The sequence below is a fragment of the Solea senegalensis genome, linkage group LG12, assembly GCF_019176455.1.
Source record: "Solea senegalensis isolate Sse05_10M linkage group LG12, IFAPA_SoseM_1, whole genome shotgun sequence".
In the NCBI taxonomy this organism is placed as follows: Eukaryota; Metazoa; Chordata; class Actinopteri; order Pleuronectiformes; family Soleidae; genus Solea; species Solea senegalensis.
In genome coordinates, this window is record NC_058032.1 from 19,772,767 (window position 1) to 19,843,288 (window position 70,522).

Below are 70,522 nucleotides of genomic sequence, written 5' to 3' on the forward strand. Positions count from 1 at the left end.
CCTAGTCCAATCTGAACCAAACTTGCTAGGATTGATGATAGTCCAGCCCTGAAGACGTCTATATGAAAATATTCACTTTCAAAAACAGCACCCCCTGGTGACGGAGACAATATGACCTCTGGTATTTGAAGGAATTAATCCTAGAGTTCTTGTGCGATCACCTTTAAACTCGGTGAGGTCACTGTGAACCAGTTGAGGAGCTTAAGTTATCAAAAGTTTTTTAAAATGTCTCATGGTGTACGAGATAGGGGGCGCCAAAGTGGGTGTAAATTCCTATTTTTCACAACAAAAAGCAAAACTCTTATAACTTTGCGATGGAAGATCCAATCCCAACCAAACTTCCTATGATTGATAATGGGTAGTTGCTGAAGGCGACTATATTGCCGAAAACAATACATTTTGAAAACAGCGCCTCCTGGTGGTGGTAGAAAATACTACAAAAAAAAAACTGTTACAACTTTGCCAATCCTGGTCCAATCTGAGCCAAACTTGCTAGGATTGTTGATAGTCTGGCCCTGAACAAACCTATGTGAAAATATTTCAAGTCAAAATCAGCGCCCCCTGGTGAAAGTGGACGGGCCAAAAACCTGCTCCACCCCCTAAAACTTGTGGTCCTGAGGAGCACGTTTAATGTACATGCATGAAACTTGGTACACGCGTTCCTTAGGTCGGGCCGGTCAAAAAAGTCAGCGTAGCCTATGCTCTAAAACGAACAGGAAAGCCGCCATCTTGGATTGAAAGTAAATGCTTTGCTGATTTTGACCATTTCACACCAATGATATTTGAACAGATTTGTCCTAGATCTTTCATGGGATCACCTTCAAACTTGGTGAGGTCACTTTGGACAAGTTGAGGATCCAAAGGTATCAAAATCTTTTCAATAGGTATTATGGCGTAAGAGTAAGGGGCCGGCAAAGTTGGAGAAAATTTTAATGTTTCGCCACAGGCAACAAAACTCTTATAACTTTGCGATAGAAGGTCACATCCCAACCAAATTACCTAGGGTTGATGATGGACCATTGCTGAAGAAGTCTGTGAAAAAAACGTAAATTTTGAGCACAGTGCCTCCTTGTGGTAACAAAATATACAAAAAAAAACAATTTCGGTTATAACTTTTACAGAGTTAATCGTATCAAACTCAAAAATTGGGAAAACATTTAAAACACATGTTCGATGATGCCTGCTTAATATGATAACAAATCGTTCAACGGTGTTGCCACAGCAACACTGCAAAGTCAGATATTTGTGACAAAAAACAAACTGCTACAACTTTACGAATCCGAGTCCGATCTGAACCAAACTTGCTTGGATTGATGATAGTCCAGCCCTGAAGACGCCTATATGAAAATATTCACTTTCAAAAACAGCGCCCCCTGGTGACAGCAGACACTATGACGCCTGGTATTTGAATGAACTAGTCCTAGAGCTTTTGTGCGATCACCTTTAAACTTTGTGAGGTCACTGTGGACAAGTTGAGGATCTAAAGTTATTAAAAGTTTTTCAAAATGTCGCATGGTTTTCGAGATAGGGGGCGCCAAAGTTGGCGTTCATTCATATTTCTCACAACAAAAGGCAAAACTCTTACAACCCGTAAAACTTGTCCTCCTGAGGATCACGTTGAATGTACATGCATGAAACTTGGTACTCACGCGTTCCTTAGGTCCAGACGGTCAAAAAAGTCAGCGTAGCCGAAGCTCTAAAGCGAACAGGAAAGCCGCCATCTTGGATTGAAAGTACATTTTTGGGAGATTTTGGCCATTTCGCACCAATGGTATGTGAACTAACTTGTCATAGAGCTTTTGTGCGATCACCTTTAAACTTTGTGAGGTCACTGTGGACAAGTTGAGGATCTAAAGTTATTAAAAGTTTTTCAAAATGTCCCATGGTTTTCGAGATAGGGGGCGCCAAAGTTGGCGTTCATTCATATTTCTCACAACAAAAGGCAAAACTCTTACAACCCGTAAAACTTGTCCTCCTGAGGAGCACGTTTAATGTACATGCACTAAACTTGGTACTCACGCGTTCCTTAGGTCGGGACGGTCAAAAAATTCAAAGCAGCCTAAGCTCTGAAACGAACAGGAAAGCCGCCATCTTGGATTGAAAGTACATTTTTAGCAGATTTTGGCCATTTCGCACCAATGGTATGTGAACGCACTTGTCAAAGAGCTTTAATGGGATCACCTTCAAACTTTGTGAGGTCACTGTGGACAAGTTGAGGATCCAAAGGTATCAAAATCTTTTCATTAAGTATCACGGCTAACAAGAAGAAGGGCGGCAAAGTTGGCGAAAATCACGATTCCTCGTAACACACAACAATCTCTTATAACTTTGCCATGGAAGGTCAGATATTAACTAAACAAGTGACAATCGATGATGGGCCCTTGCTAAAGATGTCTATGCAAAAACTGTACATTTTGAAAACATCGCCCCCTGTTGACGGCAGACAATATGACGTCTGGTATTTCGCTACAACAACAAACTCTTATAACTTTGCGATGAAAGGTTAGATCTTAACCAAACTAGTGACGATCGATGATGGGATCTTGCTGAAGATGCTTATGCAAAAACTGTACATTTTAAAAACAGCGCCTTCTGGTGGTAACAGAAAATACAATTTCACAATTTCCCTTATAACTTTAACAAATTTCATTGTATCATACTCAAAATGAATGAAAACATGTAAAACACATGGTAGATGATGCTTGCTGAATATGATAACAAATCGTTCAACGGTGTTGACATAAGAACACTGCACAGGATCCACTCTACTGAGTGGTTTGTCAGTGCAGTAACCTTTGTTCGCCACATGATGGAGGCATTTGCCTACAAATCTATCAAATCTAACATTTACAGTTTCTCATGCTGCTCTGAAAGGGAAAGATGGGGCAAAAGGTACTGCAAGAGGGGCCAAGGAAAAAAAAAAACAGGGAAAATGGGAAGAGAGAAAAAGTAACAGAGGGAAAAAAGAGAAAATGCACCCTAAATTCTTATACCATCAGATGTTCTATCACAAAAATAACTAGTTATTTCTAAAATTCAGCTTCAATTCTGATACCATCAGTTGTTTTTCACAAAAATAACAACTTATAGACGAAATCACACTGTTAGACCTCAGACCTCAGACCCGCCCTGAACATGTCTGTAAAGGATGACCTCCTTACAGGAAGTACAACTCCCGAAACAGGAAGTAAAGTCTGACATTCTCCGATCCACACGAAACTTGTTATGTAAGTCAAGGTACCTTCCCTAAACACGTTTACGGACACGCCTTTCACCCAACAGGAAGACGGCCATTTTAAAAGGACACGCCTGACATTGCGCGGGGATGCAGCTGAAAATAACCAGTACCACAAGCGGTGAATGAACGGAAGATGAGGAAGAGGACTCGCGCTGCGACGTGGACGCACAGGGACTCGCGAGCCGTCAAGCTCGAACCCGTCAATTACCGCTTGCGGTACTAGTTATTATTATTATTCTTATTATTCCCCCAAATGAATCGCATTTTTGAGGCCTTTCCCATACCCCAAAACTCACAGATTTTTGTGACCGCATCAATCGTGGTGTAAATTTACGTCTGAAAAAGGTTCGGGGAATGTGCGTTGAAAATTGAATGTGGGAGGGGCCAATAAGTGCGGCGCCACCTGTCCAAATTCACCATGACCAACACAAATATCGCACATGCACGAAATTCGGTACACATGTGTAGTGGGTCAGGATGAAGAAAAAATTACATTATGACCATGATCCAAACCCAACAGGAAGTCCGCCATCTTGGGTTGATTGGCGATTTTTTGGCGATTTTGGCGAATTCGCAGCAATGGTATTTGAACTAACTCCTCCTAGAGTTTTCGTGCGATCACCTTCAAACTTGGTGAGGTCCCTGTGGACCAGTTGAGGAGCTCACGGTATCAAAAGTTTTTTCAAATGTCGCATGGCGCGCGAGATAGGGGGCGGCAAAGTTCGTGATGATTCTGATGTTTCGCATCAGAAAAACAAAACTCTTATAACTTTGCGATGGAAGGTCCGATCCGAACCAAACTTGCTATGATTGATGATGGGCCATGGCTGAAGACGTCTATGAAAAAACGGTGAAGTTTGAAAACAGCGCCTCCTTGTGGTGAAAGAAAATACACAAAAAAAAAGTTTTTTTACGATTTCGGGAATAACTTTTACACAGATAATCGTACCGCACTCAAAATTGGTGACAACAGTCAAAACACATGGTAGATGATGCGTGATCAATATGACGACAAATCGTTTAACGGTGTTGCCATGGCAACGACGCAAAGTCGGATTTTTGGGACAAAAAATCAAACTGCTACAACTTCGCAAATCCTGGTCCGATCTGAACCAAACTTGCTAGGATTGATGATAGTCCGGCCCTAAAGACGTCTATATGAAAATATTCAATTTCGAAAACAGCGCCCCCTGGTGACAGCAGACAGTATGACAGCTTGTATTTCAATTATCTCCTCCTAGAGCTTTTGTGCGATCACCTTCAAACTTGGTGAGATCAATGTGGACGAGTTGAGCATCAAAAGTTATCAAAAGCTTTTTAAAATATTGTCTGGCGTACCAGATAGGGGGCGCCAAAGTTGGAGATAATAATAATTTTTCACAACAGACAATGAAACTCTTATAACTTTGCGATGGAAGGTCTGATCCCAACCAAACTTGCTATAGTTGATGATGGTTAGCTCCTGAAGACGACTGTAATGCTGAAACGGTACATTTTGAAAACAGCGCCTCCTGGTGGTGGTAGAAAATTCTAAAAAAACAAACTGTTACAACTTTGCCAATCCTGGTCCGATCTGAACCAAACTTGCAAGGATTGATGACAGTTCGGCCCTGAACACGTCTATATGAAAATATTAATTTTCAAATACAGCGCCCCCTGGTGACAGCAGACAGAATTACATTTATAGTTTTTGATGCTGCTCCAACAGGGATTGTTGTATCCACTTGAAACTTAGTATGTGGGACCCCAGACCCTTCCTCAACATGTCCGTAAAAGGTCACCTCCCTACAGGAAGTGGAACGCCCGAAACAGGAAGTAAAGTCTTACATTGTCCGATTGACACAAAACTAGATATGTGAGTTACGGGACCTTCCCTGAACATGTTTACGGAGACGAACAGGAAGTCGGCCATTTTAAACAGGAAGTGCCCTCTAACTTTGCAGTACATTGTCCGATCTGCACAAAACCTTATATGTGACACCAGGGACCTGTCCTGAGCATGTCTGTAAAAGGTCACCTCCCTACAGGAAGTGGAACGCCCGAAACAGGAAGTAAAGTCTTACATTGTCCGATTGACACAAAACTAGATATGTGAGTTACGGGACCTTCCCTGAACATGTTTCCAGAGACGAACAGGAAGTTGGCCATTTTAAACAGGAAGTGCCCTCTAACTTTGCAGTACATTGTCCGATCTGCACAAAACCTTATATGTGACACCAGGGACCTGTCCTGAGCATGTCTGCAAGAGATGACCTCCCAACAGGAAGCGGAATGCCCGAAACAGGAAGTAAACTCTAAGATTGTCCGATCTGCACAAAACTTGATATGTAAGACAAGGGAACTTCCCTGAACACGTTTACGGACACGCACTTGCCATACGTCGCCTGATCCCCCTCGAAATTTGGAACGACATGTGCAGGGACGCCGCTGAAAATAACTAGTACTGAAAATAACTAGTACTGAAAATAACTAGTACTGAAAATAACTAGTACCGCGCGCGGTGAATGAACGGGTGAGAGCGCGAGGCACGCGGGGAGCCGTGGCACACGGCGACCCGCGTGGGTCGGCTCGAACCCGTTCAGAACCGCGCGCGGTACTAGTTATTTTCATTTTCATTGTAACCACATCTAGGCCACGCTTGTGTGAAATAAGAAAAAAGGAACCTGACTGTGGTGACCTGGTTTTGAACCCAGGACTCCAGTTCTAAAGCTCAACTGATGACAACACCAACCTTGTGCCACACAGACTGATATTATTATCAGAAGAAACACCAAACAGACAAAAAAGTTTGGATATGTCACAACTTTATAACCAAACAAGGCAAACCAATGAGCTAACATTAGCCCAAATCCTTCACCACAAAAACTCAACATACTTTACCAACAGGTTTGTAGGTTTAAGGTAAAAAAGAAATAAAGATATACAAACATAATAACAAGTATTTAAGTTTCGAGTAGTAAAGTTGTATCGCGTTAGCTTCTCCAATGTTCGCACTTGTTTTGTTGCGTCTATCTATCTACAAGCTTGTGGTTTATGATGTGGGAAGTCATGTACACAATCAGCCTCCAGACTCCAGGTTTCCCCTTAGTGACAACTCACTTGAACTTAAGCAGCTGGCTTATATTTTAGCCAACTTTGTAAGTGACACTCTGTACATCTAGTCCATTGATTAACATTTGCACCAAATATCAGCATGTTATGTTTCTCAGTACTTTGCAGCACCTCTGCATCCATTGTGGCCCAGCTGCTACTTGGTCCTTGACTTCTCACTTATCTAAGATGCTCTCTCTCTCCCTCTGTGTCTATCTGTGTCTAAATGGACTGAAAAAAAAATCAACTTGAAGGTCTAAGGGAGGCAGAAGAAAGCAAATAACCCAGAGAGACGAGTCACAGACCGGGAGAGGGTGTGAATGAACAAACTTGTTATTTTGACAGTTGACATTCAGTGCGCTGCTTTTTGAATAGTGCCTCTGGTAAACAGTCATGCCAATAATGCGGCAGAGATGAAATGGGGGAATGACGAGGCGTGTAAGGCTGCTGCATTCTGACCAAGAGCCCTGCTCCTCTTTCACATTTAATGTTGCTGCAATCCATCAGAGGCTCCATCTGTTCCCTGTCACCCTGCCTCCCATCTGTCAGGACCCCCACCTCACACACACAGTCAAACACACACATACACATCTTTGCCAGGTAGACAGCCACTGGCACTGCTATGAATCAGGCCAACTTTCTTGGGGACACTGATGCCTTGCATCCAAAGAAGAAAAAAAAATGCTGTACTTTCACGGTTCTTTGCAAAAATAGTGGGGTTATATTATCTGAAATGATTCATGGAACCCTGTAAATGACTGTGAGGAGGCACAAACTGTATTCCCAGCTTTTATAATCGTTTTTGGTGGAAGTCCTACATTTAAACCTAAACAATTTTTCATTTTGATGTGCGAGGTGAAAACATTACTAATGGACTTGTTGTCCCCATTTACATCACATCACACCAAATGCATCACATCTTCAGGATAAACCTCATTTTTTTATATGGGAAATGTGTTAAATTTTATTGAAAGAGTTTTATTCAGTGTGGTTGGATGTAGTTTTTTTAACCTTATGTTCAAATGCCTGCTGAAGCATGCACCCAGTCATGAAAAACAAAAAAATGCTGCAATTACAAAGTATTTGGGGTACTCATTGTTGTGAAGGCCACAGTGATGTACCTGCAGGCACTTCTTCAAATTTGAAGGTTTGTCACAGTTGGCAGGCTTTTGCTAGGGCACAACTTGCATTTTTCTGTGATATCGTTGTCCTTAAGCCTTAGAACTCAGAGCATGTTGGCTGCTTTTTTCCATTACTATTAAAATGGACAGTATATATATATGTATGGAATTAGAGTTGTGTCAATACTTTCAAACAACACGTTTTAAGAAGCAAAACAAAAATATCAATTCAATCATTCAAAAATATTGTATTTTATTGTTTAAAAAATACACTTGTTTTTTTGTTTGCTTGCTGATTGGCTACTGAGTTTTGGAGTGACAGCTCATTAGACCGGAAGTCGTCACAGGTTTGGAGTCTCTGTCCGTCTGGAACTTGTTCCCCAAGTTTTCCCCGTCAAAATCAAATCAAATCAAAAAGTAATTTAAATCTCAAACGTTTGTCAGATTATAAATGTTAGATATTTACAATTATTTTGTGGTAATTATATTTGTCCTGTACCATCACAGTACAGAGGTCATGGTTCGGTACAAGCAGTCTTACAACGAGTACACCCAACTCTGAGTGTGTAAAAGAGAAAGTTGCTCTTGGCACTCTCACCCAGGGGCTGGTAATGCTGTTTGCCAACTGCTATTTTACAACAAATGCAGAAGATGAAAAAGTCCACAGAGTTACAGATACCCATTACATGTCAATTTAGTGTGAAGCTGTATAGTTTTAGACAATTAACAATCAGTAGTACAAACTGTTACTTGCACCATTGTTTGATATAATTAAAATAAATAAATAATTATTTGTTTTTTTTCTTGTTGGATGCACCAATCCGCTTTTTTCACCTCCAATATCGATAACGATATCTGGAGGTTTAGAGTCGGCCAATCCCGATCCGATACTGATACAGAAAAACAGCACAGAATTTTGGTAACAAACGGAATGGCTCATTGTTTGGAAATGACTGGGATCACACTCTTTCGTGCAAGGCAACATCAGACTTGACTTTAACATTTCTTTCCTGTTTTTTTTTTAAACATAAACATATAGAAATTTATTGAATTACTTGTTGATTTACACGCTTGATAAACATTCAAAATAAACAGTCAGTTCTTTGTTAATGGTTTAGTTTGGTACAAAAATGTTTTTAACATCCAACACAAAAGCAGCTGAATAAACCAATAGCTTCTAGATAGAAGTCCCTTCATTCACAACAAGATGCATTGTATGTGCAATGCAGCCTAGACTATGCACTCTCATGTTCTCCATCACCTTTCACATGCTGGCGTTGTCCCTCAGAATCACATGGACTTTGCTCAAAGGAATTTGCCACTTGTCAAACATTTCCATTAGGGTAACTGCAATTGCTTGTTCCTTTAACATTCCACTGTGTGGTATGTAACTCTCATCCAGTCAGTGTGCTGTTAAACAGTACACTTTGTACACTTTACCATGCAGTTCAGATAGAGCCATCTCAGACAAATAAATATTTTCGGCTTATTATGTTGTACCGTGGCTCCAGGTGGCTGATTAGCAGCCCTTGTCCCCGACAACCATCAGCGGTTGCCCATCCATAATGATGACCGCACCTCGGGACATTTACTGAGCAGGTTTTGCAAGTAGCCATCGAGTTTGTTGGCTGATGTAGTGTGAAAAAGTTCCAGATAATTGATCCTTTCACTCGCTTCATTTTGAAAACAATGTGGGCTTCTGCACGACGTGTTGATTGCGTACGACGTCACTCATAGTGTGCAGCATAGAATTAAACTGAATAGATCGGCCGCTATGGATTGGCCCATAATAGCTAAAAACCTGGCTACTTAAAATTACAGTGTGTAGCGTTTAAACATAATCAAACTACTATTACATTGAAATTATTGTCCAATGACTTCACATAGTGATGATTAAGCAGCTCAATACAACTCTGAGCTTTTTTTAGTTTTGAAAAACAAATATGGAGACATGTTGCATTAAACTCAACCCAAGCCCAATGTGAGGAATGTGATTGTATAACGTTATCTATGCCTTAATTGGAAATCACAGTTTTAGTGCAGGTTATTCTCAGGAGTCTGTGTTTTCAGTGAAGCTTGACTACCCCTTTATTTCCTCACAAGATAAAAAAAGAAACATTTTAACTCAATGATACAATTATCATGCAGCGTTTGAATCATTAAATGTTTTAATGCAGGAGTGCACTCACTTGTGTTGTGCAGTGTAAAATGCAACGGTTACATACTTTGTTGAGGTACAATAAGAGGGAAATTCGTCATGAGGATTATTGCTCAGCCCGTGAAAGCAGATGTATGCTGTCTTCATGGGGAATTGAAAGGAGCTTTGTGCTCCTTCTAGTAAGTCAGGCATCAAGAATAAAAGATGTGTTTACCATCAGGCATCAGCGGAATTAAGTTGTGTTTTTGGAGTCGGACCCATAATGCTCGCTAAATGTGATTATATCTCTGCTACTTTGGTTCTGACCATTCTTATTCCTATTTCCTTATAAATATCATTCTCAATTCAGTTTGATAAATACTCAACATTAAATCACCAGAGCACTCAATTCATATAGCATACAGTTTTACAGCCAAATGACGCATCTGACTCAAATCAAGTTATTGCACTTGCTCCAGTTACATCATGTTTTTTTTTTTCTTTGACTGAAACAATTCATATTCTTATATTCTTCATTTACTTGAGCGAAATGATTATAACACATTCTCTGTTTACATACTGGGTAGCAAATGCAGTAAATTGGATTTACTTTTGTATTTGTGTCATTTTTACATGCTGAATTTTCCACAAGAGGCAAGTGTGGATTATGCTCGCAATCATAAAGAAACTGTGGAGAAATATAGAGGATTGTAATTTTTGCAGAACCATTTCACTATACTGTGCAATGACTTGTGTTCTGAGCTCCTTTGAAGCCGACAGCCAGTGTGAAATTAAATACATGTAGCCTATTGATTCATGGGAGGGCTTAGTCCTGTGCGCAGTCTAATAAAATAATGGGATGGAGAAGATTCACTTTCAGTCATCGTATATCCTAGCATTTAGACTTTATATACAGAGACCAAAGCAATGCTGGCTCTAAGGGTGAGTGGATGGGTTAAGAGAGAGGGGGTGGGTCCACATAAATATGTATTATATTTGATACTACTCATAATTCTCATAATTCAATGAATAGTTACAAAACAATCCAGTTCAGAGTCTGAGCCAGCCCTACAAATATAAGCTATGCAATGTATGTCTTTTATACCAATATTACAAGGCAGACAATTTTTATACACATATTTCTGTGTTTCCCTCTGTATTTGGACTTGTGGATGACACCAGAGATCTGAGAGAAAAAAACACACAGAAAGGCCATCAGGAAGCAGTGCAAATCACATGCTCCACCATGTAGACCATATCATAACAAATGCTAATAGCTGTTCATAATTGTAGTAATAGCTGGTTATTGTAATATTTGAATAATGTTGTGGATTACTTATATTTCCTGCTGTATCTGTCATTTCCACTATTTTTCCAAGTACAGCGAAACACAGAAGTGGGAGGGACATTTCAATTACATGATTTAGAAATCACTCAATTCTTTATTCAATGATCTGTTTTCATTGCACTTGATATTTTAAAACATTTGTTTAATTTTGGATGATTCCATTACTGTGTGTTATGGGCAAATCAAAAATAAATAGGATTAATGAAATCCACCTTATGTGTATAGGAGAAGATAGGGTAATTCCTGGCCATGATTAAGAGCAGTATAGGTGAGGATGCTTTTAAGTGTTGTGTAACTTTAATTGCAAACATTTGCCCATCATCTACTTTGTGTCCTTGAAGCATTCAGGCTCCATTTACAGTTAGGTATCATCTGCATAATAAAGCCTTATAAAAGCAAATACAAGGTGAGTGGAATTGGAGATCAGAACAGTGTGGAACTCCACCAATTTCTGACTTTTCTGCATACAGACAACTTATCATTAATGTTTTAAACTGCTACATGTCATTATTTTCATTGTCAATTAAGCAGTTGATTATTTTCTCAATTAATCATCATATGGAGCATATCAACCAGAAAACATTCACTTGGAGAAGTCCAATCGTTTTAGTTAATCAAATGCAGTTAAAAATAAATATAATTAAGGAATGTAGATGTTAAATAAGAAACGGCAAAACACAAACAAAATAATTGAGTCTGTATATGTGCTACTTGAAAACAAGGGCAGTTTCAACAGTGCTGCATTTTTTCCTATGACAATCTATTAAACCCTATCAGTTTTTCTCTGTAGAAAATCCTCCAACTCATGGTGATTACTTTCTAAAGGATGTTTGATTAGCTGTAGGTCTAGAGCTGGGCTTTTTAATAGACTAATTTATAACTACATCAAAGGACTGTGACTTGTTAAAGACAGTTTCATCATACTGTATAATAAAACTATCAGTGAAATAGAAGAAGTTAATTTTATGAAATATAGGAAGTTGTTGTCTTATTTATTCCCTAATTTGTTTTTTGTTTTTTTCTTTCCTCAGCTCAGTGTCGCGATAGATTATTGTCAGACCTCCACTGCTCAGTCATAGCTTTTAGATCTGGATGAGTTAGATTTAGTCTCCTGCTTGGTGATGAGAAAGATCTGTGTCAGACTATTACCATAAATATCCTGGCATTCCAGTGGCTTGTACTTGAGATAGAAATCGACCCCAGTAGAGATGGACAAGGCAGAGTTTTTTATTAACTTGCCTCCACCTAACCCATTATGAGAGACAACCTATAAAAAATATTTCATAATCTGTGACCTGAACCTGACCTGACCCCCTTTTTCATGTTTTTTTCCCTCCCATTCTAGAATTTTTAAAGTGGGATTTTATGAATCACTAACATGTTGACTATGTATTATACATATATATCATGTGTTTAAGCCTTGCTGGAGGTGTGATTTCTCTGAGTGCTCTTGTTTCAATCAAACAAAAGTACAGTATACAGTATATGATATATAAGTTGTTTTTTCACGGGGGCACAGGAATGGGACACTGGTCTCTACACTGACTCATTGAAGTTCATTGGAATCTCTTGGCTGCATCCCTAACACACTCCAGTGTGTTTGCCATCCATTGTCTTAGCCTGTGTGTCTATGTGTGTGTGAGTGTGAGTGAGAGAGAGAGCGAGAGAATTAAGTGTTGCATATGCTTGGACAAACATGTAGAGTTTTGATAGATTAACTGAGCTCTTCTGGAGGCAAAGTGGAGTCATGCATTAATCAGTGGCAGCCAATTATAAAAGTGTGTCTGCCGTGTCGAGGGGCATCACCAGACTAACAGCTTTGCACGGGATTATCGTCGGCTTTTTTAGAGGACTCTGGGGTTACACTGCCTTCGAAGAAAATAAAAGTAAACGTTTGTGAAAATGAAAAAAAATATGCAAACACAAGCATGGGTTTCTCAAAAATTATAATTTTATTTAAGAGGGACAGTTTTTTTTATTTTTTTTTTTTTATTTAATTTCGGTGTGCCTCTTCCACAACCCAGTCAAGTCAACCACTGGGGGGCATATTCAGTGCTGGTCCTAAGTCAGGATGAATGCATAACATCTGACATAAAGCCTTTGCCATAACAAATATTTGAATCGCTGAAAGTATCTAATGTGGTGACCCCTAATGGTAGAAGCTGAAAGAAGAAGAGCTTAGCTTAATACATTTTAAGGCATTGTTGGACCTTGGGCAAGGTATGCACAATGCTCAGTGTCATTGTAGTCCGAGCCTTCCTCAGGGAGTCCTTTACATTAAGGCATTTTCAATGTCAGTGTGTTTTTAAAATGTTTCAAATATTACCTCTGACCTTATCCAAAGAAGTGCACCCACCCAAGCAATTACAAATAGGGAATATATTTTTTTTTAAATATAGGGAATATATTTTTTGGTAAATTGCTGTCACTGTGGACTTTCAAAAAAGGCTGATTGATCAAAGTCTAAAATCTATTTTTACTAAAATCAGGGTTGGTGGCTCTTACTGCGCCTGTGTCTGTGTTTCTTTTTAACTTTTAACTTACTTTGCCACTGGTTTTACACACACAACTTTATCTCCTCCAAGTTAGATTATTGCAACTCTGTGTTATGGGTCTGTTAAACTCCCCCATCTCCAAATAACAAATAGTTAATTATGTAGCCACCAGTCTATTTACTATTTTATGACAAAGACAGCATAACACCTCTGTTCTGAAACAAAACCACCTGTTATTATGGATCCCTTAAAGCTGTGTAATTAGATCCTCTCTTACCAGCAACATTTTTTAAATTAAATTTAATGTCCTAACCTATTTATTTTTTTAATCATTTTGCAGTCTGATTATATGTTGCTTTCTTAAACGTTATTTGTACCCTTTTTATGCTTTGTCTGTTTTATTTTTCTTCCATTTTGCACAAGCCCTTTGGCTGTTGATTTAATATGACTTTACAATGTACTGCGTTCATTTCCTTTGGCAAAGTCTGCAGAAATACTGAATTATAGAAAGTTTAGAGGGTCTGAAAGAGAGCCCTGACTGATGTATGCATCCTGCACAGTAAAATGTGTGGATATACTTGTGGATGAACTGAAAACATGAACAAAATAACATCATTGATTGAAAGAAATCACTCAAAAGATTGTATGTTCAACAATTAGAACGTACACTTGACGACCATCTCTCCCTCACTGCCAACATTGCTGCAACAGCTCGATCTTGCAGATACATGTTGTACAACATCAGAAGGATACGGCCTCTTCTAACCCAGAAGGCGGCACAGGTTCTGGTCCAGGCTCTTGTCATCTCACGCTTGGATTACTGCAACTCCCTCTTGGCTGGTCTCCCTGCGTGTGCCATACGACCTCTGCAACTCATCCAGAATGCAGCAGCTCAACTGGTCTTCAACTTACCAAAATTCTCCCACACTACACTGCTCCTCCGCTCCCTTCACTGACTTCCTGTAGCTGCTCGCATCCGCTTCAAGACTCTAGTGCTTGTGTTCCATGCTACAAACGGATCCGGTCCAGCCTACATCCAGGACATGATCAAAACCTACACCCCAACCCGCCCACTTTGCTCTGCATCAGCAAACCGGCTCGCTGCCCCCTCACTGAGAGGATCGCAGAGGCATTCGCAGAACTCGAGACTGTTCACTGTCCTCGTCCATTTTTCTAGCCTTGATGACCACTCAAAGCTGCTTTACACTACATTCACACATGTCCAACGACTCATCTCTTATACCCATTTACACACTACTGTCAGGGGCAAGATGGGGTTAACAGTCTTGCCCAAGGACACATCGGCATGTAGACTAGTGGAGCCATGAATCGAACCCACAACCGCCGAGTTGAAAGACAACATGCTCTATCCAGCGGTTGTGAATCTTTTTTGCGCCACGGACCGGTTTAATGTCAGTCAATATTTTCACGGATCGGCCTTTAATGTGTGGTGGATAAATACAACAAAATAAAATTAAACGATCGGCATAAAAACTGGTATTTACCGGTACCGGTAAAACCCGGTAAAACCCCCGGACCACGGACCCCAACCCCCGGTCCGTGGTCCGGGGGTTGGGGGCCAGTGCTCTAGCCTACCACTGAGCTACTGTTGCTCATGGCCCCTATGATGAATTCACCTCGTGTTGCGTGGGAAATGTCGCATCTCTTGCAAAAACAAAGCCGACAAAGAACAAATTAGCCCATTCACCCAGGTCTTAGGTCCCCAAAAATGAAATGAAATGATTGAAATGGGAGTGGCTGCCGATTATACACATTCCCACAGCTGGAAAACCCTGTTTAAATTCAACCGTTTAATTGACCACTTGGAATGACGTGATACCATTAACTTGGGTTAAACAAAGACTTAATTTCTGATCATGGCAACAAAAGTTTAACCAACAAAAGTGCTGAAGGCCTTGATGGCTGAAATGCCTTGGCAGGTTTACTGTTGATATGACTCAGTAGCCATGAATAATGAAATACTTTTGAACTATCACCCTCTGTAGTGCCTCATATTTCTCAAATTGTCTTGGATTTTTGGGATTAACAAAGTACCAGAGGGATATTATTTACCACACCAAATAACCACTCTTAGCCTATTGCTACTTTCTTTAACCATCATAATTCAAAGGCCTCTTTAAGTTTGCTTTTATAGTTTTTATGAATTCTTGCTGACAATTAAACAAAATCAGCATTGTAAAAATTATTCACTTGAGTGGAAGGAGAAAGCCAATGACTGCTTCAATTATAATTCCTTTATTGTGTTAATTTCTTTCAGTAGAAGCTGTACGATATGAAAGAAAAACTAACCACCCAACCTTTTTAAATAACAGTCAAATACTTTGATTGATTTTGGCAAATATCAATGGCATATTACATTTAAAGAAGACACTTTCAGTCTACTATGAAGGTACAGGCTGCCCATGATCAAGTGGAAGAGAATTGTTGAGCTGGTACCCAGAGGGTTGTCGTTTTGAATCTTAAGACAGGTTAAGTGCTGTAAAAGTAAAAATCACTATCACTGATTGGTTTGTGCATGCAAATATAAGCAATTCTATTTATATAGCTGGCTCCACAGGTTTAAAAGTAAATAGTTTAAGTTTTTTTATAGTTTTTTTTTTTTTAAGAGTAATAAATGTGTTTAATTTGTGATAAAACCTTAACTGCACTGATCAACAGCACTTTGTTATTGCCACTTTTCCAATGCTAACCTTTAACAAACAGATACATCTTTTTTATTTGCAATAACCATTGTGATCAATGTCTGATGTCCTCTTGTATGTCATGCCTGTATGTGTGTGTTTTTTTTTTTTTACTGCAAATAAAATGTTCCCTCAAGGGACAATAAAAATCTCTGAACTCTGAACTCAGGACCGTTGGGTCGGAAAAACACCTTTTGACCTTTTTGTTTTTATGACTCATGCTGTCATATTTCTTGCCTTTTTATAATCATGTTTGGTGTTGTTTTTTCTGTTGAAAGGGGATTTTGTCACAGAAACCTAGAATTAAAGACACATCAGGGCCAGACACTCCATTTGTACAGATTTAAAGTCTTTTCTCAGTAAATGTAGAAATAAACACTGAGAGAATCACGTAAGATCACACAATTAATCCAATTCTTTTTTTTCATTTAATTTCTTTTTTAATGTTATTGTTGTCCACCATTGGAGACTCCACAGCCCCTGGATTGAACTATGTGTTTAATGCTGCCACAGTATCAGTCTGAATAAAACACTGACTCAGCCTGTCTCATATAGAGGTACTGTAGACATGATTTGTAGACTTGGAGCATTGTTCTAAAATAAAAGACTTTAATGGTCAAAAGATCAACATCACACAGAGTGCAAATTGGATCCAAATGCAAGACAGCAAATAACTAAACAAAGTGTATTGCTGCAAAGGCAAGAGTGCCAACCACTACACCAACCGTGTAAGCAGAACACCAAAAAAAACAAATAAGATCCAGAAAAGAATGGATCTCACATGAAACTCCGCAGAGCAGGGCAGACATTACCGTAGCTGTAAAACCAAAAAGTAGCGGAACATCAAAAGTAACTCTGTCATTTTAAAATGCAAATCATACACACATCAAAACTTGTGTTCCTTCAGATAGTCGTATTATAAGCTGTAACAGGAGCTTGTGAGCATATGCTATAAATATGAATAACAAACCAACCTGTGTGCTTGAATAAGGCGTAAATGACACAGCTTTGGGTAGGAAGTATTAACTGTGATGATAATGAAAACCATTGGAAATACATCTGTGAGTTAAGAATAAAAGCCTCACTGAGTATGTTAAGGTTTAACTTAAGGGGAGGGAAGTACAATTGAATAGAGCTGTGATTCAAAGTATGGAATTAATTAAGTGAATTAAGTGAAGTTGTGTACGTCTATAAACTATTCAAATTTAAAGATTGTTACTACTTTTCTCATGCATATAGCTGATATTCTAGAATACCGTGGATTTTAGAGGGGAAAGAGAGAGGGATAGTAGAGGGGAAATATGGTAGCATACCATATGATAATTGCCAATATGCTCTAATGACCTTCTTTTTCCTGCACAATGCTAAAAAAAAAAAAAACATATTCCACATTTAACTAGACTTTCAAACTAATTTTTTAATGTATAATCAGTATTGTTCATTCCATTTGTCTCATATGTGCCCAGCCACGAGAAAACCAGGAATAAGCAGGCCGAGGGGCATTTTGAGTTATTTCTGAAAGTGTGATTTCCAAGCTTTCCAACTGTGTCATGGAAATCTGTGAAAAAAAAAAATGTGGCCAATCAAATGTAGCCAACCCCTCCTGGTCTAGTTATCAGTGGCATCTGATATCTGTTAGTCCACAGGACATAAACTATTGTAATAGTTTGAACAATGGTTAACAATATTATATATATAAACAGTATATGTGCCCTGGAAGTTTGAGGGTAACAGCATTCGCGGCCATGGTCGTGTCGTGTTTCTGGATACGTCCTGCAAACAAACGTCGGGGGCACCAGTGTGGAAATTGCAATGAACAGGTAAAAACAATTTCTCAGCTTGAGTGCACAAACTGTGTGCCTCGTTTATTGAAAACAGCAGAACCAAACTTAGCACAAGATGAGGACGCCAGTAACCAACCAACCAGCACAGGGCTCTACGTCATCACAAACATGGTTACTTAAAGGGACCATGATCCCGGAACAGTCCTTCCTACCAGCATAACACAATAGGGAATAATCTCATGACATAAGTGTACAGACACACAAAGTGCAAGGGTGAATTATGTACGTCCATTCACTACACCCCGAGGATTCTATGAAGAGGTCCCTGAGAAAAAAAAAAAAAATGAAAAGAAATGTCATAAAAATGCAGTTAAAAGGGAAACAAGGTCATTAGAGCATATTGGCAATTATCATATGGTATGCTACCATATTTCCCCTCTACTATCCCTCTCTCTTTCCCCTCTAAAATCCACGGTATTCTAGAATATCAGCTATATGCATGAGAAAAGTAGTAACAATCTTTAAATTTGAATAGTTTATAGACGTACACAACTTCACTTAATTCACTTAATTAATTCCATACTTTGAATCACAGCTCTATTCAATTGTACTTCCCTCCCCTTAAGTTAAACCTTAACATACTCAGTGAGGCTTTTATTCTTAACTCACAGATGTATTTCCAATGGTTTTCATTATCATCACAGTTAATACTTCCTACCCAAAGCTGTGTCATTTACGCCTTATTCAAGCACACAGGTTGGTTTGTTATTCATATTTATAGCATATGCTCACAAGCTCCTGTTACAGCTTATAATACGACTATCTGAAGGAACACAAGTTTTGATGTGTGTATGATTTGCATTTTAAAATGACAGAATTGAACTTGGTAATAACAATGTTGCCACATAACGTCCTGAATCACACATTTGATTAAAAGATAGTGTCCAGCATGAAAAATTTTTTTTTTAATCCCTGTATGTGACTTTGAAAAAACACTAATGTGACATGATGTTTTTGATAGGTGGTTAATAATAGGTTCAGGGTGCTTTCTTTTCATCACTGGTGTTATGTCGTTGTCTCAGAAGTAACTGAAAGTAACTTACTGAAAACAGATAGTTTGCGACGATGAAGTTCACTAACTTAAATACTAACATGGGTGCCACCTGTCTCCTCTCTATCTTCACCAGCGTCAGCAATTCTCTCAGACAACACACAGCCTTGCCTTAGCAGAGGATGGTTTCGATCCATCGACATCTGGGTTATGGGCCCAGCACGCTTCCGCTGCGCCACTCTGCTGATGACGACTGTGTCAAATGAGAACAAGAGTTGGGCAAACTCTTCTTCAGTAGGTCAGTAGGTCGATCATGTATACACATTAAGTTATACGTGCAGATTCACCACCAGCAGCAGCCTACTTGAGCCTGTTTAGTCTGTGAAACCCAACTGGAAGATAGCCAAATACCTTGTCAAACACTCACTACAAGGGGCCGGTTAGCTCAGATGGTCAGAGCGTGGTGCTAATAACGCCAAGGTCATGGGTTCAACCCCCATACTGGCCATGAAAGTCCGCTTCGTACAATAAAAAAAGAAAGCCACAAGCAAGACTGGTGGCAGAGTATGTCAATTGTTCAAATCGGTGGTCTTTTTTTGCTTGGAGGTAACAATGTCTCCCAGTGCAGCACCACCAGCCACGTTTACACATGCAACTCCCAAAATTGCTAAGCCAAAGGAGAGATTCAGACAGTAAGACAGCCTGGTGTCTGTTGGCAAGCTTCACACTGGTGCAGGTACAACGGATTAAGCTAACGGTGTACAGGGACCTCTCCGTGCCCTGGATGACAAGTGTTCAACTTTTAGGTAATCGACGACAAGACTTTAACAAGCTACGTCGTGAGGCACGACTCGCAAGCCACAGCCACACGCAACGTTTTACAGAACTCCTTCAAAGTGTGGTAGGACACAAATTATGGCTCTGAGAGAAAGCCTTTCAAACAATTATTGTCATATGGCAGTGGTGGGATTTGAACCCACGCCTCCTCAGAGACTGGAGCCTAAATCCAGCGCCTTGGACCCCTCGGCCACACTACCTGTGGAAGGGCTTCACTTTTCAGCTTTTTCAGCTTCAGGAAGAAGAACGTTTACCCTGAAGAAGTGTTTCCCTCTGCTGTCTGCCCAAAAGTTATAAAGACAAGGAAGATTTCAGCACACCAAGGATTGACCACCATCACTAGTATTGTGTGCACGGACTGTTGTCTTAAGGTTTGAGCAAGTGGGCGCCACCTGTCACTTGTCTGTCTTGACGAGCGTCAGCAATTCTCTCAGACAACACACAGCCTTGCCTTAGCAGAGGATGGTTTCGATCCATCGACATCTGGGTTATGGGCCCAGCACGCTTCCGCTGCGCCACTCTGCTGATGACGACTGTGTCAAATGAGAACAAGAGTTTGGCAAACTCTTCTTCAGTAGGTCAGTAGGTCGATCATGTATACACATTAAGTTATACGTGCAGATTCACCACCAGCAGCAGCCTACTTGAGCCTGTTTAGTCTGTGAAACCCAACTGGAAGATAGCCAAATACCTTGTCAAACACTCACTACAAGGGGCCGGTTAGCTCAGATGGTCAGAGCGTGGTGCTAATAACGCCAAGGTCATGGGTTCAACCCCCATACTGGCCATGAAAGTCCGCTTCGTACAATAAAAAAAGAAAGCCACAAGCAAGACTGGTGGCAGAGTATGTCAATTGTTCAAATCGGTGGTCTTTTTTTGCTTGGAGGTAACAATGTCTCCCAGTGCAGCACCACCAGCCACGTTTACACATGCAACTCCCAAAATTGCTAAGCCAAAGGAGAGATTCAGACAGTAAGACAGCCTGGTGTCTGTTGGCAAGCTTCACACTGGTGCAGGTACAACGGATTAAGCTAACGGTGTACAGGGACCTCTCCGTGCCCTGGATGACAGGTGTTCAACTTTTAGGTAATCGATGACAAGACTTTAACAAGCTATGTCGTGAGGCACGACTCGCAAGCCACAGCCACACGCAACGTTTTACAGAACTCCTTCAAAGTGTGGTAGGACACAAATTATGGCTCTGAGAGAAAGCCTTTCAAACAATTATTGTCATATGGCAGTGGTGGGATTTGAACCCACGCCTCCTCAGAGACTGGAGCCTAAATCCAGCGCCTTGGACCCCTCGGCCACACTACCTGTGGAAGGGCTTCACTTTTCAGCTTTTTCAGCTTCAGGAAGAAGAACGTTTACCCTGAAGAAGTGTTTCCCTCTGCTGTCTGCCCAAAAGTTATAAAGACAAGGAAGATTTCAGCACACCAAGGATTGACCACCATCACTAGTATTGTGTGCACGGACTGTTGTCTTAAGGTTTGAGCAAGTGGGCGCCACCTGTCACTTGTCTGTCTTGACGAGCGTCAGCAATTCTCTCAGACAACACACAGCCTTGCCTTAGCAGAGGATGGTTTCGATCCATCGACATCTGGGTTATGGGCCCAGCACGCTTCCGCTGCGCCACTCTGCTGATGACGACTGTGTCAAATGAGAACAAGAGTTGGGCAAACTCTTCTTCAGTAGGTCAGTAGGTCGATCATGTATACACATTAAGTTATACGTGCAGATTCACCACCAGCAGCAGCCTACTTGAGCCTGTTTAGTCTGTGAAACCCAACTGGAAGATAGCCAAATACCTTGTCAAACACTCACTACAAGGGGCCGGTTAGCTCAGATGGTCAGAGCGTGGTGCTAATAACGCCAAGGTCATGGGTTCAACCCCCATACTGGCCATGAAAGTCCGCTTCGTACAATAAAAAAAGAAAGCCACAAGCAAGACTGGTGGCAGAGTATGTCAATTGTTCAAATCGGTGGTCTTTTTTTGCTTGGAGGTAACAATGTCTCCCAGTGCAGCACCACCAGCCACGTTTACACATGCAACTCCCAAAATTGCTAAGCCAAAGGAGAGATTCAGACAGTAAGACAGCCTGGTGTCTGTTGGCAAGCTTCACACTGGTGCAGGTACAACGGATTAAGCTAACGGTGTACAGGGACCTCTCCGTGCCCTGGATGACAAGGTGTTCAACTTTTAGGTAATCGATGACAAGACTTTAACAAGCTATGTCGTGAGGCACGACTCGCAAGCCACAGCCACACGCAACGTTTTACAGAACTCCTTCAAAGTGTGGTAGGACACAAATTATGGCTCTGAGAGAAAGCCTTTCAAACAATTATTGTCATATGGCAGTGGTGGGATTTGAACCCACGCCTCCTCAGAGACTGGAGCCTAAATCCAGCGCCTTGGACCCCTCGGCCACACTACCTGTGGAAGGGCTTCACTTTTCAGCTTTTTCAGCTTCAGGAAGAAGAACGTTTACCCTGAAGAAGTGTTTCCCTCTGCTGTCTGCCCAAAAGTTATAAAGACAAGGAAGATTTCAGCACACCAAGGATTGACCACCATCACTAGTATTGTGTGCACGGACTGTTGTCTTAAGGTTTGAGCAAGTGGGCGCCACCTGTCACTTGTCTGTCTTGACGAGCGTCAGCAATTCTCTCAGACAACACACAGCCTTGCCTTAGCAGAGGATGGTTTCGATCCATCGACATCTGGGTTATGGGCCCAGCACGCTTCCGCTGCGCCATGACGACTGTGTCAAATGAGAACAAGAGTTGGGCAAACTCTTCTTCAGTAGGTCAGTAGGTCGATCATGTATACACATTAAGTTATACGTGCAGATTCACCACCAGCAGCAGCCTACTTGAGCCTGTTTAGTCTGTGAAACCCAACTGGAAGATAGCCAAATACCTTGTCAAACACTCACTACAAGGGGCCGGTTAGCTCAGATGGTCAGAGCGTGGTGCTAATAACGCCAAGGTCATGGGTTCAACCCCCATACTGGCCATGAAAGTCCGCTTCGTACAATAAAAAAAGAAAGCCACAAGCAAGACTGGTGGCAGAGTATGTCAATTGTTCAAATCGGTGGTCTTTTTTTGCTTGGAGGTAACAATGTCTCCCAGTGCAGCACCACCAGCCACGTTTACACATGCAACTCCCAAAATTGCTAAGCCAAAGGAGAGATTCAGACAGTAAGACAGCCTGGTGTCTGTTGGCAAGCTTCACACTGGTGCAGGTACAACGGATTAAGCTAACGGTGTACAGGGACCTCTCCGTGCCCTGGATGACAAGTGTTCAACTTTTAGGTAATCGACGACAAGACTTTAACAAGCTACGTCGTGAGGCACGACTCGCAAGCCCCAGCCACACGCAACGTTTTACAGAACTCCTTCAAAGTGTGGTAGGACACAAATTATGGCTCCCTGAGAGAAAGCCAAACAATTATTGTTTATGGCAGTGAAATTTGGAACCCACGCTTCCTCAGAGACTGGAGCTTCAATTCAGCTTGGACCCTCGGCCACACTACCTGTGGAAGGGGTTACCCTGGCGCTTTTTCTCAGCTTCAGGAAGAAGCTATTAAAGCTACTCCTGAAGTAAGCTTCAAGGTTCGCCCAAAAGACAAGGAAGACAGCACACCAAGGATTGACCACCATCACTAGGTATTACGTGCACGACTGTTGTCTTAAGTTTGAGCAAGGGCGCCACCTGTCACTTATTCGTCTTATAGCCGCCGCCAAACCAGACAACACACCGTGCCTTGCCTTAGCAGAGGATACGCCGCATTTCGCTGATCCACGGTATTATCTGGCGGGGCCTCCATCGCCCGCTATGCCCACTTACATGACAGCATCAGTGTCAAATGAGAACAAGAGTTGGGCAAACTCTTCTTCAGTAGGTCAGTAGGTCGATCATGTATACACATTAAGTTATACGTGCAGATTCACCACCAGCAGCAGCCTACTTGAGCCTGTGTAGTCTGTGAAACCCAACTTAGTCTGTGAAACCCAACTGGAAGATAGCCAAATACCTTGTCAAACACTCACTACAAGGGGCCGGGTAGCTCAGATGGTCAGAGCGTGGTGCTAATAACGCCAAGGTCATGGGTTCAACCCCCATACTGGCCATGAAAGTCCGCTTCGTACAATAAAAAAAGAAAGCCACAAGCAAGACTGGTGGCAGAGTATGTCAATTGTTCAAATCGGTGGTCTTTTTTTGCTTGGAGGTAACAATGTCTCCCAGTGCAGCACCACCAGCCACGTTTACACATGCACCTCCCAAAATTGCTAAGCCAAAGGAGAGATTCAGACAGTAAGACAGCCTGGTGTCTGTTGGCAAGCTTCACACTGGTGCAGGTACAACGGATTAAGCTAACGGTGTACAGGGACCTCTCCGTGCCCTGGATGACAAGTGTTCAACTTTTAGGTAATCGACGACAAGACTTTAACAAGCTACGTCGTGAGGCACGCCTCGCAAGCCACAGCCACACGCAACGTTTTACAGAACTCCTTCAAAGTGTGGTAGGACACAAATTATGGCTCTGAGAGAAAGCCTTTCAAACAATTATTGTCATATGGCAGTGGTGGGATTTTAACCCACGCCTCCTCAGAGACTGGAGCCTAAATCCAGCGCCTTGGACCCCTCGGCCACACTACCTGTGGAAGGGCTTCACTTTTCAGCTTTTTCAGCTTCAGGAAGAAGAACGTTTACCCTGAAGAAGTGTTTCCCTCTGCTGTCTGCCCAAAAGTTATAAAGACAAGGAAGATTTCAGCACACCAAGGATTGGCCACCATCACTAGTATTGTGTGCACGGACTGTTGTCTTAAGGTTTGAGCAAGTGGGCGCCACCTGTCACTTGTCTGTCTTGACGAGCGTCAGCAATTCTCTCAGACAACACACAGCCTTGCCTTAGCAGAGGATGGTTTCGATCCATCGCCATCTGGGTTATGGGCCCAGCACGCTTCCGCTGCGCCACTCTGCTGATGACGACTGTGTCAAATGAGAACAAGAGTTGGGCAAACTCTTCTTCAGTAGGTCAGTAGGTCGATCATGTATACACATTAAGTTATACGTGCAGATTCACCACCAGCAGCAGCCTACTTGAGCCTGTTTAGTCTGTGAAACCCAACTGGAAGATAGCCAAATACCTTGTCAAACACTCACTACAAGGGGCCGGTTAGCTCAGATGGTCAGAGCGTGGTGCTAATAACGCCAAGGTCATGGGTTCAACCCCCATACTGGCCATGAAAGTCCGCTTCGTACAATAAAAAAAGAAAGCCACAAGCAAGACTGGTGGCAGAGTATGTCAATTGTTCAAATCGGTGGTCTTTTTTTGCTTGGAGGTAACAATGTCTCCCAGTGCAGCACCACCAGCCACGTTTACACATGCAACTCCCAACATTGCTAAGCCAAAGGAGAGATTCAGACAGTAAGACAGCCTGGTGTCTGTTGGCAAGCTTCACACTGGTGCAGGTACAACGGATTAAGCTAACGGTGTACAGGGACCTCTCCGTGCCCTGGATGACAAGTGTTCAACTTTTAGGTAATCGACGACAAGACTTTAACAAGCTACGTCGTGAGGCACGACTCGCAAGCCACAGCCACACGCAACGTTTTACAGAACTCCTTCAAAGTGTGGTAGGACACAAATTATGGCTCTGAGAGAAAGCCTTTCAAACAATTATTGTCATATGGCAGTGGTGGGATTTGAACCCACGCCTCCTCAGAGACTGGAGCCTAAATCCAGCGCCTTGGACCCCTCGGCCACACTACCTGTGGAAGGGCTTCACTTTTCAGCTTTTTCAGCTTCAGGAAGAAGAACGTTTACCCTGAAGAAGTGTTTCCCTCTGCTGTCTGCCCAAAAGTTATAAAGACAAGGAAGATTTCAGCACACCAAGTATTGACCACCATCACTAGTATTGTGTGCACGGACTGTTGTCTTAAGGTTTGAGCAAGTGGGCGCCACCTGTCACTTGTCTGTCTTGACGAGCGTCAGCAATTCTCTCAGACAACACACAGCCTTGCCTTAGCAGAGGATGGTTTCGATCCATCGCCATCTGGGTTATGGGCCCAGCACGCTTCCGCTGCGCCACTCTGCTGATGACGACTGTGTCAAATGAGAACAAGAGTTGGGCAAACTCTTCTTCAGTAGGTCAGTAGGTCGATCATGTATACACATTAAGTTATACGTGCAGATTCACCACCAGCAGCAGCCTACTTGAGCCTGTTTAGTCTGTGAAACCCAACTGGAAGATAGCCAAATACCTTGTCAAACACTCACTACAAGGGGCCGGTTAGCTCAGATGGTCAGAGCGTGGTGCTAATAACGCCAAGGTCATGGGTTCAACCCCCATACTGGCCATGAAAGTCCGCTTCGTACAATAAAAAAAGAAAGCCACAAGCAAGACTGGTGGCAGAGTATGTCAGTTGTTCAAATCGGTGGTCTTTTTTTGCTTGGAGGTAACAATGTCTCCCAGTGCAGCACCACCAGCCACGTTTACACATGCAACTCCCAACATTGCTAAGCCAAAGGAGAGATTCAGACAGTAAGACAGCCTGGTGTCTGTTGGCAAGCTTCACACTGGTGCAGGTACAACGGATTAAGCTAACGGTGTACAGGGACCTCTCCGTGCCCTGGATGACAAGTGTTCAACTTTTAGGTAATCGACGACAAGACTTTAACAAGCTACGTCGTGAGGCACGACTCGCAAGCCACAGCCACACGCAACGTTTTACAGAACTCCTTCAAAGTGTGGTAGGACACAAATTATGGCTCTGAGAGAAAGCCTTTCAAACAATTATTGTCATATGGCAGTGGTGGGATTTGAACCCACGCCTCCTCAGAGACTGGAGCCTAAATCCAGCGCCTTGGACCCCTCGGCCCCACTACCTGTGGAAGGGCTTCACTTTTCAGCTTTTTCAGCTTCAGGAAGAAGAACGTTTACCCTGAAGAAGTGTTTCCCTCTGCTGTCTGCCCAAAAGTTATAAAGACAAGGAAGATTTCAGCACACCAAGGATTGACCACCATCACTAGTATTGTGTGCATGGACTGTTGTCTTAAGGTTTGAGCAAGTGGGCGCCACCTGTCACTTGTCTGTCTTGACGAGCGTCAGCAATTCTCTCAGACAACACACAGCCTTGCCTTAGCAGAGGATGGTTTCGATCCATCGACATCTGGGTTATGGGCCCAGCACGCTTCCGCTGCGCCACTCTGCTGATGACGACTGTGTCAAATGAGAACAAGAGTTGGGCAAACTCTTCTTCAGTAGGTCAGTAGGTCGATCATGTATACACATTAAGTTATACGTGCAGATTCACCACCAGCAGCAGCCTACTTGAGCCTGTTTAGTCTGTGAAACCCAACTGGAAGATAGCCAAATACCTTGTCAAACACTCACTACAAGGGGCCGGTTAGCTCAGATGGTCAGAGCGTGGTGCTAATAACGCCAAGGTCATGGGTTCAACCCCCATACTGGCCATGAAAGTCCGCTTCGTACAATAAAAAAAGAAAGCCACAAGCAAGACTGGTGGCAGAGTATGTCAATTGTTCATATCGGTGGTCTTTTTTTGCTTGGAGGTAACAATGTCTCCCAGTGCAGCACCACCAGCCACGTTTACACATGCAACTCCCAAAATTGCTAAGCCAAAGGAGAGATTCAGACAGTAAGACAGCCTGGTGTCTGTTGGCAAGCTTCACACTGGTGCAGGTACAACGGATTAAGCTAACGGTGTACAGGGACCTCTCCGTGCCCTGGATGACAAGTGTTCAACTTTTAGGTAATCGACGACAAGACTTTAACAAGCTACGTCGTGAGGCACGACTCGCAAGCCACAGCCACACGCAACGTTTTACAGAACTCCTTCAAAGTGTGGTAGGACACAAATTATGGCTCTGAGAGAAAGCCTTTCAAACAATTATTGTCATATGGCAGTGGTGGGATTTGAACCCACGCCTCCTCAGAGACTGGAGCCTAAATCAAGCGCCTTGGACCCCTCGGCCACACTACCTGTGGAAGGGCTTCACTTTTCAGCTTTTTCAGCTTCAGGAAGAAGAACGTTTACCCTGAAGAAGTGTTTCCCTCTGCTGTCTGACCAAAAGTTATAAAGACAAGGAAGATTTCAGCACACCAAGGATTGACCACCATCACTAGTATTGTGTGCACGGACTGTTGTCTTAAGGTTTGAGCAAGTGGGCGCCACCTGTCACTTGTCTGTCTTGACGAGCGTCAGCAATTCTCTCAGACAACACACAGCCTTGCCTTAGCAGAGGATGGTTTCGATCCATCGACATCTGGGTTATGGGCCCAGCACGCTTCCGCTGCGCCACTCTGCTGATGACGACTGTGTCAAATGAGAACAAGAGTTGGGCAAACTCTTCTTCAGTAGGTCAGTAGGTCGATCATGTATACACATTAAGTTATACGTGCAGATTCACCACCAGCAGCAGCCTACTTGAGCCTGTTTAGTCTGTGAAACCCAACTGGAAGATAGCCAAATACCTTGTCAAACACTCACTACAAGGGGCCGGTTAGCTCAGATGGTCAGAGCGTGGTGCTAATAACGCCAAGGTCATGGGTTCAACCCCCATACTGGCCATGAAAGTCCGCTTCGTACAATAAAAAAAGAAAGCCACAAGCAAGACTGGTGGCAGAGTATGTCAATTGTTCATATCGGTGGTCTTTTTTTGCTTGGAGGTAACAATGTCTCCCAGTGCAGCACCACCAGCCACGTTTACACATGCAACTCCCAAAATTGCTAAGCCAAAGGAGAGATTCAGACAGTAAGACAGCCTGGTGTCTGTTGGCAAGCTTCACACTGGTGCAGGTACAACGGATTAAGCTAACGGTGTACAGGGACCTCTCCGTGCCCTGGATGACAAGTGTTCAACTTTTAGGTAATCGACGACAAGACTTTAACAAGCTACGGCGTGAGGCACGACTCGCAAGCCACAGCCACACGCAACGTTTTACAGAACTCCTTCAAAGTGTGGTAGGACACAAATTATGGCTCTGAGAGAAAGCCTTTCAAACAATTATTGTAATATGGCAGTGGTGGGATTTGAACCCACGCCTCCTCAGAGACTGGAGCCTAAATCCAGCGCCTTGGACCCCTCGGCCACACTACCTGTGGAAGGGCTTCACTTTTCAGCTTTTTCAGCTTCAAAAAGAAGAACGTTTACCCTGAAGAAGTGTTTCCCTCTGCTGTCTGCCCAAAAGTTATAAAGACAAGGAAGATTTCAGCACACCAAGGATTGACCACCATCACTAGTATTGTGTGCACGGACTGTTGTCTTAAGGTTTGAGCAAGTGGGCGCCACCTGTCACTTGTCTGTCTTGACGAGCGTCAGCAATTCTCTCAGACAACACACAGCCTTGCCTTAGCAGAGGATGGTTTCGATCCATCGACATCTGGGTTATGGGCCCAGCACGCTTCCGCTGCGCCACTCTGCTGATGACGACTGTGTCAAATGAGAACAAGAGTTGGGCAAACTCTTCTTCAGTAGGTCAGTAGGTCGATCATGTATACACATTAAGTTATACGTGCAGATTCACCACCAGCAGCAGCCTACTTGAGCCTGTTTAGTCTGTGAAACCCAACTGGAAGATAGCCAAATACCTTGTCAAACACTCACTACAAGGGGCCGGTTAGCTCAGATGGTCAGAGCGTGGTGCTAATAACGCCAAGGTCATGGGTTCAACCCCCATACTGGCCATGAAAGTCCGCTTCGTACAATAAAAAAAGAAAGCCACAAGCAAGACTGGTGGCAGAGTATGTCAATTGTTCAAATCGGTGGTCTTTTTTTGCTTGGAGGTAACAATGTCTCCCAGTGCAGCACCACCAGCCACGTTTACACATGCAACTCCCAAAATTGCTAAGCCAAAGGAGAGATTCAGACAGTAAGACAGCCTGGTGTCTGTTGGCAAGCTTCACACTGGTGCAGGTACAACGGATTAAGCTAACGGTGTACAGGGACCTCTCCGTGCCCTGGATGACAAGTGTTCAACTTTTAGGTAATCGACGACAAGACTTTAACAAGCTACGTCGTGAGGCACGACTCGCAAGCCACAGCCACACGCAACGTTTTACAGAACTCCTTCAAAGTGTGGTAGGACACAAATTATGGCTCTGAGAGAAAGCCTTTCAAACAATTATTGTCATATGGCAGTGGTGGGATTTGAACCCACGCCTCCTCAGAGACTGGAGCCTAAATCAAGCGCCTTGGACCCCTCGGCCACACTACCTGTGGAAGGGCTTCACTTTTCAGCTTTTTCAGCTTCAGGAAGAAGAACGTTTACCCTGAAGAAGTGTTTCCCTCTGCTGTCTGACCAAAAGTTATAAAGACAAGGAAGATTTCAGCACACCAAGGATTGACCACCATCACTAGTATTGTGTGCACGGACTGTTGTCTTAAGGTTTGAGCAAGTGGGCGCCACCTGTCACTTGTCTGTCTTGACGAGCGTCAGCAATTCTCTCAGACAACACACAGCCTTGCCTTGTAGCGGAGGATGGTTTCGATCCATCGACATCTGGGTTATGGGCCCAGCACGCTTCCGCTGCGCCACTCTGCTGATGACGACTGTGTCAAATGAGAACAAGAGTTTGGCAAACTCTTCTTCAGTAGGTCAGTAGGTCGATCATGTATACACATTAAGTTATACGTGCAGATTCACCACCAGCAGCAGCCTACTTGAGCCTGTTTAGTCTGTGAAACCCAACTGGAAGATAGCCAAATACCTTGTCAAACACTCACTACAAGGGGCCGGGTAGCTCAGATGGTCAGAGCGTGGTGCTAATAACGCCAAGGTCATGGGTTCAACCCCCATACTGGCCATGAAAGTCCGCTTCGTACAATAAAAAAAGAAAGCCACAAGCAAGACTGGTGGCAGAGTATGTCAATTGTTCATATCGGTGGTCTTTTTTTGCTTGGAGGTAACAATGTCTCCCAGTGCAGCACCACCAGCCACGTTTACCCATGCAACTCCCAAAATTGCTAAGCCAAAGGAGAGATTCAGACAGTAAGACAGCCTGGTGTCTGTTGGCAAGCTTCACCCTGGTGCAGGTACAACGGATTAAGCTAACGGTGTACAGGGACCTCTCCGTGCCCTGGATGACAAGTGTTCAACTTTTAGGTAATCGACGACAAGACTTTAACAAGCTACGTCGTGAGGCCGCGACTATAAACCCACAGCCACCGCATAGCGTTTCACAGAACTCCTTCAAGTGTGGTAGGACACAGAAATTATGGCTCTGAGAAGCCTTTCAAACAATTATTGTCATATGGCAGTGAGGTGGGATTTGAACCCATACTCCTCTCAGAGACTGGAGCCTAAATCCAGCCTTAGACCCCTAAAGCCCACACACTACCTGTGGAAGGGCTTCACTTTTCAGCTTTTTTCAGCTTCCAGGAAGAAGAAGCGTTTACCCTGAAGAAGTGTTTCCCTCTGCTGTCTGCCCAGTTATAAAGACAAGGAAGATTTCCAGCACACCAAGTTGACCACCATCACTAGTATTTGTGTGCACACGGACGTTGTCTTAAGGTTTGAGCAAGTGAGAGCCACCTGTCGCTTGTCTGTCTTGGCGGCGTCCAGCAATTCTCTCAGACAACACACAGCCTTGCCTTAGCAGAGGATGGTTTCGATCCATCGACATCTGGGTTATGGGCCCAGCACGCTTCCGCTGCGCCACTCTGCTGATGCCGACTGTGTCAAATGAGAACAAGAGTTGGGCAAACTCTTCTTCAGTAGGTCAGTAGGTCGATCATGTATACACATTAAGTTATACGTGCAGATTCACCACCAGCAGCAGCCTACTTGAGCCTGTTTAGTCTGTGAAACCCAACTGGAAGATAGCCAAATACCTTGTCAAACACTCACTACAAGGGGCCGGTTAGCTCAGATGGTCAGAGCGTGGTGCTAATAACGCCAAGGTCATGGGTTCAACCCCCATACTGGCCATGAAAGTCCGCTTCGTACAATAAAAAAAGCAAGACTGGTGGCAGAGTATGTCAATTGTTCAAATCGGTGGTCTTTTTTTGCTTGGAGGTAACAATGTCTCCCAGTGCAGCACCACCAGCCACGTTTACATGCAGCTCCCAAAATTAAGCCAAAGGAGATTCAGACAGTAAGACAGCCTACAGGTGTCTGTTGGCAAGCTTCACACTGAATTGCAGGTACAACGGATTAAATACTTGATTGTGCAGGGACCTCTCCGTTGCCCTGGATGACAGTATTCCAACTTTTAGGTGTCGGCAACAAGACTTTTAACAAGCTTCGTGCTGCGTGAGAGCCGACTTCTAGCAAGCCACAGCCACACGCAACGTTTTACAGAACTCCTTCAAAGTGTGGTAGGACACAAATTATGGCTCTGAGAGAAAGCCTTTCAAACAATTATTGTCATATGGCAGTGGTGGGATTTGAACCCACGCCTCCTCAGAGACTGGAGCCTAAATCCAGCGCCTTGGACCCCTCGGCCACCCTACCTGTGGAAGGGCTTCACTTTTCAGCTTTTTCAGCTTCAGGAAGAAGAACGTTTACCCTGAAGAAGTGTTTCCCTCTGCTGTCTGCCCAAAAGTTATAAAGACAAGGAAGATTTCAGCACACCAAGGATTGACCACCATCACTAGTATTGTGTGCATGGACTGTTGTCTTAAGGTTTGAGCAAGTGGGCGCCACCTGTCACTTGTCTGTCTTGACGAGCGTCAGCAATTCTCTCAGACAACACACAGCCTTGCCTTAGCAGAGGATGGTTTCGATCCATCGACGTCTGGGTTATGGGCCCAGCACGCTTCCGCTGCGCCACTCTGCTGATGACGACTGTGTCAAATGAGAACAAGAGTTGGGCAAACTCTTCTTCAGTAGGTCAGTAGGTCGATCATGTATACACATTAAGTTATACGTGCAGATTCACCACCAGCAGCAGCCTACTTGAGCCTGTTTAGTCTGTGAAACCCAACTGGAAGATAGCCAAATACCTTGTCAAACACTCACTACAAGGGGCCGGTTAGCTCAGATGGTCAGAGCGTGGTGCTAATAACGCCAAGGTCATGGGTTCAACCCCCATACTGGCCATGAAAGTCCGCTTCGTACAATAAAAAAAGCAAGACTGGTGGCAGAGTATGTCAATTGTTCAAATCGGTGGTCTTTTTTTGCTTGGAGGTAACAATGTCTCCCAGTGCAGCACCACCAGCCACGTTTACACATGCAACTCCCAAAATTGCTAAGCCAAAGGAGAGATTCAGACAGTAAGACAGCCTGGTGGCTGTTGGCAAGCTTCACACTGGTGCAGGTACAACGGATTAAGCTAACGGTGTACAGGGACCTCTCCGTGCCCTGGATGACAAGTGTTCAACTTTTAGGTAATCGATGACAAGACTTTAACAAGCTATGTCGTGAGGCACGACTCGCAAGCCACAGCCACACGCAACGTTTTACAGAACTCCTTCAAAGTGTGGTAGGACACAAATTATGGCTCTGAGAGAAAGCCTTTCAAACAATTATTGTCATATGGCAGTGGTGGGATTTGAACCCACGCCTCCTCAGAGACTGGAGCCTAAATCCAGCGCCTTGGACCCCTCGGCCCCACTACCTGTGGAAGGGCTTCACTTTTCAGCTTTTTCAGCTTCAGGAAGAAGAACGTTTACCCTGAAGAAGTGTTTCCCTCTGCTGTCTGCCCAAAAGTTATAAAGACAAGGAAGATTTCAGCACACCAAGGATTGACCACCATCACTAGTATTGTGTGCATGGACTGTTGTCTTAAGGTTTGAGCAAGTGGGCGCCACCTGTCACTTGTCTGTCTTGACGAGCGTCAGCAATTCTCTCAGACAACACACAGCCTTGCCTTAGCAGAGGATGGTTTCGATCCATCGACGTCTGGGTTATGGGCCCAGCACGCTTCCGCTGCGCCACTCTGCTGATGACGACTGTGTCAAATGAGAACAAGAGTTGGGCAAACTCTTCTTCAGTAGGTCAGTAGGGCGATCATGTATACACATTAAGTTATACGTGCAGATTCACCACCAGCAGCAGCCTACTTGAGCCTGTTTAGTCTGTGAAACCCAACTGGAAGATAGCCAAATACCTTGTCAAACACTCACTACAAGGGGCCGGTTAGCTCAGATGGTCAGAGCGTGGTGCTAATAACGCCAAGGTCATGGGTTCAACCCACATACTGGCCATGAAAGTCCGCTTCGTACAATAAAAAAAGAAAGCCACAAGCAAGACTGGTGGCAGAGTATGTCAATTGTTCAAATCGGTGGTCTTTTTTTGCTTGGAGGTAACAATGGCTCCCAGTGCAGCACCACCAGCCACGTTTACACATGCAACTCCCAAAATTGCTAAGCCAAAGGAGAGATTCAGACAGTAAGACAGCCTGGTGTCTGTTGGCAAGCTTCACACTGGTGCAGGTACAACGGATTAAGCTAACGGTGTACAGGGACCTCTCCGTGCCCTGGATGACAAGTGTTCAACTTTTAGGTAATCGATGACAAGACTTTAACAAGCTACGTCGTGAGGCACGACTCGCAAGCCACAGCCACACGCAACGTTTTACAGAACTCCTTCAAAGTGTGGTAGGACACAAATTATGGCTCTGAGAGAAAGCCTTTCAAACAATTATTGTCATATGGCAGTGGTGGGATTTGAACCCACGCCTCCTCAGAGACTGGAGCCTAAATCCAGCGCCTTGGACCCCTCGGCCACACTACCTGTGGAAGGGCTTCACTTTTCAGCTTTTTCAGCTTCAGGAAGAAGAACGTTTACCCTGAAGAAGTGTTTCCCTCTGCTGTCTGCCCAAAAGTTATAAAGACAAGGAAGATTTCAGCACACCAAGGATTGACCACCATCACTAGTATTGTGTGCACGGACTGTTGTCTTAAGGTTTGAGCAAGTGGGCGCCACCTGTCACTTGTCTGTCTTGACGAGCGTCAGCAATTCTCTCAGACAACACACAGCCTTGCCTTAGCAGAGGATGGTTTCGATCCATCGACATCTGGGTTATGGGCCCAGCACGCTTCCGCTGCGCCACTCTGCTGATGACGACTGTGTCAAATGAGAACAAGAGTTGGGCAAACTCTTCTTCAGTAGGTCAGTAGGTCGATCATGTATACACATTAAGTTATACGTGCAGATTCACCACCAGCAGCAGCCTACTTGAGCCTGTTTAGTCTGTGAAACCCAACTGGAAGATAGCCAAATACCTTGTCAAACACTCACTACAAGGGGCCGGTTAGCTCAGATGGTCAGAGCGTGGTGCTAATAACGCCAAGGTCATGGGTTCAACCCCCATACTGGCCATGAAAGTCCGCTTCGTACAATAAAAAAAGAAAGCCACAAGCAAGACTGGTGGCAGAGTATGTCAATTGTTCAAATCGGTGGTCTTTTTTTGCTTGGAGGTAACAATGTCTCCCAGTGCAGCACCACCAGCCACGTTTACACATGCAACTCCCAAAATTGCTAAGCCAAAGGAGAGATTCAGACAGTAAGACAGCCTGGTGTCTGTTGGCAAGCTTCACACTGGTGCAGGTACAACGGATTAAGCTAACGGTGTACAGGGACCTCTCCGTGCCCTGGATGACAAGTGTTCAACTTTTAGGTAATCGATGACAAGACTTTAACAAGCTACGTCGTGAGGCACGACTCGCAAGCCACAGCCACACGCAACGTTTTACAGAACTCCTTCAAAGTGTGGTAGGACACAAATTATGGCTCTGAGAGAAAGCCTTTCAAACAATTATTGTCATATGGCAGTGGTGGGATTTGAACCCACGCCTCCTCAGAGACTGGAGCCTAAATCCAGCGCCTTGGACCCCTCGGCCACACTACCTGTGGAAGGGCTTCACTTTTCAGCTTTTTCAGCTTCAGGAAGAAGAACGTTTACCCTGAAGAAGTGTTTCCCTCTGCTGTCTGCCCAAAAGTTATAAAGACAAGGAAGATTTCAGCACACCAAGGATTGACCACCATCACTAGTATTGTGTGCACGGACTGTTGTCTTAAGGTTTGAGCAAGTGGGCGCCACCTGTCACTTGTCTGTCTTGACGAGCGTCAGCAATTCTCTCAGACAACACACAGCCTTGCCTTAGCAGAGGATGGTTTCGATCCATCGACATCTGGGTTATGGGCCCAGCACGCTTCCGCTGCGCCACTCTGCTGATGACGACTGTGTCAAATGAGAACAAGAGTTGGGCAAACTCTTCTTCAGTAGGTCAGTAGGTCGATCATGTATACACATTAAGTTATACGTGCAGATTCACCACCAGCAGCAGCCTACTTGAGCCTGTTTAGTCTGTGAAACCCAACTGGAAGATAGCCAAATACCTTGTCAAACACTCACTACAAGGGGCCGGTTAGCTCAGATGGTCAGAGCGTGGTGCTAATAACGCCAAGGTCATGGGTTCAACCCCCATACTGGCCATGAAAGTCCGCTTCGTACAATAAAAAAAGAAAGCCACAAGCAAGACTGGTGGCAGAGTATGTCAATTGTTCAAATCGGTGGTCTTTTTTTGCTTGGAGGTAACAATGTCTCCCAGTGCAGCACCACCAGCCACGTTTACACATGCAACTCCCAAAATTGCTAAGCCAAAGGAGAGATTCAGACAGTAAGACAGCCTGGTGTCTGTTGGCAAGCTTCACACTGGTGCAGGTACAACGGATTAAGCTAACGGTGTACAGGGACCTCTCCGTGCCCTGGATGACAAGTGTTCAACTTTTAGGTAATCGACGACAAGACTTTAACAAGCTACGTCGTGAGGCACGACTCGCAAGCCACAGCCACACGCAACGTTTTACAGAACTCCTTCAAAGTGTGGTAGGACACAAATTATGGCTCTGAGAGAAAGCCTTTCAAACAATTATTGTCATATGGCAGTGGTGGGATTTGAACCCACGCCTCCTCAGAGACTGGAGCCTAAATCCAGCGCCTTGGACCCCTCGGCCACACTACCTGTGGAAGGGCTTCACTTTTCAGCTTTTTCAGCTTCAGGAAGAAGAACGTTTACCCTGAAGAAGTGTTTCCCTCTGCTGTCTGCCCAAAAGTTATAAAGACAAGGAAGATTTCAGCACACCAAGGATTGACCACCATCACTAGTATTGTGTGCACGGACTGTTGTCTTAAGGTTTGAGCAAGTGGGCGCCACCTGTCACTTGTCTGTCTTGACGAGCGTCAGCAATTCTCTCAGACAACACACAGCCTTGCCTTAGCAGAGGATGGTTTCGATCCATCGACATCTGGGTTATGGGCCCAGCACGCTTCCGCTGCGCCACTCTGCTGATGACGACTGTGTCAAATGAGAACAAGAGTTGGGCAAACTCTTCTTCAGTAGGTCAGTAGGTCGATCATGTATACACATTAAGTTATACGTGCAGATTCACCACCAGCAGCAGCCTACTTGAGCCTGTTTAGTCTGTGAAACCCAACTGGAAGATAGCCAAATACCTTGTCAAACACTCACTACAAGGGGCCGGTTAGCTCAGATGGTCAGAGCGTGGTGCTAATAACGCCAAGGTCATGGGTTCAACCCCCATACTGGCCATGAAAGTCCGCTTCGTACAATAAAAAAAGAAAGCCACAAGCAAGACTGGTGGCAGAGTATGTCAATTGTTCAAATCGGTGGTCTTTTTTTGCTTGGAGGTAACAATGTCTCCCAGTGCAGCACCACCAGCCACGTTTACACATGCAACTCCCAAAATTGCTAAGCCAAAGGAGAGATTCAGACAGTAAGACAGCCTGGTGTCTGTTGGCAAGCTTCACACTGGTGCAGGTACAACGGATTAAGCTAACGGTGTACAGGGACCTCTCCGTGCCCTGGATGACAAGTGTTCAACTTTTAGGTAATCGACGACAAGACTTTAACAAGCTACGTCGTGAGGCACGACTCGCAAGCCACAGCCACACGCAACGTTTTACAGAACTCCTTCAAAGTGTGGTAGGACACAAATTATGGCTCTGAGAGAAAGCCTTTCAAACAATTATTGTCATATGGCAGTGGTGGGATTTGAACCCACGCCTCCTCAGAGACTGGAGCCTAAATCCAGCGCCTTGGACCCCTCGGCCACACTACCTGTGGAAGGGCTTCACTTTTCAGCTTTTTCAGCTTCAGGAAGAAGAACGTTTACCCTGAAGAAGTGTTTCCCTCTGCTGTCTGCCCAAAAGTTATAAAGACAAGGAAGATTTCAGCACACCAAGGATTGACCACCATCACTAGTATTGTGTGCACGGACTGTTGTCTTAAGGTTTGAGCAAGTGGGCGCCACCTGTCACTTGTCTGTCTTGACGAGCGTCAGCAATTCTCTCAGACAACACACAGCCTTGCCTTAGCAGAGGATGGTTTCGATCCATCGACATCTGGGTTATGGGCCCAGCACGCTTCCGCTGCGCCACTCTGCTGATGACGACTGTGTCAAATGAGAACAAGAGTTGGGCAAACTCTTCTTCAGTAGGTCAGTAGGTCGATCATGTATACACATTAAGTTATACGTGCAGATTCACCACCAGCAGCAGCCTACTTGAGCCTGTTTAGTCTGTGAAACCCAACTGGAAGATAGCCAAATACCTTGTCAAACACTCACTACAAGGGGCCGGTTAGCTCAGATGGTCAGAGCGTGGTGCTAATAACGCCAAGGTCATGGGTTCAACCCCCATACTGGCCATGAAAGTCCGCTTCGTACAATAAAAAAAGAAAGCCACAAGCAAGACTGGTGGCAGAGTATGTCAGTTGTTCAAATCGGTGGTCTTTTTTTGCTTGGAGGTAACAATGTCTCCCAGTGCAGCACCACCAGCCACGTTTACACATGCAACTCCCAACATTGCTAAGCCAAAGGAGAGATTCAGACAGTAAGACAGCCTGGTGTCTGTTGGCAAGCTTCACACTGGTGCAGGTACAACGGATTAAGCTAACGGTGTACAGGGACCTCTCCGTGCCCTGGATGACAAGTGTTCAACTTTTAGGTAATCGACGACAAGACTTTAACAAGCTACGTCGTGAGGCACGACTCGCAAGCCACAGCCACACGCAACGTTTTACAGAACTCCTTCAAAGTGTGGTAGGACACAAATTATGGCTCTGAGAGAAAGCCTTTCAAACAATTATTGTCATATGGCAGTGGTGGGATTTGAACCCACGCCTCCTCAGAGACTGGAGCCTAAATCCAGCGCCTTGGACCCCTCGGCCACACTACCTGTGGAAGGGCTTCACTTTTCAGCTTTTTCAGCTTCAGGAAGAAGAACGTTTACCCTGAAGAAGTGTTTCCCTCTGCTGTCTGCCCAAAAGTTATAAAGACAAGGAAGATTTCAGCACACCAAGGATTGACCACCATCACTAGTATTGTGTGCACGGACTGTTGTCTTAAGGTTTGAGCAAGTGGGCGCCACCTGTCACTTGAGTTTGTATGTTCTCCCTGTGTTTGCATGGGTTTTCTCCGGATTCTCAGGCTTCCTCCCAAATTCCAAAAACATGCAAAATGTGGATTAGGTAAAGTGGACACTCTCGATTGAATGTTGGTGTGAGAGTGAATGTTTGTCTCTACATGTGGCATGGGCGAACTGTCCAGGGTGTACCCCGCCTTTCGCCCTGTGCCAGCTGGGAGTGGTACAGCACCCCCCAGCGAACCTCGTATGGAGTATAAAACAATAGAAAATGTATTGATTGATGGATGAATTGAATCTCTTCCTCCTGTTAATCTCATTAATAAATCAAGTGATTCAAACAATATGCACATAGTCAGCAATAGGTTGTGTAAGCCAGGTTAAAAATGCAAGCTATCGAAACTAAAGCACTGTTGTTAATTTCTTGTTTTGTTTTTTTTTTTTAGAAATTAATTTCTAATCATATTTGTTGGCTTGGCAACAAATGCACAGTAACATATATTTGATGTTCTTTTGTTTGTTTTTTGAACAATACAATACAATTTACCAACTGTGGGCAGAGCTCAAGAGAAAATACTACATTGTGTCACTTTAACAGAAACAGAAAAAAAAATCAAAACAGAAACAACCCTGATGGACACATTGTCTACAGACAGACCATGACACAACAGACCAAATCAGAGATAACCTTACTGTTACATTTGTCTTGCATGTTTTCATTGCATGTGAACATGTATTTGTGTATGAAATGGTAATATTTTCAATGTATTAATTTGTGATATTTGATCTCATCCTAGCAATGGTCTGTCATATTGTTCATAGCTGTGTGCTGTACATAAATACACTGTAGAATATCCTAACTGACCAAACAGAATCAAGTACTCTAATCCATCAGCCTCAGCAATATGTTTAATCGATGTCAACGATGTGACGTGAGCAAAAAATAGTTGAGTATATGAAGAAATATTTATAAAAGTAATAAGTGTAAAGGATGTAGATGATGTGCTATGGACAGTTGGTCGGTCAACAAGTCCAAACCATTTTCTGACCTTTCATATTTAATATCATAAGACATTGATACCACTTCCACCAACATCCCTTTAATGACCTTTGCAATTGGTGTGTGTGTGTGTGTGTACCTGCAGTAGAATTGATCCCATTATTCATACCCATTGATTTCCATTTCCTCATCCCTTGTCCCATTTAGAAAAATTTAACAAGACAAATGTGTTTGAGGCTAAAGTTCAGACACTGTTTCTAATTGTGTCCAGTGTTAATTAGATGCAGTTAATTGTAAACAGTGGTTGTCAGTGACGTCTCCGGAGCCTACAGAGACCGACGACCTGGTTAAAGAATGAACCATGCCATAGCCACAGCCACACATGGTAATATACTCAACTCACTCTCTTCTGCCTCATTAGTTTGCTTCTCTACTTGGGTTCACTTTATTCACTGTCAAATACTGTAAACAAATGATTCCACAATGTTTGTTTGATTTGGAGTTCATGTATTCATATTTACCTTGTTCTGAACATATATGGGCAATGGGAATATGGGCAACACTGGCTGTTCATCTAACTTCTTGAATGCATATGTGCTCCTCACAGAGAGGCATGACTCGCTACAGCTTGTTAGATGATAGACTGATTTTCACTCTGACGGAAATAAACCATTGCATGGTTGAAAGAGGCAGCTATGAACTTGTGAGAGTCATCAACTGCTCCCTCAAAAGGAGGAAACACATTTTTCCTCTAAATCACCAACAAATCCATGGCAGTCTGTACCCTGGAGGGACAGTATTAAATTGGTGCCAAAATAAAGTGTGTGATAAAGCACAACAAATCTTCCAAATACAATTTAACACTTTAACAATATCAATTTCTGCAGTGGATGAAGTCTGTACTCAATGCAGTAGCAACTGCAATTATTTTCACAATGAGCAGACATACTTTCTTGAAGCAGCCATTGTAAGCATCTTTAAACAACAAAACATACATACATGTGAATTAAGAAAAAAATAAGGAAAGAGAGACACACTCAAAACAGAAAGCCATTGATGGTAACACAGCAAACATAAACACATTTAAACATTTATTTATATTGACCAACAACAGAGAGACCCAAGACACTGGATGGACAACATGTGGCCCTTTGCTGAATATTCCATTTGCATCAGAATTATGAAGAAACATGATATTTGGTGCACACAAACAGCATAGTAACATGTCTACAGTTAAAAAATACACAATTCAATTCAACTGATTTACTCTGAGATAACAAGCCAAATACAAGTGTGTGTAGCAGTGTTTGTATGGTGGCAGCCATCTTGGAATCCTAACTTGGGGTACATGAGGTTCTCAGAGATTTAGAGTTCAAAATCTGAGTTCAATCCCGGTTGCTGTGTAAATTAGAATAGAGTTTTGACTACAAATGGAACACACCAAAAGATAAAAAGGCATACAATATCCTTCATTTTTCACACTTAAAATTGAAAATCACCTTTGGTTCACCCTCCTTTTCTCTCTTTCCACTGTCACAGTCCAATCCTCTTCCTGAGGAGTAATAAAAATGCATGTTCCACCAATAAAATGAAAAGCAAATCAAGCCCTGCCTACACAATTGTCTGCTTATATGCCTGCATGTGCCAGTCACCGCAGCTGCTATTCCTGCACCAAGCAGCTCCATGTTTTCTCGATGCAGTCTGGACTCATTTGTGATATTAAAAGACAAATACAATGGAGAACTTAATGAAGTACAGTAGAAACAAATATCTTATGTCTATCATTGCAGAGGGTGAAGAACTCTCTGTGAAAAATGGGTAGATAGAGAGAAGCAGTTGGCCATGTAGAGATGGTGCTAGTGTTTTGGCAACTATTAATTATTTCAGGGGGCATTAGAGGTTCCACACTGGAGTTGGAAAGCAATTTTACACTGATGTAAACAAACATATGGGCAGTCTGTTCAAATTGTGCCAATGAGCCCTCAAAAAAGTTACACACTAAAATATTACAAACAGAAGCCAAGAATCCAAAATGGTCAACAGACCAGAAATGCAAACAAAAACACCAAATGTCAGTTAATCTCTCTTTTGTCTGAAAGTCCTCTCTCATTGTCATCATCAAACCATTTTTTTTCAAAGTGGGTTTCCTGCAAACGCCTTCTGATGCACCATATTTCCCTGTGCTTTTGAGAAAAGTGAAGTAATTAAAATGAGATAATAAGACTTTCCCCCCACACATGTGCCAATTCAGATGAAGCAAAAACTTTAAATTGCTTGTAGCAAGTGGTTATAAGGTTACATTTGTAGAATTGTACCGTGATAGTAGTTGAACAACTGTGTGAGACCTTAAGTTTCTGAATAGCCAACCAACCAACTGGGTCAGCTATTGTAGCAGCAAATACAAATGTAAATCCACTGTATGGTCCTGTCATGTCTTTGAGTTCAATGCTCTATGCTTAGGTGTGAGAATAAGATTATTTTTTTAAAAAGGTGTTGAAGGTCAGGGAGCATTTTTTCTATGATTGGTTACTATAGTAGGGCTTTAGTGTGGATGACTAAAAATAATCCAGACTATAGGCATTCAGATGAAAATGTACCTCATTGCTTGGATGAGAAAAGTTAAAGCAGCTTAAAGTTTCACTCAGTTCAAAGCCACTGTCCGACCCAATGATGTGTCTGCCTTTCAGAAGGAATTGAACTCTGCATAGAAAATGGTTTGATGAAAACGTGTTTTGAATATGTATGAATCATCATTCTTGATGTTCATCCTGAAGACATGATGCATCCCAATTTATATCTGAGATATATCCTGCAAGAATAGGGAAATTTTAATCAATATTTTATTGGCATTGGATTTTTGTCTCAAAGCAAATGCAACATAGTCAAGACCATGAGGAAAATATATTAATAAACAAATAGAACCAAGCCAGAGCAACATGAGATAAAAAAAAAAAAAAGCGTTATTACTGTGCTGACAGCGATGCCATTTTCCATTGGGCACCATGTGTGTGTGAGTGTATGTGTCTGCCACAGCCATTGACTGTTGAATGTACTGCTAAATTTATTGAATAAAGTGATCATGTTGGTGGGTAATTTTAATTTGCAAAATACTTGTTTTATGAACACCAGCATGCGCTTGTCCTTTTTGTTTTGTTTGTAAATGCAATATTTTTCATCCAATTATATAAAAGGACAGAGAGCTGATGTTTTTTTTTTTTGTGTGAATTATTCGCATATTCGAAATATTTTTCAAACATGTTTCCAATCAATGCATCATTCAAATCGGCCACATAATTTCACTGTGTGATTTTTTTTTTCGACTCATGGTTGATTTTTCGTGAACCAATCCGAGTGTTGCTGATGACGCACAGTCCAAACACTTACCTCGGCAGCAGATCACTTTGATTGTGTTTGTTTCCCGAAACCCTGTTCTTTTTATTAACATTTAGTGCTCACACGGCACGGCTCTGTGCCGCAGGTGCAACCATGGTAATTTGGCGTGGGAATAATACACAGTTCCTTATATGGACATCTTGGGGGTGTGTGCTTATAGGTCACATATATGCAAAAATAGAAAAAAAATAATATTTGTTTTCGTCTTCTTATGTATTGTTGAGCAATAATTGTGCAGAAGTCACAAAATTTTTCTTTTCTATCTGTTCATAAAAACGAGCCAAGTGAACTGTGACATATTTCCGGATTTCACAATTTCAATCCAATTTTAAACATTTTGAGTACTTTTTGCTCAGTTGTGTTTATGTAGTTGGTGAAAATTAAATGTTTTTCATCAGATTGCCTAGGTTGTGCTGAAAAAAGGATATAAGACACTCTACATTGCATGTTCTTATATCCTGTGTATACACTTTATGTTTAAACATAGTAATGGATAAAAAGCAGCCAAAATGCTCTGTGTTCTAAGGGTTGAACAAGAAAAACATGTACTACAATCGTTAGACACGTGTAGCCAGGTTGTAATGGAGTTCCAGTGGGATGGTGTGTGTAAATCAAGCTTCAAAATAGTTTTAACCGACATTTGCTTTGAGCTGTTGTCTCTGCCCATAGCAGTGGCAGCTGTGTGTGTGTGTGTGTGTGTGTGTCCAGCTTTGGTCGCAAACAGACCGTGATGTGATTTGTTTCCCCTGGTTTTCATAATGTATTTGTTTATTATGCATCGTGCTTGGGAGGGTGTGTGCAAAGAACTTAAAGGTGATGGGTACTGGATAAAGGGTTTTGTCCCTCCTGCTCAAATTTGTCCCTGGATTATCTGAAATTTATTATTTTATGGACTATCACAAATTCCTTAAATTTATGTCATTGCCAACAGTTCTGCTGAAAGTGATGAACCATCTTTGCTTTTCATTCTTTGAATGTGACTTTTGGGAATCAGGTGTTTCCTGAAGATACTGTTCCAGGTATCAAAGCATACATACAAACAAGAAAATATAATAAACAATTATGAATATGCTCATAGCAGAGGTATCTCTTGCAAGTTCATGGTTACTCAGATGGTTGGAAGTGTATTTGCCAATGATAAGTGAATTCCTCTGAAAGACAGGAACAAGAAAGGTGCATTATTTATATAACTACATTCCAATGAACATGGTGTCATGATATGTAGGGTCAATTAAAACTGTAATTTTGGGACTTGGATTTTGTGATGGGGTGCATTTCACAGCAGGGGTGGTTATTACAGCACAACAGTGCTGTAAGGCCATGCCTCTGCTACATGTTTGAACACCTCTGATTTTTTCCTGTGATATCGCATGTGGGATGTGCTGCGCAGCTCCTATCACCGTCATTGATCTCCTTCCTATTATTCCCCCATCTTTTCTCCATATTACAGTAACCTGATATTCTAATGAGAAAACTTTGTACATACAGAGCAGATCTGATGAGAAAATAACTCAATATAACAGGAACAGATGTGAGCATAATCAGGTAAGATCAATGAAGGAAAGAACCTAACAGAACAGGTAATAATAGAAAAAATCTCATGAGAGGAGAAGATGAAGGTGTGATGGGGGGAGTCTCTTTATTACAAAGAAATCTGATACAATGTTGTTGTGGATGAATTCAGTCTCATCATCCAGCACTTTATTGTCAAGGTAACTCTCTAGGTGATGTTTGTAAAATAATGAGAGGCGTTTTATTTGTTCGGTAATAAAAAACTACTATAATTTCGAGTGAACATGGATTACAACACATATGTTTACAGTGACACAGATGTTTATTTCCGTTGTGCAACAGCGAGGCAAAAATGCCTGCATGCATTTTGAACAGGTCTCGCCCACATCACGGCTCCCGCAAAACTCTTTTGTGAAAAAAGCAATTATGCATGTTTATTTTGTTGATTTTTATCTTCTGACAAGGCCCCAGAGTCATATCCATCCCTTGTGCTCTGAGATATAAATAAATATGAAAGACACAGATACTTAGGTGCTAGAAAAATAATTCAAGGTGGGAGAATTATATGTGGTTATATAGTTCTAAAATGTCACCTCCTTCAAGGCAAATGCTCGTCGCAAACTCCCACACATTTCAACAAGTCTTTCTTTGACAAGGAAAGGTCAGTAAATACTGTATACCTTCACCCTGACTCTTCGAGGACTGGTACACATTCAACATGTTGAATAGCATTAGGAAAAAAAAAAGTACTGTGTCCTAGTCACCAACATTGTTGTCTTTAAAGGCAGGACATGGTCAGTGCGTCCTTGTGGACAAGACTATGAGTCAGTTTTGTTTGTATAAAATAAGTGAAGTACTACTGGCTGGAGTTACAACAGATACAGTATGTTTTTTTAAAAAAATGAATGTCTTTGGCAAGTGAGTAGTGGATTTCTCTGTTTTTAACCTGACTAAATACTAGACCAGAGGTGCCAAACCGTCAGCCTGCGGGCCACATGCAGCACTTCAATCGATTACATGTTGCCCAGCACTTAATATCAACTTACAATGAAAAATGGCCTGCAACTTCCTCTTCCTTCAAACACATTGTGTGGCTGAGGCACAGCTGCCACTGAGAACAGAGACAGAATGTAATAATTATAAACATATTTGATAGCCAGTGACGTGTGGGGGGAGGTTCATGGCTGGTGAGCCACTGAATCATTCAGAGTCAGATTTACAATAATATATGAACCCAATACATACTTCCATTTTGGCAGTCATCGACCTACGTGCTCAAAAACGTACCTGTGCTGATTGGCCAAAGAGGAAACCTGTGTATCTGAGCTTGATTGCTCTTCCTTTTGTTTAGTACCCAGATGTCTGTCACAGTAAATTGAAATTGAATTGTGAGAACTGTATTTGAATTGTGAGAACTGAATGTGAAAATATATAGAATTTTTCAAAAGCAATGATTAAAATTAAACAATTTAAATTAAAATATAAATGATTCAAATTCAGTTTCTGGTGGCACATATTTCAGCCCACAGATAGATAGTTCTAAAGAGTTATTGCTGTAGTCAGGAACTATTTCAGATATCAGTGCTTCTGAATCAGTCTGCTGGAGCAAAGTGCTGCACTCTTTGTGCTATAATGTTGGAGAGGGTGTTCAGTATTATCCATAAAAGATAACAGTTTGTTCAGGGTCTTTCCCACCACCAGAACTTCAAAGGTGTCTGGTTTGCTGCCAATTACAGACTCAGCCTCAATCAATTTTCTTCAGTCTGCTGGTGGTGCTTGCTCCGCCGCCACTGCCTTAGGGAAAAGTGCGGCAGACGTCACCTTCGAATGAAAAAAAGAGCACACAGTGTATCTTATGTCTCAACCAAATAATACACGACTGCGTGAAAACACTTATTGGATGAAGTTGCATATTTGTAGCTGAATATCTCTCACCTCACCCTTCTCTTTCAAGTGTTGGCAAACCTAGCCTTCAGTTAGCATCAAAACTCAAAAGATGTTTGTCCATTGTGGGCTATTGTAAAAACATGGTGGTCCAAAATAGGGCTTCCATAGAGCTGATCCAGGTCCTGATATAAATGTAAAAGGCTCATAGGCTAATGAAAAAAAAACAATTCATACAACAAGGTGATTGTACACATTTAAGTATAATTATTTCATCTTAAATTTCTGCCAAATTAAATTTGTTTCACATAAATTTTGAAAGCTGGAGCTTTAAAGATTTACAAATGTTTTAGCATATCCATCTAAAGTGACATATAGTTGGATTTAAAGCATGTCACTGTCAATGACCGCCAAACAGGAAAGGACTAGAATCATAGGTCTATGTGCTTTTGTCAATCCCCATAGATTTTCAACGACAGAGTGGAAAGTGAGGGACTAACACCAAGGGTTTAGAGGTGTATCAACAATGTAATTCCCTGTAATGACCAAGTCAAGAATGTCTCTTTCAATATGTCTTTTGACATGTGTACCTGTTTATTCACATGTCTCCATTAATTATTTTATTATGGTTATGTCTGTTTTTCTCACATATTTAGGCTTTACACTGTGTTCGACATGAATAATGTTACAATAAGATCCCTTGTGCTAAATTTTACTCACTGGCTTTATTTGATACACAGGACAGCTTATAATGAGTCAGGAGTTGCACCCAGCCTGGTACTCTGCTGCCGTCACATATTTGCTTCTAGGTTTGATGTTCAGATATCAACATACCTTGTTTGTACCTATTGGTAATTTAAATTACTGTCACCTTTTGTCATCTCAAACCAGTCTGGTCATTCTCCTCTGACATCAACAAGGCATTTTCTCAATGTTTTCTGAAACAAGTGGTTGAATATTCCAAATTCAGTGCAGGCAAACATTAACATCAAGTCTATTGGCCATTTTAAATGTTAGTTTCAATGCTTGTTGACAGTATTTTCTATTTCCCCCTTGTTTAATCTCTTATACAGACTGGCTGAACAGAGCCCTTTCACAGGCAAAAAGGGTAAATTAAATGAACAAATAAAACAAAACAATAGTCCTCAGATTCTGATCCACTATAGAGATATATGCATCTGAATTTGTTAAATGGGATTGAACCATGTTTCCAAATTTCCTTTAACATCCGATGAGTTATGAAAGATATGATGTCTTTTACAGTTTTGGCCATCATAAGTGAAAGGGATTTCTTGAAGATTTGAGAGTACTTGCATGTATGACTGGAGTACATTCTTGCCAAGTACGGGAGTAAACAAGTACGATCATTGCAATTGGAACAGGGTACTTCCTTCTTGTACTGTTTTAATGGCGGGTAATTTAATGGCGCTTAAGCCTCATTAACACCAACAGAGTGTTGATAAATTAACGTGAAACAGTTTCAATAAAGTCATATAGTTATTCTTATTAATATTTTCATGTTTATAATGTTATCTTAATCAATTAATCCATTTTATTTCAAATACACATGCTGAGCCTTTGTTTTAAGATCACATGGTTGACACGTGAAAGGCATGAGTCTATGTCTATGTTGAGATTGGCACAGCACCCTCCGTGTCCCTTCTCTGGAGGATAAAGTGGTAGAAAATGTTGGATGTTGGATGAATGTTTGCATTAAAAACAAAATAATGCATCAACGGCAAATCTAGTGATCACACCAGTTATCTGACAGAGACGTCTGAGCCAGCGGATCATTTCAACAGTGCAGGCCTAGGTAACTGCTCTGTGTTGGACACTGTGAGCGACACTGTGAGCACAGAGCATCCACATAGGCAGAGCTGCTCATCTCCGACAATGTCGCTGCCAAACTATGAATAAGTCATATCTTAATACAAAAACTACATTTTTTAATTCTAAATGACAGATTTTAGGTTTTATGAGTTTTCTCTGCTGATATATTCCGGCAAAATGCAACCTGGCATACATGGCTTTTCAAAGTATGCTCAAGACACCATCTGATGCAATACTTTTTAAAATGGGTGGGGTGTGAACACTTCCAGGTATGAGAACTAACTGCTCGCATACTTGTGAAAAAGAACTTGTGAAAAACAGTATTTGGACTGAGGCTGATGATGTTTTACAAGTACAGGAGTATGCAAGTACAGAGAAGTATGCATCTTGAGAAACGGCCAAAAACCTCTTTGGCCGAGGTAATAAGGCAGCAAACCACAGTTTTCTTAAAGCACTGTGGTTAATTATCGTGGTAAAGAATCTGGTCTTTTGAACTAGACCTCTACTGGGAAATTAATATGCTAATACACGCGCATTATCCTTAACATCTTGCAATACTTAAAGGGGATGTAAGTACATTGCAAAAGTTTCTGAAAAATGGAAAGGGTTTCACATATACCCATGTTAGACTGTGTCCAAAATATATATGTATATATAACATCCCACCATCTCTTTTATTGAAATAAACATTTAACTTATTTGGTTATTCTTTATGTGCCAGCAACAGGCAGAGTTTGAAAGTGTGTCTGTTTGGAGAAGCAGCAGCAACAATAATGGGCAGTAAAAAAAAACAACATATTGTACTTTTAATATCGACCAACAAGAAGACTGAGGCAGCATTAGAGGACCTTGGCTGAAGGTAGCTTTTTTGCGTCCCTCTTTGGGAAAAAAGTATCCACACAACCATGTCTTGAATCTCCTCTTGACTTTCAGCCATCTATATTTTAACTTCTGCACATCCTAGTTTTTTTGCTATCATTTTTGAGAGTGGTAGTTAGGCCTTTTAGGTTTGGATCTGCATTACCAAACCATATACTGTAGCTACAGTGAAGTGCTAAGAGCAGTGTTGCTGGGTGGATGTGGGTAGAGCAAGTATAATCAGTGGAGTGCACACAATGACTTGGCCCAGCTGCAGATACTACTTGCTGCGCCTTATTGTTTTTATGATGGCTTTGTCCAGCCTGCGACTGATCACAAAATCAGTGCACAACAGCTCTCTCTCATAGATGTGGGGGGAAATTCATAACCCTTGGTCAGTCTTAAGTGTTATCAAATATGTGCCCAGCCACGAGAAAAACAGGATGTTGGCTAAGGGCATTTTGAGTTATTTACAGACTCTGAAAATTTGAAGGAGATGTGGCAATTTGAATGTAGGTAATCCTCAAACTGGTTCAGGGAGAATTTTAATCTCAAAGATTTACACCTTCTGAGAGCAAAGTGACAGTATCACAACATTTACATAGTCCAACCCCCTGGTTAATACACATGCAGCTTCCTGAAGCAGCAGTAACAGCATATAAAGTAGTCTTGTGTTTCCTCTGTGATGCACAGCTGATTGGCCAAACAGGACTGGACCCACATACAGAACGGTGGAAAGTAACAAAGTTTATTTAGAATGAGCAAACAAAAAAAACAGTCTGTAGCAAAAGTGGATCCTCAATTAGGCGACAAAAAGCCAGTGGCGTGGGATCCACATAACAGAGGGAACAGTCTGTAAAAGGCAAACAAAACAAGATCCACAAAGAGCACAAGCGTGCCAAATAATCCAATGAAAAAAGTACTTCACTGACAGGAAATCCACAAACGGGGACAGGGCTCAGAAAAGAGCGATATACACTGGTGACTGACAAAGACAACACATTTTCTATATTTTAACCATATGGCTAGTTAAAAGGTCAGCTGATAGACGGACAGCTAGTTTCATGGTTGGCTCCAAGAAAAAATATATTGTGTTTACTCCTTGTCAATAACCAGCCAATCAGAGCCTGGTGTAAACCAAAATATAGATAATGATTGAGCCGGAAGCAAATTCTTTCAGAGGCTGTTTGTGCCTTTCTGACTCTAATGAAACATGTTGAAGGTCATTTGCTGGATGATTATGGGTCCTCTTGACAACTGACCTCCAGATTTGAAGGTAGTGTCAGGCTGTGTACATACCTGTCTTGATGCTGCCTCTGTTCAACTTGGCCAAATATTTTCAAAGAAATTCCATCCACTGAACTCACAGACTCCAGGGCTTCACTGTTTTCCAAAAAGCTTGGTAGCGAAATTCCCCAACACTGGACAACAGTATAAAAGCACAACTGAGCGTGGTAAACTGAACTCTGAGCATGTCGAGATCCAAAAGAACCTGAGGCATCAAGCCAGATGCAGACTGGAAATCGTATTTGTGTCAGTTCAGTCACACTGGCTGGACCAGCCAGGTGTGCAGTTGTATCACATCTACTGCATGTGTCTGTAAACGGGGAAAACAAGTAGTAACTATGGTAACTGCTGCTTGTCAGGGACAGGGTAACATACAGTACATTTAGGGCAGCTGATAATAATACACCAGGCTTGGTCATTTCCACCTTTCAGAGAAGCAATCAGAAATTCTCAGTGATCAAGAAATCCTTGAGGTAAAATGTTTTTCATAGTGTCTCCTTTTTGTCTATGCAATCACAATGTGCTGCAATTCTAATTAAAAGGGGCAAAATTTTCACCACAAAAAAACAATGTTGTACATACATACACAAATTGCTGTTTATGTATTTCCTCCTATGTTCTTGAGAAAAACTCCCACGTTCTCTTCTACCATTCCATAAATGCATATGTATGAGAAGGAAAAGTACAGTCAGTGTTTTTGATTTTTGATTTTTTTTTATACATATCATGCCTTGTACTCAGGATCACAGTGAGTCAGAAAAACATCTAAAAATGGGGAATACGAAATATAAGAAATAGTAAAATCTGTATCTTCACCACCCGTAAGGCCTATATGGTGTAAATATTTCACCTAACGCAAGCAACATACCATCATGACTGTCATGTAAAAAGGAGGTGAGTGAGTTTTTACCTCTTTCAATCAACTTAGCTCTTAAATAGACATTTGTCCTAATAACCTGGCCTTTCCAAAACCCAATACTTTACAAAAAGTATCCTGTCGACACATGTCATCATTTGTCTCCAGGAACTGATCCATGATTGTTCTGTTTAGTTTTCCCTTGAAGTCTTTTTCATGCAAACAGTTTCATTGTGTAGCATTTAAATCTTCCAATATATCTGCAACAGGTCAGACTCACCTTAATAAATCAACAACTGGATTCCTTTCAGGTCAAAACTCATGTGATGGACAAGTGCATTTTTTCCACTACACCCTGGAGGATGGATTTAAGTACCACCAGACAGGTTTTGAATGAAGCTCAGATCAGTTTCTACAAGAGACGCATCTGATGTTGGACATTTTCTAAATAAAACATGTCACCTGTGGAAGAAAAGAACTCACTGAACCTGACTGCACCTGAAAAACAAAACATAACCACTGGCTTTCTTGAGCATTTTTCAGACATATATTAGTGATTTCCAGAGTTGTAATATGCAAATGAGGCATTTTTGTCAGTGTATATTGGTGGATGTGTGCCTCCTAGACTCACTGCATAACAATTACCCACATAAAAACATGTATGATCACAGTGAATTGGACAGCATTGCCCACAGGGACACAGCTAATCCTCGGCGTTCCATTTATCAGCTGTGGGCAGACGCTGCTCTCGGTGGATCATGGCCCATCACATTTAACAGTGTTTGAAAAGCTGTCGACCTGTTTCCCTGACAAAACTAAACCCTTTCACTCGCTCCCTTCTCTCTCTGTAAATAGCATCTCATAAGGCCACGGGCCAGTGTGTAATGCCTCCCAAACATATTCAATTTCATCATGATTATGAATAGATTATCTATTCAGCTAAGCACAATTTATCATAATCATCATTTCGACCTTTTAGGGGTTTGAACAATCTGATGCACGCATCCATAACTCCTCGCGACACCACAATAATTTATTTACATCAACATGTATTTGGTATGCCGTCCTTTAATCAATAGCACTAAATCTGAAGTCCATTTTGTTGCACAATTCTCCCCTTGGGAAAAAAAAAAAAGGAGGAAGAGACTTTCTCAGGAATGGGGCAGTTTAGGCCCCAGACATTGCATGCATATCTCTCCCAGCTCATGGTCTCATGAGTTGTAATACGATTCTATCAGTTTGTTGAATGTAAACAGTGTGGAGTGCAGCAGGGCAGTCCACAAGGAAATGATGGATTAAGATAACAGTGGGGATGGTGTCATAACTGAAGATAATCAACTGATTCATTAAGATAGCGGGGGAAATGATCGCTCGGAGGGATCTTTTCCACAGCATTTCTCCACAGCTTGTTCACCATCCCGCTCATTAAATGGAAATGAAACTACAATCTGTTGTATCTGTTTAGTATTTAAACCTACTGTTGACAAGCTATCATCAGGCTGCCCAACATCCAGTTGATCTAGCCACAGAAGGGTGCCTGCTATCAAGCTAGCGACCATAGAGTCAAGCAGATTTCCACAAAAGTGAAGTCACCCTCACCAACATGCTACTCCGATCTCATTTGAGATCGGTCTGGAAAGGGTGTAGTCGCCTCCCATTTTCAAGAGGTGTCACCAACAGACAGATGGAAATGCCTCTGTACACAGAGACCTACAGTCCATCAGACCAATGGTGTCTACAACCTTTGCCTTGGGGGGAGCTCATGTTGAATGTAGATGTAGCTTCTCTGTCATCATTACGTTAAGCCCACCTCTAGTGCACCAAAGTTTTGTGATTGGTTCCCTTTTTAAGAGATTGTTGGCCATCACTGAGTTCATGCCTGACATGTCTGAAGAGCAAAATCAAATCGCTGGCAGACTCAGCTATGTTCACCCAGGCTAATGATCCATGCTTTTCCACATTAGGTAATGCAACTGTACATATAATGTCTACTCTTTGTAATTTTTCTGAATTCACAACCGGTGTCTTGTTTGCTCATCTCCAAATGCTGTCACAATAATAACCAGGGATTTCTTTTTGATGAATTGGATATCCTACCCTAACTTCAGCGGCCAATATTGATGAGGTTTAGCAGTTGTGTTACCAAATTAGCTCTTGTGGCCTTCACCCACAGTTGAATGCATTTTCTCAGCATAAAACATCAAATACACAACAGCTATTAACTGACAATGTCGACACACCGCCTCCATGTCTGTTTATATTCTGAAGTCACATTAAATAAGGTGAGATCCCTGGAATCTTCTCCCTGAAATGGTTTGATTAGACGTAAAAACATGTGTGGTCCTGTGTCTTGAAAAATGGTTACAAAGTTTTCATGTTTTTAAAAATGTTTGAAAATCCTCTTGTGTGTGACAGGCTTGATAGAGCATTTGAGTATATACAGCTGCAGCACACGGGTGTAAGGGACATGGAGCATTTGTCCTTTCGAACTACATTTTGTGAGCAGAAATATTAACTTATGAAACTTCATTCGTTTGCCGTTGTGTTTTCACTCATAATCCAACCCGTTTGCAATTGTCTGTCTTTTCTAGGGGTCCACACGGTGGTATAGTGGTTAGCACTCTCGCCTTGCAGCGAGAAGACCCGGGTTCAAGCCCCGGTTGGAACAAGGGCCTTTCTGCATGGAGTTTGCATGTTCTCCCCGTGTGTGCGTGGGTTCTCTCCGGGTTCTCCGGCTTCCTCCCACAGTCCAAAAACATGCAATGTGGGGAATAGGTAAATTGGACACTCTAAATTGACCATAGGAGTGAGCGTGAGAGTGAATGGTTGTTTGTCTCTAGTTGTGTGTGGCCCTGCGATGGACTGGCGAACTGTCCAGGGTGTACCCTGCCTATCGCCCGATGTAGCTGAGATTGGCACAGCACCCCCCGCGACCCTCTGGTGGAGGATAAAGCGGTTAGATGATGACTGACTGACTGACTGTCTTTTCTAGCACAATGTGTATGTTGCCTTTGTCTGTGTTGACATAAAACAAATCACTCTCTGTGTATAGTGTGACACTGTTGTCAGTTGACGTGAGATCTAAACACTGCTATGCTGAGAAACACAGAGAGGGTTATATGGAGGTGACAGGCTTCATCACTATTTAGTCATTTGACAATGGTTTAAAATGTAACTGAACCCCCAAAACCATTTTTTTTCCAGGTATAAACCAGTATATATGTGTATCCGGTAATGTTATTAACTCCAGATCCAGGTGCCGATCTCCACAGTTTTGTTATTTGTGGAAAATTATATAAGTCCAAGTGTGCAACATTCATTGAAATGTGTCTGAAAGCCTTTTTCTGCTTGCAAAGTATATATATATATATATATATATATATATATATATATATGCAAAATAAATATATATACATATATATATAAAATAATAACTTTTTTGTGCTTATTGTAAAATCCAACAATGCACAAACTTGGCATGAGTCTCCACGTCTCAGAATATGTGGTGGAAGGAAGAGGATTTGAAGATACTTGGAGAGAGATCAGGGAGGCAGTAGGAAGCAGCTTTGGAGGATGTGCTGTAACAGCAGGCTCTTCACCCTGTACGGCCATTCAGAGCAGGTGTAAACAGTATTTTCCTTTAAGCAAAACACAATTTGTCATCTTTAGTGCTGCTGGCAGGTGTATTTTTCCTGTTTAAACAGAGCCAGACTAGCATGTTTCTGGTCTTTAAGTGCTGAGCTCCTAACATAATGTACAGAAGACATATCAGAAAGATATCAGTCTTTAAATCTCAGACCTGATTGAAGAAAAAGATGTAGCCTGGTACCGTTGTATTTGTATTTCAAGGTGTTTCCTTCATATGTGATTTGTACTGTACAGTAAATACATCATAACACTGGTATTGACTCACATGAGGGGAGAGGGTTATTTTCACAAGTTAAAGTTCACAACATCGTCTGCTCTTCATCTAAGGTTTGTTTTGTGACTGTGTCTTGCAGCGTTTCATGCCTGAGCCGGGATCACAGAGATAATGAGGAGTGTCAGGTGGATGGATGGAAGGATGAACTGATTGATCAAGGTACAAGACCCAACAGTGTATGTGTCTTTTGAAAGCTAATAATACAAAAATCAATATGTGCTGCAAGGCTGTAACCAGGAGAGACAGATAACTGGAGGGAGGACACGCAATGGAGATTCTTGTCTTTCTCCAGTTTCCTTTCCACTCTTCCCAGCAGCAGCAGCAGCAGCTCCACGCAGTGTTCCGGCTGGTACTGTTAGTATTTACCCAGCCTGTGCTGTGGCTCAGCTCCGCAGGCTCCGCAGCCATCTAATTGCCTGTCACATGAAAAGCTTTGTCTTTTGTCACTGCGGATCAAGTGCAGATCAATACTGCCAGGAGAGAGTGAGATGTGTGTGTTTTTGTTTGTGTATGTGTGAGGGAGTGAGAAATGAGTTTGAATACCTGCGAGGGAAAGGGAAGCTATGAAGGATGCAGCAGCATTAGTGTCATCTTGTTTCCTGGCGTGCACAGCGGAAAGGGCTTATGCTCACATACGCCAGTGAACACACAAACACCGTCTAGTATATACACACAGGCTGGGACACACTGGCTTGAAGCACTGCCAAGTGCAGGGTTAAAAAGTGGGTGGACTCTAGCTGGAAAACCTCATTAAGTTTTAATTCCATTCTGTATCCTATTTCTATAATGGGGAATTGATTTTTACTTAGAGCACTGGACCAGAAATAATTCTATTTCAAATCATTTTATTCTCCTCTGTTTGTCTTTGTGTGTGTGTGTATGTGTGTGTGTGCCTGTGTCCCCACACTGAGCACATACACACACATACCTTCACTGTATTTTAACTGCTTTAATGAATGCACACTTGCCTCCATGGAGGTAGCCACAGAAACTCTTAATGCCTTCATTATTATAACATATCAGCTGGTTCTCTGATGAAAGGTAGCATGTCATCATTGAGTATTAACAGGGTGTCATTCACTTCACATGATGGTATTAGTGTCTCTTTAAATCAACAAGAGATTCAAAACAGAATTTCATCAGATAACTATGGGCTACTGGGGCCTAGATGAGCCATAAAGGTTTCCAAATATACAATTCTGCTTTGCTGACTGGGGGGAAGCCAGAGGGTGAAAGCTCACTAGGTATTCTCTGGAAATGTTGGACTTGCAAAGTTCTGTCATCCAACAAACGGCTCTTTAAAAATGAAACTTCAATTTCTGGCCCTTCCACAACAGCAATGCTCCTAAATGCTAAAAATGTATTCATAAATGGCCAATGAGTAGGCAGCTGCTGTACCAGCAGTCTGATTACTCTGCTCGGTCGGACTTGAAAAACTGATTTAAAATTTGTCTGAAATCAATTGTCTTATCTTGGTGGTTTATCTGTTCAGGTGGCGCAAGACAATAATGAATGAATGAACACTTAAACAAATATACTGAATACTAAATGGAAAAGACTGTGTTCATCATCTCTCTTACATAAAAATCAATTGCAGATATCCCGTACTGTGACAGTGTCGGGGTAAAAAAGTTCCCAGAGAAGTCTATGAAGGAAAGCAAAATTAAGGCAGATGGTAAAATTACTGCCCAGACTGTCTGTCGCAAACATCCTGTCGTCCATTTCCCAGTAGTTTTTCCTGTGTCTGCATTCTATAAGCGACATGTATCGACAATGCTTTACCGTCACGTGTATTAAAGTGGCCCTGCTTACGGGTATGATGAAGAGGATCACTGACACAATCAATCTTGATAGAGTTAAGGAGGCTTTCCAGCTCCTCATCAGACATTTAGTCCATGTGGGTGTGAAAGTCTCCGCAGGCTGCAGCTCGGGCCCAGGAGTCCTCACTTGGTTCAGTTACTAAGACGACTAATAGGCCGCCACTCTGGCACATCATATTAAGATCGATTGGGATTCATACTGTGCTGTTTTATTCAATTCACAGTGATGATGATGTGCTCCAAGTGAAGAATAGCTGCTCTGTCTCATTTCTCCTTTGATATTGAGAAAAACAGTCCTTGTTATTGTTATATATCCTGATGTCATTTTCTTCTACCTGCTACAGATTCTTATTCCTCAACTCAACTTTCCTCCTCCCTTGCAACCTATTTGTCTTATGTCTCTGTACTCAGCCTCTCTCGCTCCATCTCCCGCAAAACCAGACGCTCTTATTAAAGCTGAACTCCTCCAAGGCCCCTGCATTTTCCTCCCTCTGCCTTCACCTTGCCCTCGTCTGCTCCCACATTGTTCTCACTGCCGCCCAATTTCACCAAGCTGAGTTTCTGAGTTCCACTTTTGGTGCTGAGATCTCTTCTCCAGGGATCCCAAAGCAATAATACAGCGACAGAGGCAAAGGCAATAATCAAATCTAATGCACTCTATGATCTGACTTCCCTAACCCTGCTTATTCCTTAATTTATTAGACATTGGATTGAGATTTTTCAATGTGTGTCTGACTCCCAAGATGATTCCAAGAGATATATTGTTTATTGCTTTGTTTTTTTTTTTTAAGCATTACTAGCATTTTGATATTTCGGAATATACATTTGTCTCTGACTTGGCTTTTGGTATTAAATTATGTTTCCACTGCATGAGCATGTCGTTTCATATATTTGCCGGATGTGCAAACACAATAAATATCAGGGTTTAAAATGTTAGAAATGATTGAAAACCCTCAGGACATGACTTGACTGGTAGTTTGTGATTGCGGGAAGGAAATTGACACATGGCATGGGGGGATTCTATTCTCTGGTTTATTTGACAGACCTGAGAAAATGTCATCTCTTATCTTACATAGAAAAAAAAAAAAAACAGAAAACATTTTTTTAGGTCATAAAAGGTCACAACTAGTACTACTACTGCTATGACTACTACTAATAATATAATTATTCAATGTAATTGTCTGCATTTTATTAGAAGGCAACAGTAAAAAGATCCATTTCCTTCTTGGTGCTTGAACTACAACACTTTTTTTTCTCTTCTTTTTTTTCTAAAATGAACAAGCTTTAAGAGTCAAAGTTCATCTTAAAGTGTCTACAAGTAAGTAAGTGTCTCCAGTATTCACCTTAGCATTTTTGTCATGACAACAGTGTCTCTTAAATACTTCAATACTCATATTAATGAACACAGCCTTGAAGATTAGATATATCTTCTTTTAAAAATGGGGTGTAGGAAGTGTGCGACTTTTAAATATGAACCCTTACTGTGCATTTAATCCATTGCCCACACTGCAGAGGGGATATTGTAATTGTTATATCAGAAAGAAGGAGGCTTCCTTCAGTTAGGCTGTTATTCATCACAAGGATTCATGCTGTGAAGAATCAAATTCATTCTGTGAAAAATCCCCTTGGAGCAATTTGTATCATTTTCAAGTCTCAGTAACAGTTAGACTTTATTTGGATTGATTTGTTGTTTAAGGACTTTAACTTATCAATAATAATCTCATCAAAAACAAAAATCACCAATCTGACATTTTGGGGGAAAATAGAACTTGAACATCTTACATGCATTTGATCAATGGGATGACACACACAAATGTGTCATTATCTTATATGCCTTGAGCATAATCTCAGGGTGTATGGATGATGTAAACACACACTAGTAAATAAAGTATTCCCTCCCGTTCTCTCAAAGTGTTTGAACTTTATAGTTGTGAGGTACATTGAAGTCTGAGAGCAAACAATTGCAGGTGTCCACTTTTGAAGCTGAGATGATTTCTCTAGTTGTTTACATTATTAATAGAATTCCTCCTACAGGGGAAAATGGTATTTTTTTGTTGCACCATAAAGAATAAAATAGCAAATTAACAAAGTAGTGGTGTATTTAAATGTCACGAGAATGGTGTGTACAGTCAGTACAAATGAGCAAACTCCTCAGCAGTAACACACTGGACCAAAGTGACATCTGCAGTATGTTTACATGCTGTTTAATGTGCTGCAGCTGAGCAGCTAATAAGCCATTGAGCCTGCAAACTGGCATTTAGTTGTTCACTTAACTTTTCCCCCAGTGAATGTTTGCTTGCTAGTTGGCCCAGGCAATGCAACACACAATCTGACCTCACTTTTTTCAAGGTAAATAAGGAAGTAATTAATAAATAATAATAAGTAAAGCTAATGTTGGGTTTGTTGGAGTCAGTGACTCTGGGATTGTAGCCTGGCTATAATGCCAGACTGTAACTCAATCTCATTTGAGATTAGTATGAGTATAAATCTGGAAAGTGTGTAGTCACCTCCCACTTTCAAGAGGCGTATCTCCATTGTTAGCGATACCAGATCCTACATTTCTGACAGGGTGTAGTCACCTCCCACTTCCAAGAGCCATGACCAACAGAAGTATGCAGTGATAATCATCATCAACATCACAAGTCATTTCATCATCAATATTTTATCCAATCTCTTGTCTCTATGCAGACAAATACCTGAAAATGATTCCATCAAACTCTTACAGAGTCACATGAATTTAACACTTAAGTAGACTCGGACAGCGATAGACAGCATCTTTGCCGAAGGTAATGAAAATAGCATTCAAAACAGGCAAAAGTACAAAATCAGCAGGCTAGAGGTAAGGTCAAGGAACAGACCAAAAGGTCACGCAATAGAAACAAGAACTGGATAACAAAAATGGCCGGAATGCTTTCTGACCAGATGAGACAAACTGCTAAAGGATGAACTGACAAGTCATCCCTTAGCACATACAAACACATACTGTATTTGTTAGAAAGTTAATAAGCAAAAAGGCCCTCGTGAAAAAAAGTATTTCACAGGTGCAAGATGTGGATGGACATAGTGGAGGGTGTCCATCGTGGGGGGGTGGCTCAGTGGTTAAGACCCTGTGTGCAAAGACTTCATGGTCGCACGTTCAACTCCACCCCTGGCAGGTTGTACACAATTCCCTTATAAGTCGCTTTGCATTAAAGTATCTGCATGTCATGTAATGTAATGTAACACCGTAACAGGAAAAAAAAGTATATAAATCAATTACAACCAAAATCACTCCTGTAAGTTCATGTTATGTTTATTTTTTTCATTATTTCATTTTTTTTTTCTCTTTAAAGAAGAACATCCATGTGCATGTACTGTACACAACAATTACATGTAAGTACATGTACATGCTAATGTTTGTCATGGAATGTCAAAAATGTATGAATGAAAATAAAAAAAAAAAAATGACATGGGGAAACAAAACCGGGAACTGGAAATCATGTACCTGAAATCAGAAAACATAATTACCAAAATAAAACTGGAAAAATAAGAAAAAGCTTTACCTAAAGAGATGACATATGTACCATTGAGTTTACATACAACTACATACCAAAAAATTAAATAAATACAGCCTGAGTTAAAAAAAAGTGTATTCCATATTATTTATATGTCTATTAGTTATAACAAAAGCATTAAATGGCTTAAAAAAAAAAAAAAGGAGGATAAAGAAGTGGTCATCTTCCTGAGATGCATCCCTCTCAGCCTGTCTTCACACTGATGGATGATGATAAGCGAGACACTTTGGAGCAGCTGTGATTCATCGTATAACAAATCTGCACAGATTGAGAGATGATGCGATTCATTATGGAAAGACACTACTGATGTATCATTAAGCCCAAATGTATTTCAGCAACTGATGCTACCTCTCTGGACAACAGCCAAGATTTCTCATAGTTTGCTGGCCCCCATTTCAACAACCACACATTACATTGTACTGCATTACTCCTCCTGCAGTTAGTTTCTTGTAATGCACAGTCTAGGGAAAAAAAAAAAAACAAAACATCATAATGTGCCAGTTAAGGATTAATGTAGACAATGATGGATATAATCTTTACAACACATAAACACCAGTCAGTCGATGTTTTTGTTTTGCCGCCTTGTTTGTCATCATCGTTACACTGAGCCTGAAGCGCATTGAACACATTTCCAGCATCTCAATAAAATGTTGTCTTTACTCAAATGTAGAGCTGTCGCAGTATTGAATTTTGGCTGACTGCACAAAGCTGTAGAGGCAATGACACAACTGAAGTAACCACAATGCAGTGTATTTAAACTGCACTGAGTAGTACTGATGATTGCCAGAGTTTGGGGAGTTTGGTAGACTAACATCATGGTAACCAGTCATTTATCAGGTCATTTAAAAGGGCTGCAACCACTAGGCAACCTTATTTACATCACCACTGTGAGTACTAGAGAACAATAAGTACTTTGAAAACAACAAATGAAGAACCACAGCCCTGCATTTATACCAAGTTAAATTATACTTTGCATTGTAAATTTAAATTGCCACCAAATCCATAATATGGATGACCCTGATAGAGTGGTAGAGTGTCTGATCCTGCATTCTTATACAACATTTTGTTCTGATGAGTTTTGACAGAGATTGTGAATATTTTGTCACATCCTCAGTGGGCTGATTCTTACCAACATTATATGAAAACATGGTTGATGACCTAACAATCTGTCAAAAACTGTCAACAGAACGTTTCTAATAGGAGGACAAACTTTAAAATAAACCCACGCAGATGAAAACAAACACCTCCTGTAATGATAAAAAAAAGTCCAGTCAACATGACAGTAACTGACCCAAAGCTAATTATCATTTGAAAATGAACTAATGTTGTCCATCTCTACATAGCTTTTTTGACCCAAAACCGCATAGGGATAGAGAAAATGAGTCTGTATGAATGTATCATGTTCCTTAAGACTCATCTGCTCTTGAAATGAGAACGAATAACTGAGACAATAGTGCAGAAGAATTCTATATTTATCATTATCACTAAAAAGCAGGCAACAGTGTGAAGGAATAGTTGTTTATCATAGGAAACCACTGTGGTTGGTGATTTACATCATCTCCCTTAAGAGTGCATGAGATTCTTTTCTTCCTTTCAGCGATTTAATCAGGAATTTAATTCTCAGGTGAGGAGTCAAACTCAAAAAGAATCATATTTGATTTGAATGTTATCCAATTTGATGACAAGTGTGGAGGTACCGTATTATTAAGTCTGATAGAAGGCAGTCAGAAAATCACCACTGTGAAGCTGAGATCATGTTATGTCACATTGTTAATAGGAGCTTTACCTCATGTGCACAAAGAAGCTGGCTTTGATTGCACTTTATTTATATTTATTTATATATATATTTTTTTTAGATTTCAAACAAATCAGTGCCATTCAATGTGTTTCACACGCAACAATAATAATAAAACAAATAAATAAACAAGCAGCACTGAACAGCACAACAGCAATGGCCCTGGTTATTGGTTATGTCGGGTATCACAAATGTAGAGTGTGACACAATGATTGGCTTTGCAGGTTATTTTGGTGTGGACCGATTGTCCTAATATTTGCTGCATGCTATTTGGCCACTTTCATGGTTGCCGTGGTAACACACATACAGAGTAAAGGAAGGTGAAGGGGCAATGTGAGAAAACTAAATGTGAGGATTGGCAAAATCCGGATTGCCCTAAAACCCAATCAAATTGTAATATCCTGATGTTTGGTGAGTTTTCGTGCATGGCAAGGCCGTCATAAATGCACTCACAGAGTAAGTGAAACAAAAAAAGAGGATGAGTCAGAACAGATAAAATAAGACCTTTGCACCAGTCCCTGCTCAGGTCCTGATAGAAATAAGTGTGACAATTTAATTTTGAGACTAATACAAAAGCAATCAATCAAAATGTTCAACAATTAAAAATGGTTAGATCACAGAAGAACGATTTAAATAAAGCAGCAATCAGTAAATTGTATTTTATTGCTTGAAAATACACTTGTTCTTTGCGCTTTGTGATTTGTTCTTTGTGCTGTAGTTTTCTGTTTGCCATTCTGACCATAAGTACCTTATGAAGCTACTCAAACTAGTGAGTTTCGGACCAGAGGTAGTCATGGGCTTGGACTCACTGTCCCTCTGGAAGTTATTATTTTAAGTATCTATTTTTTGTCACATTATAAACGTTAGATACCTCCAATTATTTTGTCGAATGTCGATGAGGGAAAACTTGGGGAATGAGTTCCAGACGGACAGCATATAATGAGTAAAAGCAGGACTCCCTTTAATTATCGCAGGGTTCTATTGGAGACATACTGCATCTTTAAGTCCTATGTCTTTTTTTCTCCACACACAGAAATGTGCATGTTTGTACTGTCCTACCACCAGCAGTGATTACATGCTGGACTGAATTGCAAATCCATCAAAGCTGTGATCTCAGTGAGTGAAAACTAAACTGCCATTTGTCAGTGGTGCAACAAAATCAGAGAGCACACGCTAAATACAGAAACTCTTGGGAATATTCTGTCCCAAAACACTGAATAAGATAAAATATTGGCTGAAACTTTGAACATGAGTGTTTTTAATTCAGGAAGAAAATGCAGATCTATTTATATAGTAAACTGTTAATATATAGAGTGCTTCTCATCATTCAGTGTATGGCACTCTATAAACCGCTCACTCCCTACACCAAAGTTCATAAAGAAAACCAGTGATTGTCTATCACATTACAAAAAGGTCATTAGGATAAACATTAAGTTGGATTAAACATACCATAAATGTTAATAGTGGCACATCTGTCCAGGAGGTTGTCTTTCATTTTCCTGATTTGGTTGTTTCTTGTTGTTTCTGGTTTCTTGTCTTGTAATAGGGTTGTGTTTTGGTCCTTGTCTTTGTGGATTTCCTGTTTTGTTTTGACACTTCCTGTTTTGCGGTTTATGATTCATTTTTAGGACGACCAAGAGCAGCAGGGTCAGAGCAAGGCTTAAAATGGATTCTGTGGTTTAGTGGAAGCCAATGGAGGGAAGCCAGAATGGAAGATATGTGCAGCAGCATTTTGAACAAGCTGAGGCGAGCGATGGAAGCCTTGGCTAACCTCAACATAACAAGCATTGCAGTTGTTATTTAAACAGTTTTCAACTCTATACCTCCATCAGTTTAAGTTAATACTTTTGCACAATAACAAAAATGCACATTGATCTGAGAATGTTAAATTAGGGCTCACTATAATGACATCCTAATATTATTAAAATAAATTGGCATAACACTGTTGATGAATAGGCACAAGCATTAGCTGTCTAGCATCAAAGCAAATGAGTAAATGAGTAAATGAAGAGAAAGGGCAAAATTATATTTTTTTGTGTTTATTCCTAGTTTTCAAGGGTACACAGTGATACAAATGGCATATTCATTAACATATTCAGCTGCATGTTGAAACAAAATCGTCATGCAGCTGAACTGGATGAGTTGCAAGCACTAATACAAGGGTACACTTTGGCAGAGCTCTAGTGCCCAACAAGTATCTTTTCAAGACCACATTCTCACAGAGTGGAGATGTTTGGAATGAACTAATGACTGAACAAGCTGAATGTGTGAAGAAGCCTTGTTGTTTGCTGCTTTCAGTGCTGTTTAAAGCAGAGAAAGTAAAACTGCTCCACAGTGTCAGTTTGTCACAAAGATCTGGTAGATTACTGGAATGGCACAAGGTAGGTGGGGAAACAACAGATATAACAGAGACCAAATAGACATCCTTGTCTGTGGGATCACTGCTGAGAGTGATACAAAAGAGGAATTACTGTGTGCAACTGAGAAAGGAAAAACAACAAAATTGTCATTTTCCTACTGTGTGAATATGCTGGTGAGTAAAGAGCTCAAAGCTCTGTGGAACAGTCTCCCCCTGCTTGACTTGAATATAATTATCCAACATCCTGCATATGAAGTTGGACACAGTATGGTCTGGAAACAAAATACAATATATATAAGTGCCTGAAATGTGCATTTCTTTAACACAGAATTATGTTTTATTCATACATTATGGTCCCATTTAGAGCACATCATGTGCTATAACACAGTATAAGATGTATAGCAACCATGTTTTTTTTTTAGGAAATATAGAGTTGACTTACACATATCAAACAATCCATGTTTTTTCTTTATGCATTTTTTTTTTGTTAATTGAATCTATTTTTATCCAGCCTCAAAGTTTAAGCAAATTATCTGTACCAAATGTAAAAATATAGCTGTCATTCACATAGTGTCCATGCCGGTAGGGACCTGGGCTTGTAGCTGGAGGGTAGCTGGTTTGAATCCCCATCTGTTCAAGGTAAGCAAGGTACCCAATTCCCATTGCTCATTGTTAATTGACCCCAGCCCAGGGGTGGATAGATTGGGGGGTGTCAGTGAGGGAAGAAGACTAAGACAAACAGTCTCAGAAACAGTTTCTTCATCTACCTGTTTAAATGCTGCTAGACTTGATCTAGTCGATATATGCTAACACAAATTGTTTACATCCATCTATGTTTTCATAGTTCAGGGCACGTGCAATATGTCTGTGTGTGACTGTTTTTTTTCAGTTAGTTTAGGATTTTGTAGTCTGTTCAACATATTCATCTTTTATTTTCTTACTGTTATTATATTTTTTCTATATTTTGTACATGTTTGCACTGGAAAACCTGCACTTTTAATTTTGTTGTGGAATGTCTCAATGTATGCCCAGTGTAATGTGAAATGTATATTCTGCTATGTTAGTATAGATGTGGTTTATTGCTGATAAAGTAATTTTACTTTTTGCCACCCCATGATGACCATTTGCTTTAAAGTTGGCTTGGACTTTTGGCTCGGGAGACAACGCGCATTTGTCTACTGTGCAGTCCATGGCGGCAGCCCTGTCTGCCACCACTCTACAAGCATTTGTGTGTAGTGCTGAAAGCCAGGAACCCGAGACACACAATATTTCAATACGCTTACACTTAAACTGACGTCAGTTAAATCGAAGACATTGATAAACAGCTTTCTGCTGGTAGAGTTAAACTGTATTTATATACTGTATATATATCCTCACCCAAATATCAGAACATGTGCTGCCCTGTGGCAAGCTGCAGGAATATATGCAAAGCAAAGCCTGACTTTGATTAACTAACTGTCGCCGTAGCATAATCAGTCACAAATGTTTGGCTTATAAATGGGCATGTTGTTATTTTTACTAAATAACTGGGTGTGTTGTCATAACTCAAACTCTTTGCCTAATAGCGTGTGCTTGTTGAGGTGAAGCCGAGCGGCTCTCAAGCCACTGATTCCATTTCCACAGAAGAGAAATGGCTTTGGCTCGCGCCTCTCAGTGCGACTGCCACAAAGGTGCAGTATGCAGGATCACTTTAAAAAAATAGTTCAGTTTCATCTGCAGGTTATTAAAAATGTGTAATTGTGTTGAAGCTCCTCTTTATTTCACAGGTCGTTCAGTGCTTTATTGCACTTATTGTTAGGCTGCATCTATCCAATGTTTTCATTTAATAACTGTGTTTTTTTTTTTTATAGGATCTACTTCCAGACGTGTTCAACTTCATATCAAAAGAAATCTGCATCTATACCAAATTCCAGTATAAACAGGAAGCTGACTCTCCTCTGCAGTGTTTGCTTAGTTTCAGGAACTCAAATTAAACTTAAATTGTTGTACCTGTAGGAAAATTACTCTTTGCATTTAAGTTTTCCTCTATCAGGACCTTTCCTTGGATAAGGATCAGCAGCAGCTGGGGAAAAACTAAGAGGTTGCACATGACTTGTTGGGATTCTAACTGGTGACCCTCCACAAGTTCCCTTTCCACTTATTTTTATTTATACTTCCAAATGCAGGTTTAATCGCAGCACTTGGCTCCTACAGAAGCCTGTCGGTATGAGGCACTGTGAGGGAGACAGCAGTGGGATTAAATGACTCCTGAAAAGTTTTACTTCAGCAAAACAATCTCAGTTCTTCATCCGTGAAAGAAAATAAGAAATTAAAAGGAAAATATGGTGAGCAAATTCCAGTCCTAAGGGCCATGGTAAAGTAAGCACAGGCCAAGTTTGATAAATCACATTTAAACTTTTTGTGTTTGTGTGTATGTGGCCGTTGAAAGGCAATCACTCCTCCTTGATTGTGTACAGAATGGGAGTCTAATCAAGAGCAGTGTTTACCCGACTTTGCCTCAGTATTCATCCCACTGTGTTCGTCCTGCATATGCAGAGTCCTAAACACGTCAAACACACAGATATGCTCACACATCCCACACACCTACATATGCAGCTGTGAGTCAACGAGCCCCAGTGGATTTTTTAGGTTTTTTAATCCACTTTTTTTACACAAGAATCCTGATTAAAGCTTTGGGGAAATCATGTAAATAAAATGTACTGCATAATGTAGTCACGAGATTGTGAGGTATTGTGTTTTATTTATGAGAATCCGCATCTGAGTAATCATCTGACAAGTTCTACTCATAAGTTGTTTGGGTGTACAAACAAATATGGGTGTGGCTGGCAGTCAGCGGCATGAGAGAGCTCATGAAAGCAGTCACAGTTGCGTTAATTGGCACAGCTAGCACTACTTTGCGATCATGCTCTCTCTTTTTACATGCAGTGCTTTACTGGCCCTGAAGGGAGACTGACTGCTATACACAAAGAGAAAGAGCTGGGTAGAACAGAACAGAACAGAACAAAACAGGGCAGTGCATGGAACGTGGGCCATGTCAGCCAAAGACTGCTACACTGGTTTCTTTAAGGTTGTGTAATATATGTGTACAGTTGTTTATTAAAGTTGATTTTAAATTGTGAACAAGCCAACAAGCCGCTTGGAGAGCTGACAGTGGAAATGAGACTTTGTACAAAGTATGTTAGTATCATGCCAGGATGTGATAAAAAATAAATAGCAAGGTTACTTTTTAGAAAATATGAAGGATAAGAACATTGGAGGTGTTCAAATAAACGCAAAATTGGTTATCTGTACCAATTTCTTATAAGTGGGGCAAATAAATTAATTAACAATGCTATTATGTTGCCAAAACACTGCTTGTGTTACCCCCTGCTGCCTGGGATGAGAGGGCTCCTCCCTCTCATCCCAGTTTGCATGTTTTCCCCGTGGATTTTCTCCACTTCCTGCCGTTTCATCCCATAGTCCAAAAACATGCAGATTTGGATTTGTCTAAATTGAGGTGTGAGTTTGAGAGTGAAAGGTTATTTTGTCTATACGTGACCCTGTGATGGACTGGTGACCTGTCCAGGATGTACCCACCTTTCACCCTATGTCATCTCGGATTGGCACCAGCACCCCCCACGACCCTCATGTGGAAGATAAAGATACTGTAGATGATGAAAGGATAACAAGAGAAAGACTAGTTTCCCTCTATACAATATGAATATAAATAGAAACACAAACTGTGCTCTATGAATGTCAAAGCAGAATATGGCATAATGTAAAATGTAAAAAAGTGTGATGTGAAGTGTTATGGAGTTTTCTCTTACCAAGGCTTTGGAAACGGGTGTAGAGGTCTCTGAAGTCAGTGATGAGTTAAGTTGGAAGAATTTATCGAGGACACCTCAGTACTGAGGAGAACAGAGGCAACATCAGACATGAGCTGCCAGATGCTACATCGGATTCTGATGAGCAGCTGATACAGTAGAGTCATTTGTCTTGACCTGATGTTTTATTAGAACCACGACGACACAGACAATCTCTAGAATTATCTGCTCCTGGCGCCACTAGTATCTAAGATCCAACAATGACAAGTTATTATTCCTGTGGAGACAACCTTGAATAAAGCACATTGTCTGCATCTAATCACCTCCCTTCAATTTGAGTTAAGGAGATGGCCAAAGATTAGAAATTGCCCTGACAAGGAGTTTATGGTCTCAATCACTAGCTTCAAGTCTTCTTCATTACAGCATGATGTCCATTTAGAGTGAAACAGACCATAAAGCACAGCATGTATTTGGGCATGGATGCTGTGTGATTGACAATTGGCACCATCAAGGGTTGCAGGTGTCAGTCAATGGACAGTAAGCTTGCATATGTAAGGCTTAAAAATTGTATTATGAAACCAGTTTGTAATGTCAATCTAAAAACCCAGTTACTGACTATGGATACTCTTGTACAGCAATATATAAGTCACAGGGCAGGTCACAGTGAGTTTTAACACTCTGAGTTCTCCCACATATTCATTCATTGTCTACCATTTCCTCCTCCACATGAGCTGACATAGATCACTAGTCACAAACAACCATTCAGTCTCATATTCACACCTACTGTCCAGTTAACCTTTGCATGACTGTGGGTCTGTGGGAGGAAGCCGTGATCATGCAACAGGTCTTTTTTTCCTTGTAACAAATGTATATGTCAAGGAAAAAAAAAACTCATGAAATCATGAAAAAGAATCATAGATTAGTGCCATTTAGCTGCATCGGCTTCAGCGACTGTGCCTGCTGGCCCACTCAACACACACAACATGAACATCTAAAAAAAGGAAAAGCCAAGGAAAAAATACATTTCAAAGTTTTTTGAAGTGTGAAAATTGATGCTTTTAGTGATACATTGGTTTCTATTTGGATATTTGTAATATGGATACTTTAAGGCAGCATCTCAAGGCTACTAGAGAACCTAGCCCAGAGTCCTAGTGTGGACGGGTGACCTGCAAAAAGGCTTTGTAATATGCATAATAAATGCATGGGTGAAAATGAACTAAACACAGGCAGTAACACATCTATTCTGTTTTTCATAATAAAATGAATTTTAAGTTGTATAAATCACTATTATGCATCAATGAAGGCAAAATAAAGACAACATGTGCGCTTGCATTACTATGTGGAATGAATGTGGAATACTAGAGCATACAGTAATTCTGTGTGAGGCGTTATTTTTACTTTTTCATTATTGTCTTTTAATCTCTTAAATGCTTTGTCATATTTTGCGAGCAAATTTTTTGGTGCATTTTGTATTTTTCATTGCTGT

The 70,522-nt window shown here is 41.5% G+C and overlaps 34 non-coding genes across 34 annotated transcripts; 18 read left to right on the forward strand and 16 right to left on the reverse strand.

The window, feature by feature from the left end:
• Positions 1–19,400: 19,400 nt before the first annotated feature.
• On the forward strand, positions 19,401–19,474 carry trnai-aau. Its single transcript has one exon. It is a non-coding gene; the product is annotated as a tRNA-Ile (tRNA).
• Positions 19,475–19,921: 447 nt separating this feature from the next.
• On the reverse strand, positions 19,922–20,003 carry trnal-uag. The gene has a single exon. It is a non-coding gene; the product is annotated as a tRNA-Leu (tRNA).
• A 514-nt stretch (positions 20,004–20,517) lies between these two features.
• On the forward strand, positions 20,518–20,591 carry trnai-aau. The gene has a single exon. It is a non-coding gene; the product is annotated as a tRNA-Ile (tRNA).
• Positions 20,592–21,038: 447 nt separating this feature from the next.
• On the reverse strand, positions 21,039–21,120 carry trnal-uag. The gene has a single exon. It is a non-coding gene; the product is annotated as a tRNA-Leu (tRNA).
• Positions 21,121–21,634: 514 nt separating this feature from the next.
• Positions 21,635–21,708, forward strand: trnai-aau. The gene has a single exon. It is a non-coding gene; the product is annotated as a tRNA-Ile (tRNA).
• Positions 21,709–22,156: 448 nt separating this feature from the next.
• trnal-uag lies at positions 22,157–22,238 on the reverse strand. The gene has a single exon. It is a non-coding gene; the product is annotated as a tRNA-Leu (tRNA).
• Positions 22,239–22,743: 505 nt separating this feature from the next.
• Positions 22,744–22,817, forward strand: trnai-aau. The gene has a single exon. It is a non-coding gene; the product is annotated as a tRNA-Ile (tRNA).
• A 1,043-nt stretch (positions 22,818–23,860) lies between these two features.
• Positions 23,861–23,934, forward strand: trnai-aau. The gene has a single exon. It is a non-coding gene; the product is annotated as a tRNA-Ile (tRNA).
• A 447-nt stretch (positions 23,935–24,381) lies between these two features.
• On the reverse strand, positions 24,382–24,463 carry trnal-uag. Its single transcript has one exon. It is a non-coding gene; the product is annotated as a tRNA-Leu (tRNA).
• Positions 24,464–24,977: 514 nt separating this feature from the next.
• Positions 24,978–25,051, forward strand: trnai-aau. The gene has a single exon. It is a non-coding gene; the product is annotated as a tRNA-Ile (tRNA).
• Positions 25,052–25,498: 447 nt separating this feature from the next.
• On the reverse strand, positions 25,499–25,580 carry trnal-uag. Its single transcript has one exon. It is a non-coding gene; the product is annotated as a tRNA-Leu (tRNA).
• Positions 25,581–26,094: 514 nt separating this feature from the next.
• trnai-aau lies at positions 26,095–26,168 on the forward strand. Its single transcript has one exon. It is a non-coding gene; the product is annotated as a tRNA-Ile (tRNA).
• A 447-nt stretch (positions 26,169–26,615) lies between these two features.
• trnal-uag lies at positions 26,616–26,697 on the reverse strand. The gene has a single exon. It is a non-coding gene; the product is annotated as a tRNA-Leu (tRNA).
• Positions 26,698–27,211: 514 nt separating this feature from the next.
• Positions 27,212–27,285, forward strand: trnai-aau. Its single transcript has one exon. It is a non-coding gene; the product is annotated as a tRNA-Ile (tRNA).
• A 447-nt stretch (positions 27,286–27,732) lies between these two features.
• trnal-uag lies at positions 27,733–27,814 on the reverse strand. Its single transcript has one exon. It is a non-coding gene; the product is annotated as a tRNA-Leu (tRNA).
• Positions 27,815–28,328: 514 nt separating this feature from the next.
• On the forward strand, positions 28,329–28,402 carry trnai-aau. Its single transcript has one exon. It is a non-coding gene; the product is annotated as a tRNA-Ile (tRNA).
• Positions 28,403–28,849: 447 nt separating this feature from the next.
• Positions 28,850–28,931, reverse strand: trnal-uag. Its single transcript has one exon. It is a non-coding gene; the product is annotated as a tRNA-Leu (tRNA).
• Positions 28,932–29,445: 514 nt separating this feature from the next.
• trnai-aau lies at positions 29,446–29,519 on the forward strand. The gene has a single exon. It is a non-coding gene; the product is annotated as a tRNA-Ile (tRNA).
• Positions 29,520–29,966: 447 nt separating this feature from the next.
• On the reverse strand, positions 29,967–30,048 carry trnal-uag. The gene has a single exon. It is a non-coding gene; the product is annotated as a tRNA-Leu (tRNA).
• Positions 30,049–30,564: 516 nt separating this feature from the next.
• On the forward strand, positions 30,565–30,638 carry trnai-aau. The gene has a single exon. It is a non-coding gene; the product is annotated as a tRNA-Ile (tRNA).
• Positions 30,639–31,687: 1,049 nt separating this feature from the next.
• On the forward strand, positions 31,688–31,761 carry trnai-aau. Its single transcript has one exon. It is a non-coding gene; the product is annotated as a tRNA-Ile (tRNA).
• Positions 31,762–32,204: 443 nt separating this feature from the next.
• Positions 32,205–32,286, reverse strand: trnal-uag. Its single transcript has one exon. It is a non-coding gene; the product is annotated as a tRNA-Leu (tRNA).
• Positions 32,287–32,800: 514 nt separating this feature from the next.
• Positions 32,801–32,874, forward strand: trnai-aau. Its single transcript has one exon. It is a non-coding gene; the product is annotated as a tRNA-Ile (tRNA).
• Positions 32,875–33,310: 436 nt separating this feature from the next.
• Positions 33,311–33,392, reverse strand: trnal-uag. Its single transcript has one exon. It is a non-coding gene; the product is annotated as a tRNA-Leu (tRNA).
• A 514-nt stretch (positions 33,393–33,906) lies between these two features.
• trnai-aau lies at positions 33,907–33,980 on the forward strand. Its single transcript has one exon. It is a non-coding gene; the product is annotated as a tRNA-Ile (tRNA).
• Positions 33,981–34,427: 447 nt separating this feature from the next.
• On the reverse strand, positions 34,428–34,509 carry trnal-uag. Its single transcript has one exon. It is a non-coding gene; the product is annotated as a tRNA-Leu (tRNA).
• A 514-nt stretch (positions 34,510–35,023) lies between these two features.
• trnai-aau lies at positions 35,024–35,097 on the forward strand. The gene has a single exon. It is a non-coding gene; the product is annotated as a tRNA-Ile (tRNA).
• A 447-nt stretch (positions 35,098–35,544) lies between these two features.
• trnal-uag lies at positions 35,545–35,626 on the reverse strand. The gene has a single exon. It is a non-coding gene; the product is annotated as a tRNA-Leu (tRNA).
• Positions 35,627–36,140: 514 nt separating this feature from the next.
• trnai-aau lies at positions 36,141–36,214 on the forward strand. Its single transcript has one exon. It is a non-coding gene; the product is annotated as a tRNA-Ile (tRNA).
• Positions 36,215–36,661: 447 nt separating this feature from the next.
• Positions 36,662–36,743, reverse strand: trnal-uag. Its single transcript has one exon. It is a non-coding gene; the product is annotated as a tRNA-Leu (tRNA).
• Positions 36,744–37,257: 514 nt separating this feature from the next.
• trnai-aau lies at positions 37,258–37,331 on the forward strand. Its single transcript has one exon. It is a non-coding gene; the product is annotated as a tRNA-Ile (tRNA).
• A 447-nt stretch (positions 37,332–37,778) lies between these two features.
• On the reverse strand, positions 37,779–37,860 carry trnal-uag. Its single transcript has one exon. It is a non-coding gene; the product is annotated as a tRNA-Leu (tRNA).
• A 514-nt stretch (positions 37,861–38,374) lies between these two features.
• Positions 38,375–38,448, forward strand: trnai-aau. The gene has a single exon. It is a non-coding gene; the product is annotated as a tRNA-Ile (tRNA).
• A 447-nt stretch (positions 38,449–38,895) lies between these two features.
• On the reverse strand, positions 38,896–38,977 carry trnal-uag. The gene has a single exon. It is a non-coding gene; the product is annotated as a tRNA-Leu (tRNA).
• Positions 38,978–70,522: the final 31,545 nt, after the last annotated feature.